General features: G+C 38.6%; 1 protein-coding gene and 2 pseudogenes across 1 annotated transcript in view; 2 read left to right on the top strand and 1 right to left on the bottom strand.

The window, feature by feature from the left end:
• The first annotated feature begins 46503 nt into the window (after positions 1 to 46503).
• Positions 46504 to 47617, top strand: LOC100339232 (S-phase kinase-associated protein 1-like; annotated as a pseudogene).
• A 394-nt stretch (positions 47618 to 48011) lies between these two features.
• Positions 48012 to 50419, top strand: LOC149124555 (high mobility group protein B2 pseudogene; annotated as a pseudogene).
• Positions 50420 to 71672: 21253 nt separating this feature from the next.
• Positions 71673 to 72089, bottom strand: part of LOC100338740 (uncharacterized) — a 735-nt gene continuing 318 nt past the window's right edge. Inside the window, exon 1 of the mRNA XM_089303299.1 lies at positions 71673 to 72089. This exon is cut by the window's right edge and continues 318 nt beyond it. Within this exon, the coding sequence (XP_089159425.1) occupies positions 71673 to 72089 (417 nt within the window).

The following is a 72089-nucleotide window of genomic DNA, read 5'->3' on the forward strand; positions in this document are numbered from 1 at the left end:
ACTTTTGCAAAGAAGTCCCTAATCTTAATATATTATGTGTGAATGGTGCAAATTGTAGAGCAGAATATTTTATTTTACACACAAATGTTTACTGAGCTTTTAAACAGTACTTGATGCATAGTGGGAACTTGACATATGTGTTTTCATAAAGAACTAACTTAATTACTCCAGGTATTACTACAGATTGAATAGCAAAAGTTCTAGGCAGAAAAATATCAGGGCCTAAAATGTCATTGGTTTTTGACTGGATCAAAAACTGGTTAAAAATTTGTCTTCTCGGACAGCGCTGTGGCTCAATAGGATAATCCTCCACCTGTGGCACCGGCACACCGGGTTCTAGTCCAGGTCGGGGCACCGGATTCTGTCCCGGTTTCCCTCTTCCAGTCCAGCTCTCTGCTGTGGCCCGGGAGTGCAGTGGAGGATGGCCCAAGTGCTTGGGCCCTGCACCCTCATGGGAGACCAGGAGAAGGATCTGGCTCCTGGCTTCAGATCAGCACAGTGCTCCGGCTGCAGCGTACCAGCCACAGCGGCCATTGGATGGTGAACCAACAGTAAAGAAAAACCTTTCTCTCTGTCTCTCTCTCTCACTGTCCACTCCGCCTGTTATAAAAAAAAAATTTTGTCTTTTCAAACTCAAAAAGAATAAGTTGAGGGGTTTTCTTCCTATTTTGATGACAAATAATCACCTCTTCTAATTAATTACTATTTTCTTGTATTTTTGCCGTGATTATGACCTTTATTTCATTGTTTACATTCTTTCATCAATTTCTTTATGTATTATATTGTTATTTTATATGTTAACTATGTCATATCATATAACCTTTTAAAATATTTTTATTTATATAATATAAACAAACCACATATTTCATATATGCAGATTTAGGAGCATAATGATGCTTCCCACCCCATCCTCCCTCCCTCCTCCTTTCTTTCTTATTCTCTTAAATTTTACATTGACATGCTTTCAGCTTATTTTAGCATAATAAACTTAACCCATCACTAAGTAAAGAATTCAAAAATAGATGAAAAAATAAGAAATTGAAAACACTGTTCCACAATAGTAGATACAAGGGCTATAAACAATAATCAAGTATCAAAATGTCAGCTCCACTCACATACATTACATGTTTTTGTACTCTATTAGTTACCACGGATTAGGGACAACATATGGTGTTTGTAGTTTTGAGACTGGCTTATTTCACTAAGTATAATGGCTTCTAGTTTCATCCTGTTTTCCAATGATATTTACTCTTTCCTATGTGTTTTTTTTTTTTTTTTTTTTTTGACAGGCAGAGTGGCCAGTGAGAGAGAGAGACAGAGAGAAAGGTCTTCCTTTTTCCATTGGTTCACCCTCCAATGGCCGCTGTGGCCAACGCGCTATGGCCTGCGCACCGCACTTATCCGAAGCCAGGAGCCAGGTGCTTCCTCCTGGTCTCCCATGAGGGTGCAGGGCCCAAGAACCTGGACCATCCTCCTCTGCAATCCTGGGCCACAGCAGAGAGCTGAACTGGAAGAAGAACAACCAGGACAGAATCCGGCGCTCCAACCTGGACTATGCGCCGGCCCCTATGTGTGTTTTTTTTTTTTTAAAGATTTTATTTATTCATTTGAGAGGTAAAGTTAAAGTGAGATGGAGAGACAAAGAGAAAGATCTTCCTTCCGTTGGTTCACTCTCCAAATGGCTGCAAGGGCCAGAGTTGCCCAAACACATGAGCCATCTTCCACTGCTTTCCCAGGTACATTAGCAGGGAGCTGGACCAGAAGTGGAGCAGCGAGGACCTGCGCCTGCACGCATATGTGATGCCAGCATTGTAAGTGGAGGCTTAACATGCAACACCACAACACTAACCTCACTTTTTTGTACTATTTAATGTTTGCTAGCATAGTTATAAATTATTCCTCTGGTAGGTAAAGCACATTTATCATTCTGTTTATAATGCTTTATTTACTTCCACATATTTTCTATTTTTGCCAAGAATATAGGAAATAAACATATTTTACTCCATAATTTTATAGCTGATCACCTTATAGAATTAATTTATTATTTTAATTGAATAATAAATTTTCTATGATTTTCCAGGTATGCAATTTTATTAACCAAATGTCAGTAGATTCATTTTTACAAAAACTTTCAATTAGTAGTTCCCTAACTCTATAACTTTAAGTAAATATTTATTATCAATCCAGTGCAAGGAGAAGCATATCAAATTGACAACATGAAATATTTGTATTTGGTTTGAATAAAAACCTCAAAGAAACTGATTTTCAAAAAATTTAGAGTAGATGTATGTGAAGCATAGATGATCAAAAAATTTTAATTTTTCCAGTGCAACTCATTTATGATATATTTCTTTTAGGAGTGTCATTTTGTAAGTTTTACTCTTCTGTTTGGAAATAAAACATTTGCAGACCTTTACTGCCATCTGGTGGGCATTCAGTATATTATCTTTAATAGAAACTAAAAATGTGCCCCAATAAAAAACGATGCTATATTCAAATTTACAAAAAACAAACAAATAAATCTTATTTGCCTTCAGATTCTTGAGAATCAATATATAAGAAAATTGTAAATAGTGTTGTTATAATATAAATATTATTCAGTTGAATGCTAGGGAAAAATTTAATGAAATAGTTCCCCTATATGGTACTTAAGTTTGACAAAAAGTTGATTTCAGGTTAGGAAAGTTTTAGCTATTAGTTCTCCAAAAAAGTTCCTAACCTGAATATATTATGTATATTTAAGTTACTCTTTCTGAGTTTTAGGAGTCAAAGTTTTCTCCAGTTTCTGGTCCATTCCAAAATTATGTTTTCAGTTTACAAACTGTGTAAAAACAATATTGTTGATGAACAGCTTAATATGTTATCCCTCTTAGTATTTTTTTTTGTTTGTTCTACTTAATACTTTTGGTTGAATACTGTAATCAATACACAATTCTTCTTAAGTGCTGAAACTTAATTGAAAAGTGATCACTGTTAAATATAAGAGTGGGAATAAGAGAGGGAAGAGATGTGCAATTCGGGACATGCTCAAGCTGATTTACCTCAAACAGTAGGGTTAGAAACATACCAGGGGATTCCAATTCAATCCGATCGAGGTGGCATGTACCAGTGCCATCTCACTAGTCCCAGTGATCAATTTCTGTTCACAATTGATCATAATGATAGGACTAAGAGCCAAAGGGATCACATAAACAAGAATAGTGTCTGCAAATACTAGCTGATAGAATCAAAAAGGGAGAGAATGATCCAACATGGGAAGTGAGCTACACAGCAGACCCATAGAATGGCAAATGTCCTAACAGCACTCTGGCCTCATAATCAGCCCTTAAGGCATGCGGATCTGGCTGAAATGCCCATGAGAGTATTGCAGGCATGGAAAGCCAAGACACTCTGGGGGGAAAAAAAAAACCTAAATGAAAGATCTCCACGAGTGAGATCCCAGTGGAAAGAATGGGTCATCAAAGAAGGAGGTACCTTTCTCTGAAGGGAGGAGAGAACTTCCACTTTGACCATGGCCTTGTCTAAATATGATCAGAGTCAGTGAACTCAGGGGGCTTCCATAGCCTTGGCAGCTCATGACAAGAGCCTAGGGTGATTACTGAGGCCATAAACAAGAGTGTCAATTTGTTAAGTCAACAACAGGAGTCACTGTGCACTTACTCCTCATGTAGGATCTTTGTTCTTAGTGTGCTGTACATTGAGATTTAATGCTATAACTAGTACTCAAACAGTGTTTTTCACTTTATGTTTCTGTGTGGGAGCAAACTGTTGAAATCTTTACTTAATGTATGCTAAACTGATCTTCTGTATATAAGAGAATCGAAAGTGAATCTTGATGTGAATGGAAGGGGAGAGGGAGTGGATAAGGGGAGGGTTGCGCGTTGGAGGGACGTTATGGGGGGAAGCCATTGTAATCCATATTCTGTACTTTGGAAATTTATATTCATTAAATAAAAGTTAAAAAACAAAAAAAAAGAAATTTTTGCAAAAACACACACAAAAAAAACAATAAATAACTCTATATAACCTATCATCTCCTACTTTCTAACACAAGACTTTGCACAGTGAAGAGGCTTTAGGTTTTCCCATGCATGTTGTAACTAAAATTGTGACAGAGGCAAAACATCTGCAGGTGAAGAGTTGACCAAAAACATGGCAATATTACATGTTTAGTGGTGCTGTATTAGTTAGAAAAATCTTCAGTGGTAGACAGAAGATGGATGATAGAGTTTCACTAAAGAGTTATATTCCAGAGGTAAGGACACCATTTTCACTTTTGAAGTAGACTCTGCAAAGTGAAGCATTTCATGTTTACTTGCCAAATTCTACTGCATGAAAACCTCATAGAACCCAAACACCCAAGAAGTAACTACTGAAATAATACACTTAAAAATGCTATTTACCTGCGCTTTGGGACTGTGATGGAGGAAGGAGTTTGTAATCTGAATACTGGGTCTTAATCCCAGAAGATAGGCTTCAGTTAGATTTTTCAATTTCCCAGTGTTACTGACATCATAGTCCTTCCATTTAATCACACCATATTTTATTTCTTGATGTTCTATGTTCATCACATTGCCTGTTTCTGAGTTCTAAAAAAAAGCAAATCCTAAAATTCATTACCTAAATTATGCCTGTGATTTTGCAGTGATTTTGTGTCCTGACATAGTACTCATATCTAACAATGAGTATGTAAATCTATAAAATACTCCAGATCTGAAATTTGTTGTAGTCTTAAAAAATAAGGGCAATCAAAACTCATTTAATTAAAGACACCATTTAGTACACTTCAATTTCACCCCATCCAGCAATAGAGCCAAAGCAATGGCAGACATATTATAAATACCTGTTTCCCAATTGTCAATTCAACTCAGGTCAATTTCTTTCTTTTTTTTTTTTTTTTTTTTTTTTTTTTTTTTTTTTTGACAGGCAGAGTTAGACAGCGAGAGAGAGACAGAGAGAAAGGTCTTCCTTCCGTTGGTTCACCCTGCAAATGGCCACTACGGTCGGCGCGCTGTGCCGATCCGAAGCCAGGAGCCAGGTGCTTCTTCCTGGTCTCCCATGCAGGTGCAAGGCCCAAGCACTTGGGCCATCCTCCACTGCCTTTCCGGGCCACAGCAGGGAGCTGGACTGGAAGAGGAGAAACCGGGACAGAACCCGGTGCCCCAGCCGGGCCTAGAACCCAGGGTACCGGCGCCACAAGTGGAGGATTAGCCTAGTGAGCCTCACGCTGGCCAATTCAGTTTAATTTCTTACTCTTTGGAAAAAAAAAAAAAAAAAAACTTTTCAAGTACATTTTCTTTCTTCTTTTTTTTTTTTTTTTGAATATAAGTTTCCTTTTATTTTGAAATTGAAACAGCTGAATGCAGTGGTTTGTCACAGGGAAGAGAAGCGGATGGTGTGCCCTGGGAAGTTCAGAGCCAGCTGCCCCACCCCCAGACAAGCACAGAACAGACTCAAGGCTGGGAAGAGAGGTACAATCAGAATTGGGGTGGCGATGGCTGGCAGATTTCCAGTCATGTACAGTTTTCAAAGTTTTCGCGATTACAGAGTAAGGTGGCACTCGTTCTGAAAATCACAAGTCACAAGAGGGAGTGCTCAGCCCTCCCCCACCCACATTCATAAAAATACACCCGCCGCTCTCCCAAGATGGGAGGAGATGCACACCAACCCACCCGACATCAGGAAAGGGGCTCTTGTGACACATTCTGGCTTCAGATTCTGAAAAAAGAGCAAGAACTCACAGTAACAGAGGTGGTTCAGTCATTATGCCAACTCATGAGCTGCTGAAATTCATTCCGAACACCCTCCCGTAGCAGTGGCTTCCAGGAAATCCACACAGAAATGTTACAAGGGGTCCCCCAGCCCCTCCGGAGGCAGTGCAGGGCCCAGATGTTAGTGCCCACGACACACACATACACACATGCCTTCGTCCCTGGTGAAGCCTCTGGAAGTCACCTGGCTGGGAGGGGGAGGAGGTGAGGGGTCCAGGTAGGGCCCCTTGGAACGGGGTACAGGTGAGATGAGCCAAGGGGACAGAGTGACAGGTGTACCTGTCGGAACAGCTAGAGCATTATCTTAAACACGTGAAGAAAATAGCCAAAGAGTGAAACTTCATTATTGGGGGGGGGGGGTAAGTAAAGTTTGGGAAATTAAAACAATCTAGTGGTCACTGGAAAATATCTCCCTCTTTTTATCAAAAAAAAAAAAAAAACCATTTTTTTGTAGATTTTTGGAAAGTATTTTTAAGGTAACTTTTTTTTTCCTTTGGAAAAAGACATCTTTCCCCCCCCTAACCTAAGCAAGTGGAGTTGCCACTACTAATTCATCTCTATTGCCTGCTAAGAGGTAGGTAAAACAAAGTGAAACGGGGCTTCTAGGAGGAGGTCCATCAGCGTGTGGGGAGGGGCCGGCTTCGCCCGGTGACGCTTCCCCACTACCAAGACGCCTGCGCGTGGTGGAGGTCCGGACCTCGGCACCTCCCGTGCCCCCGAGTCAGCCGTCCCACTGAAGACGATGGGGGGACCACAGGGGAGGCGGGGGACCCCACAGACACGGCTGAAAAGGGTTTCAGCTCTGCCTCCCCCCAGCTTCCTGATGTTGGGGCCGAGTGATGGGCGCCAGGCCAGGCCCAGACCCCAGCCCCAGCCCGGGCAATCCCTCTGGGAGAGGGGGCAGCTACGTCTTTCCTCACCATGTAGTTCAACATGGCTGTAGCAGTGAGAGCTGACTGGGCAGAACATGGGCAAGGAAGGTCGGGGGTGGGTGCCAGAAGAAGCAGCTCCCCCGGGACCCAACCTGTCTGAGTGGGGGTCCTGGCTGGCGTGTCTGTCCCCCAAGGACAAACCTTTCGTGGCACAAGCTTCAAATCCACTTCCGGCTGGGATCCAAACCCTGAAGCACGAGTCCCTGCCCTCAGCTTTAATCTGACTGTAAGGATTGAGGTAGTTAATCCATTTATACTCTAGCATCCATTAACTGTGGTTACTCAAAACACATGCTCCCAAGGAGCTCCTTGCTATTTCATTTAAGAACAACAACAAAAAGTCATTTTCATCTTGTCAGTCCGTATTGAACCTGCTGACTGTGCCTAGAGGGTCGCAGGGCCGGGGGTGGGCTGGGGCCAGGGCCCTGCCCAGCCTCTCCAGCCGCTTAGGCGTGGCCTACCCCCTCCTGTTACCCAAGGGAGAAGCCCTGTGTATCCAATGGAAAGACACCGGGGAGATTCCCGCTCGTGGAAGTATACGTGGAAATGCGAGAGAACATGCATCCAAGTCATGGAATCCCTGGAAGGAAGATGGCTGTCACGTCCCCTGGCACGGGTGAGGGTCTCTTCTGCTTCCTGCAATCACTAGGACCGGCGGTGTTTTCCTCCTACTGGATGTCAACGAGTTGGGAAAACAGGCATGGAGTTGGAACCATAAAGCCACTAGGAACCCCTCCCACCAACACTTCACGGGGAGTGCCTGAGGTGCGGGGGAGGAGGCGGCCCCCGAGGATGGGAGGCTGGAGCAGGCCCTGTGAGCTCTTCGAGGGAGTTGGCAGTGCAGCTGGCTCCCAGCTGGGCAGAGGGTCCGCCTGGGGCGGGGAGAGGGGAAGGCACCCTTGACAGCTAACAGGCCCCTCCCCACGGCCGGTCTGCCAAGCCAGGAGGGAGCTGCCCTGAGCCATCTCTGCAGTGGGGGCGGGGATGAGCAGGGGTCCCCCAGGAAGGAGCCCCCAGCCTTCCCCAAAGTGCAACGACAGCCCATGGACCCCTTCCCTCTTGGTAATACCACCCCGGAGGGCCACCAGGGGCCAGAGGGGCAGGGCTCCTGCTGTCTCCAGAGGCCCAGCCCCTCCCAGGCAATCCGGTTCTGGGGGAAACCCGGCTCCTGCGAGGACCTGAAAGTGGCCACTCAGCCTCTATCTGTCTTTGGCACAGAGGAAAACGGACACGCAGAACCAACCGGAGTGTCCTCTTCCAGTGTTCTCTGGGCTGGATGTGAGGTCAGTGCCAAGAGCAAGGCATACATAAGAGAACAGCTCTCAACTGCGCCCAGAAGTGGGGAACGCAGGGAAAGGGGGGCAAGGCTGAGAAGAGTCGGGAGGACAGGTGGAAAGGGAACAGTCGCTGTCCCTCACACCGGCTCTCTCCTACCCAAGCCCCGAACCCGACCTCCAACCCCACCCCCGGAGCTGAGTCCACAGCCTGATCCAACTGCAAATGGCAAACGAGCTCTAGAGGGGATTAAAGCCACTGGGGTTTAGCTGGCAGGTGCAGCTCCAACGTCAGTCAGTAAATCAAACCGTTTTGGTTTTCATCTGTTCCAAAGAATTTCAAAAGCAATCCTACAGAGACGGTCCTTTCTCAGAACTCCGTATGTGGCACACACACACGCGCGCGCGCGCACACACACACTCATCTCCAAGAACGGAAGCCTTTTCCTCAACGTCACTTCTCTCCTACCCTCCAGTTCTTCCAGGTGCTTTTCGCAGTAGCTTGCTATCTCGCCAAGTTTGGGCAAAGAGAGGTGCTGGGCAGAGTTACACAGAGAGAGAGGCAGACAGAGAGAGATGTCATCCATCTGCTGGTTCACTCCCCAGATGGCCGCAGTGGCAGGAGCTGTGTGGATCCAAAGCCAGGAGCCAAGAGCTTCTTCTGGGTCTCCCATGCAGGAAGGACTTGGGCCATCTTCTACTGCTTCCCCAGGCCATATCCAAGAGCTGGATCGGAAGAGCAGCAGCTGGGATTAGAACTGGCGCCCATATAGGATGCTGGTGCTTCAGGCCAGGGTGTTAACCCACTGTGCCACAGCACCAGCCCCTCAAGTACATTTTCTTATTACTCTTGCAATTTTCTTCGGAATATATGAACATATTTCTTATTTTTCTTTGTTGTAATTTTTTCCCTTTTCTTTCCCTCTCTCCTTTCATATCTCCATCATTCCATTTATGGTTTTATATCATTTTATGCCATTTTATCTTTGTGTAATATTGTATGTGACCGAGTGTGGGGTTAAGAAAGACTTTATCTGACATATTGACCATAGATGCAATTTTAAAATCATTTACTTTAGCATTGAAAATCAAGGTGATATAGTTTTACTGTCTTATTTTATACAGGAATGTCTTATTTTATACAGGATTGAAGAATTAGATGCAAAAAGACCAACTAATTTGTCCAAGGTCAATTACAGAATCAGATTTTTTACCTAATTCATTTTCCCAGCAATCACTTCTTATTTCCACCTTAATTTCCTAGTTAATCCGTGTTTATGCAGTCACAAAATAACCAGTTTTCAATACCTCAGAAAAATTATTTTTGCTAGAATTCAAAGACATCAAATGATGGATTCTTATTGTAAGGATGGTGAATTTCAACCCCTTAATACTACTTTTCTTTATTGTAAATTTTACTTTCTATCAATCAATTTGTAACTAACTTTGGGGGCAAACGATTTACATGGATGAGGCCTTTCTCTCCTTTGTTTTGATTTTTGCATATTTTCCCCAAAATACACTACCTTTCATTAGTTTCTAAATTTTTCAATAGGTTAGGGAGTGAGAACAAACGACCCCTAAAATGCCTACAAATGATTCAAGAGAACATACTTACTGTGACCTATCTGAGAGGTGTCCCAACAGCTACTAATCTTTTCTACCAGGTCAATTTGGCTTGCAGGATGTGCACATAAGGGTTTGTTTTGTCTTGCATAGCTGAAGCAACCTTGTGTAATCCTTTGTCCTTTATCTGTACCTTTCTTGTCTGTTCTCAGAAATGTCTTCCTTAAAAATATCCAATAGCCTTCTTTCCAGGAGACCCTGACTCTGAAGGTGTTCGGAACCAATCACCCTGTGAAAACATAACCCCACAAGTGAAAATTATCTAAAAATTATCAGTTGCCTAACGTATACCTTTTCAGGCCAAGCCAATGCATGTTTACTTTGTAATGATAAATGAAAATTTACTGCCATGGAATATATGATTTCTGGCTAGAATCTGACCACTTTAGAAGACTTTCCAATACTCATTTAAAAACTGTTCAGCTTGTATTTCCTGGGCCTAGGTCAGGTCAGTTGCATTCTGCCAGAGTAAGCCTGATAGTTTTATTTTTTACGGAGACTGTTTTTTTTGGTTGTTGTTTTGATTTTTGTGGGTTTTTTTTTTTTCCTCATTGGCAAGATAGTCAGAAGGTGGTTGGAATGCTAACAACATAGATAAACTTGGGATGCCAGAGCTGGTAAAAGCTGCCACGCCACATGAGTGCTGGTTCGTATCCTAGCTTCTCCATTTCCTATCCAGCTTCCTGCTAATGATCTAGGAAGAACAAAAGAAGATGGCCCAGTGTTTGGATCCCTGCCACCTACATGGGGAGGCCAGGAAGAGGCTCCTGACTTTGGCCTGGCCCAGCCCAAGCTGTTGTGGCCATCTGGGAAGTGAACCAGCAGATTTAAGTTCTCTTTCCATCTCTCCTTCTTTCTCTGCAACTCTCAATTTTGAATAAAATGTTTAAAAAAATCTTAAAAAGTGGGGGGAAGTGGGGGCGGATAGACTCTCATTAGCTTTCCTATGGCATTGGCCACCTTATTTCTAAAAGCTGAGACTCCATCTCCAGTCATTATACCCAGTTGTCTTTATGTTTGAAAATTTTGACTTTAATTTTTGCTTTTGTTTGCCTCTTTTCTTTGCTTTTTTTATACTAACTTTCTCCTAAACTCTTGCTGTTTGCCAGGCTGGGATGTGGCTGGCTATTAGGAAGCTCAATGTCAGAGACAAGTTTGGAAAATCCTACCTTTTTGCCAGTTTCTTGTTAGCTTTCCTGGTGGAGACAACTCATTCTATTGTTTTCCATGTTTGAGGGTTTCTAGTCTCTCTCTCTTTCAAGGACATCTTTATATTCATCCTAAAATGTGTTTCCTTACACAAGACTTTTTTCTTTCCATACACTACCTTTAAGTGATTACATTGACGTTCCTTGTTTCAACTACTAATTATATGCTTCTTTTGTCCAAATTTATTTGTTCTCCTAGAACTCTCTTTGCAGTCTAGGATTAATTAATCCAACAATTTGCTTGCTACACAAACATAAGCAACACACAAAACTTTAAAAATGTCAAAATCGAACAAATGTTCTTCCTCCCAGGACCCATTTCCCTGCTTTCCCTGTGTGCTGGGAGTTTTGTGTTTATTAACCCAGTTAGGATGTAGAAGTTATTCTTGACTTTTTCTCCCTAACTCTCTCTTACAATTCATCAGTTTCCCCAAGTTTACTCTCCATTTATTTTTGAATCAATCCATCTCTTCCATCGATTTTACTAATTTTTTCTTGCTTTCTTTTTTCATGTTAATGTGATATTAATACAAAGAGACCAGATTGTTCATAAGCATAATTCTAAGAATATAATGATATTCCCTTTGTTCCTCCCTGCATTTCTCCCTCCCTTATTCTCTGTCTCCTTCCATTTTGCTTTTGGCCTTATTCACAATCTAATTCATCATGACTTAGAAACCTGTTATCACTGTTTTAGATTTTCTTGTCTCCCTTTCTTATTCTTCTCACATCTGTCCTTCTCACACATGTCAGATTGACCTCTCAAATGCAATTCAATTCAAGTACCTAAATCTTCTCAGTATCTCCCTAATTTTATTGGGCTGATTCTAATTTTTTAATAAGACGTCCACCATACAGACTTACAAACCAGTGCCTGACACTTCACATCCCAATAATGATGAAATGCTTTAAATACTATGTATGTATTGTCTGTTCCACATGTGCATATTTAGAATGGCTCCAGATGACCTGACTTCATTTACCTTACTCCTGTTCACAAGTTAAGACACTCACCAGCAAACTTGGGAGATATTCCATGTCGGCCTGAGATTCTTTTTTAATTCTTTTGCAATTTCCTAGTACTCTCTGATATTATTATCCTTGACCATCCACCGTTCATCATCATAATTAACATTGACCTATATCTTCATGTCTCTGGTTATCTATTTATAACAAATTATAAAATCTGTACAGAAGTACAAGGATAAACTGTCAAATATTCCATGAAAAAACTTTCAAATAACATTATATTACAGTTGGAAATGTTTTGTTATGTATATATTTTAGACATCAATTTGATCATACTGCTTCCCAGGATCATTATATTCTTGGAATTGTATCTATAAACTACATGAAATTTTTCTATTTATATTAATAAATAAATTACAGGGGCCAGCACTGTGGCACAGTGGGTTAAAGCCCTGGTCTAGAGTGCTGGCATCCCATATGGGCACCAGTTCAAGTCCTAGTTGCTACACTTCTAATCCAGCTCACTATTAATGTGCCTGGGAAAGCAGTGGAGAATGGACCAAGTCCTTGGGCACCTGCACCTTCGTGGGACACCTGGAAGAAGCTCCTGGCTTCAGGTGGTTCAGCTCTGGTGGTTGCAGCCATTTGGGGAGTGAACCAGTGGATGAAGGACCTCTCTTTCTCTCTCTCTCTCTCTATTCCTCTCTGTACTCTTTCAAATAAATAAAACATTTAAAAAGCAAAAATAAGGCCGTGGCTCACTAGGCTAATCCTCCACCTGCGGCGCTGGCACCCTGGGATCTAATCCTGGTTGGGGCACCGGGTTCTGTCCCAGTTGCTCCTCTTCCAGTCCAGCTCTCTGCTGTGGCCTGGGAAGGCAATGGAGGATGGCCCAAGTGCACCTGCATAAGAAACCAGGAGGAAGCACCTGGCTCCTTGCTTCAGATCGGCACAGCATGCCGGCCAAAGGGGCCATTTGGGGGGTGAACCAACGGAAGGAAGACCTTTCTCTCTGTCTCTCTCTCTCTCACTGTCTAACTCTGCCTATCAAAAAAAATTATAAATAATATAGTAAATAATAAACAATTTAGAATTATTTTCTTAATTTTTAACCACATTTTATATTGAGTATCCCATTGTTTGTTCTAATATAAGTGTCAAATCAAAATTCAAGGAGATTTGAAAATTAAGATTCTTGACTCATGGATAGCAAATCTAGTTAACAAATGAAGCATATATATTTATCTATTGGACCCATTGCTTGGAAAATAAGACATTTTGGGTTTTCTGTTTGTCTTTGGGGAGTTTAGAGTTCAAACACTAGTGCTAATTTTATCACACTCTGTTATTGCTTTATTAAATATATGCTAGAGTTATCAAAAATTATCTGCAGATTCTTCTAGAAAGTGTGTTCAATCTGCTATTATAGGTGTTAAATGAAATAATTAAAGAAAAAATGAATACTAACAGATATTTCAGGGAAGACTGAATCCTGAAAACAGTGAGATTTGGGGAAAGGAGCAATTATAAAACAAAAATTAAAACAATCTTTTGGGGCCGGCGCCGTGGCTCACTTGGTTAATCCTTCGCCTGCGGCACCAGCATCGCATATGCGCACCGGGTTCTAGTCCCGGCTGTTCCTCTTCCAGTCCAGCTCTCTGCTGTGGCCCAGGACGGCAATGGAGGATGGCCCAAGTGCTTGGGTGCCTGCACCCGCATCAGAGACCAGGAAGAAGTACCTTGCTCTTGGCTTCAGATTGGCGTAGCTCTGGCCGTGGCGGCCATTTGGGGGTGAAACAACAGAAGGAAGACCTTTCTCTCTGTCTCTCACTGTCTCACTCTATCTGTCAAATAAATAAATAAAAACTCTTACTGATATCCATTTTTATTTGATATTATTTGTATGTGTGTAATTATAAGTTGATTTTATCCAGATAATATCTACATTCACAGAATTAAAGACTGAAGAAAAACCATGCCAACCTTCATTCTAATCTTTTCCCCTTATACTCATTTTAGAGATGTTGACATTATACCCAAAAATGTGGAAATAACCTTAACTGAATTTTTTAAACCATGCATATATGTGAAGAAATCAGTTATATTTATTTTTTAAAGATTTATTTTTTAAAGATTTATTTATTTATTTATTTATTTGACTGGTGGAGTTACAGAGAGTGAGAGAGAGAGACAGAGAGAAAGGTCTTCCTTCCATTGGTTCACTTCCCAAATGGCCGCTATATCTGGCGCCACACCTATCTGAAGCCAGGAGCCAGGTTCTTCCTTCTGGTCTCCCATGCGGGTGCAGGGGCCCAAGCACTTAGGCCATCTTCCATTGCCCTCCCTGGTCACAGCAGAGAGCTGGACTGGAAGAGGAGCAACCAGGACTAGAATCCAGTTCCCATATGGGATGCCAGCGCCACAGGCAGAGGATTAGCCAAGTGAGCCATGGCACCGGGCCCAGTTATATTTATTTTTAATATGTCATTTATCATTAAATATAGGTCATTTCTTATAAGTAAAACTAGATGTAGTATCTTTTTTAAAAGATTTATTTATTGGAAAGGTAGAGTTACAGAAACAGAGGGAGAGATGGAAAGGGAGAGAGAGATCTTCCATATGCTGGCTCACTCTGAATTGGCTGGAATGGCCTGGGTTGGGCAAGAGAGAAGCCAGGAGCCAGGAACTTCATCCAGGTCTCCCACATGGGTTCAGGGATCCAAGGAGTTGGGCCTAGATGTAATATCTTTCCAAGAATTATGTTATGTTATATTATATTACATTATATATTATATTATATTATATTATTTGAAGATGGAATTTCTGAAATAATACAGTTTGGAGCTTCAATTTTAATAGCTGTATTGATGAGCTGAATGTATAGCTATTTAGAACATTTAACTATTTAAAGATTGCCATCAGTGCCAATATAATCATTCTCTGATATAGTTTGTAAAGGTAATTTTTTTTCTAACTAGTCTATCTTTATCTGTGGTGCTTGGGAGTTTCTCCAAGTAAAGCTGTCTTACATTAGAGAAAGACATATGAATAAAACTTATTTTGGACTTTTAAGAGTGGTTCTATTTCAGTAAATTGATGAACATTGAAAAACAAGCATTTTTATGATCCCATAGTTCTTGGAATTCCTTTTGTTACTTTGTTACATGATTCAAAGTTGATAGTCTAGAATTGCTTAGATTTTGATAATGCATTAGAGTACAACTATTTGAATCCCCACATTACTTTTTGTCTAGAATTAAAATCAAACTATCACTAGCTGTTATTGCAGCTGCCTTAAGTGCAGGGATGTGGACTTATAAATAAAAAATGTCAGAAACCATGGAACTAAAACCTAGCCACAGAGTATGGGTGCATTAAAACAAACAAACCAAAAGAGAGAGAGAGAGAGAAGAAAAACATCAAAGAAAAAAAAATGACAAAATGCTCAAAACTTCCTTGCTGGATTAAGGGAAAAGGTAGATTTGGCCACTTGATTTTGTTTATTGTGGGATAAGAAACTGAATCTAGCAGAGGGGAAAGGGTAGGTAAGATGTTGACACTTGGAAAATGGGCTAAAGAAATATGCTATAGTTTGTGTCCATAACTTAGTGAGTCACTGAGGAATAACAATGCAGTGGGTTTTACTACATTGTACTCAGAGCATATCTGCATTATAAAATGATTTGAAATAATGCACCCTTCAGAAACACACTCTTAATTGTCTGCTCCCTCAATTAATCCCTGCTTAAGAATTTAAATAGCTATTATTGGGTTAATACAGTATGCTCTGCTCTGCTCAGCCACCCTTCCCATGTCCAGCTGCTTCAACAAAATGATCAATTTTGTGTGGCAGCTACATAATGAAAAGAACCAAATTTCAGTTATTTTTGGCTCTTTGAAATGTATTGCAGTTAATTTGATTGACTGCAGAAAAATAAATTGTTAACATGACTCTAAAATCCTAATTATCCAAGTTATTGCAGATTTGGTAATGTCAGCTTGAGGTACACGTTACATCAACCTGAGGTAGTTTCTTTATACAAAGCTAAGTGAACATTTTCATATTATGTTCACAAAGTAACCTAAGGAGACTTAATTATCATCTATTGTTCATAATATTTTTCAAGCAGGGTCAATATAATACAAGTTCTAAGTTGATTTTCAATAGAATAATATTTCAGATGCTTTACTGAAAAAATGCTTTTTTAGAATAGACACTCTACTGTAATTTATAAATAAATGTGACTTTATATATGAAATTGACATGCATCATTATATACATAAAAGTTATAGTTCTTTAGATTATATTTAAAATTATAGTCCACACACTGTACTTATGGTTTATATCTGTTGTCTTTAAATAGTCTCATGAACTCTCTTATGAGATAAAAACTTAGAAGAGGAGTTTATATCAGGAAATCAACCATGTGATGCATTCCTTTCATGAGAAAATGTATAAAATTAGTGTCATGCATTGCAAAAACAATGTTGTATTGCTTTGTGACCCATTATGATTTACATTTTTATAAATGAGTTGGGAGAAGAGATTTTGTTGTTAGTAACACCTCAGTTATTTTCCAACTGAATAGAGGTATTCTAAGTGGCAAAGTAGACCAAAAACATAAAAGAGAGAAAGTAATATCATATACATTCTCCAAACTTAATGTTTACTAAGAAATTTTAAAGATTGCAGATCTTAGGAATTTCTTCATGCTTGGTCATTTTCATGTTCATGACACCACAAACTTGATTACATTTCCTAGACACTACCCCAAGTGCATTTTCATTTTTGTGTTTGACCTTTTTCATCATCACTAAATAGCACCATTATCTACACAGAGTTTTAGGCCAAAGAGCTATGACTCATTCTCAGTCACTACTTTTCCCATTACTTCATTCACTTAATAATCTAATCTTTTTCCAAAATATTTAGTTAAATCCTTTTTATTGGCCCTTCAAACTTATAAAGGTTTTGATTGAAATTCTATCATTGCTTTTTAGCATCCCACATTTTCCCTGTCTTGTGCATAGTTAATACGGCACTAAATGTAAAACATAAATATGATGATGCCCTTTTCCTGAAAATACAGCAATAGCAAGCAAAACAAATAACAAGCCTCTGATGAGTCTCCTTTAATTAAAGGATATAAATAGATTTATGCCAAAATTCATAGTGAGGTTCCCAGAACTTTCATTATCTTTCCCAATGTCATTACTTAAACTCATTCATATTTTTCATTTAACAAACATCTAGGCCGGCGCCGCAGCTCACTAGGCTAATCCTCTACCTGCGGCGCCAGCACACCGGGTTCTAGTCCCGGTCGGGGCGCCGGATTCTGTCCTGGTTGCCCCTCTTCCAGGCCAGCTCTCTGCTGTGGCCAGGGAGTGCAGTGGAGGATGGCCCAAGTGCTTGGACCCTGCACCCCATGGGAGACCAGGAGAAGCACCTGGCTCCTGCCTTCAGATCAGCACGGTGCTCCGGGCATAGCGCGCCAGCCGCGCCAGCCATTGGAGGGTGAACCAATGGCAAAGGAAGATCTTTCTCTCTGTCTCTCTCTCTCACTGTCCACTCTGCTGTCAAAAACAAAAACAAAAACAAACATCTATACACCTCCACACTGTGTGTTAAATACTTTTACTAACATATAAGAAATACAGCAATGAATGCAATAGACTACCCATTATCATGAGCATCTTTTAAATTAGTCTCACTGAAGAACATTTTCTACAATGACTCTGTTAAGCTATGTCAGTGAACATTGCATCCCGTGTAAGAGATGTGCTGAGTACTCTGTCTTCTCTTCCTGACAAACTTCTCCTTGAGCCTGAAAATTCAGAATCTGTGTTACCATACATTCCTTAGGAACTTTCCTTGGTTTTCCTATGTAGAGTTAATTACATTCTTCTAACACTTATTTTATTCATTTGAAATACTATTATTGAGAGAGAGAGAGGAAGAGAGAGAGAGAGAGAAATCTTTTATCTGCTGGTTCATTCCCTGAATAGCCACAATGGTACCTGGAACTCCAGCTGTCTCTCACATGGGAGGCAGGAGCCTAACCACTTGGGGCATTTTCTGCTGCCTTCCCAGGTACATACATCATGAACCTGAGCTCCTATGGGAGCTGGCATTGTAGGCAGTGGTTAACCCGGTGCATCACAAAGCCAGTCCAAATTAGATACTATTATAATTTTTGGTCACATTAATGTTTTAAAATATCAAATGGCGGGCCTGTGGTGTATTTGGTTAAGCTACCACTAGGAATTGCACACCCCATATTAGAGTGCCAGTTTTAGTCCCTGTACTCTGATTTCAAATCAGCTTCCTCTTCATGCAGCTGGGAATGTCATAGGTGCTATCTCATGTACTTGAGTTCCTGCCACCCACATGAGAGATCTGGATAGAGTTCTTGGCTCCTGGCTTCAGGAGTTCTTGGCTCCTGGCTGTTATGGTAATGTGGGGAATGAAACAGTGGATGGAAGATAGCTCTCTCTCTCTCTCTTTCAAATCAATCAATCTTCTCAAACTATAACATGTTATTTAACTTCTAAACTTGTTTATCTCATTCAATAATTCTTATATTTGGGGAGATGTTCTGACATCTTTGACCATCTGATGAAAGCCATAAATTCTGTCTTTTAAAAACTGAACATATGTGCACAAATTGAGTAAAATTTGAATTGATTCAAGTTCACTGAAACTTTTCAATGTAACCCAATTTTCCCAACATATGTATTTCTCAAAAGCATCAGTTGTATTTTCTTTAGATGGTCATTGTATTGTCAGTAGTTCTTGAAGAAATGAAGAAACATCAGTGATTGTCTCTTGAGATCCTAATGCTCTAATATGTATTTTATGAGAACAATAACTCGCACCAATTTTTTCATGAACATTTCTCTGTAATTCTATAAAATCCACTCCAATAATTGAAGTAGACTAACAAATATGTGAGAGTGACACAAGCACTTAGTTTAAAACTGCTTTAGTATGCTGTTGTTTTGAAAATTGTATGGGAAGCATTTATTGCCCTTTGTTAATGAACATTTTTGAGAAATGTTTTATTGTTGAAAAAAAGATTTGAAAATTTGAGAATGAAAAAAAAGTTAACTGCTGAAAGGACATTTAATGGAGCTTGCTTCGCACCTCTATTTTAAAGGTGCACAGGTAAGTCTCCATTTGGAAGCTTACATTCCAGCTGTGAAAGCTCAGTCTCTTTTGTGAATGACAGCATTTGCAATTTAAGTCCATCTGGAACACCTCAAGCATTCAATTCATTTATTAACTTATTACTCAGCTTGGCACATGAATCCTCAGACCATCAGCGAGGCAGAAAACTTAAATGAAATTAGATAAACAGACCTTAATAGAACAGTGTGTATATTAGAGATACTGAAAAGAGCTTCCTGTTTTTCATTTTTGTGAAGTGCCTGTCTATTTATCTCTTTGATGCCAGATTAGTATAAATTAACTTTGCCCTAACTTTTCAGCAGATTTTAAGGCTACTGTAGATAAAAGGAAATGAAATAACTGTTGTGACCAGAAGAGGGAGATCTTGTAAAATTATTTGGTGATCAGGTATCAAAGAATGTTGAGAATGATTAAAATCTCAAAAGTTAATGCTCTCTAAAGTTGGATAGATTCATTTCATAAACTATTTCTGGAGAAAATGGAACATAACAATGCAATTTATCCAATTTTGCATATATAAGGTACTATAGGTAATAGTAACTTTTCAATGAATGATTTAAAAATGAAAACAGAATATTGGAGTCAGTAAATAATATTGTTCTGAAGTATAGTAATATTTTTCATTCCATTTAAGTTATTTAAATTTAAATACTTTTTTCATTAATATTACATAAAACCTAAAGCTAATACACTGGTTTATATGTGAAATTTATTATTTGTCAGTAAGAATCAAAATCATGATACATGTGTTTGAGCTACCATACATCTTCTCCCTCCGCCCTTTCTCAGCACACATGTGTATACATATGTATAGAAACATATTTGTATTAAAGTGTGAAAGCACTTATCTCTGCCCCCAGTTGGTAGTTATAAAATATATGAAAACAACCACCACAGATGGCACACTGATGATACCACCTGGAGGGCTTCACTTGATAAATTTGTGACATGATATGAGGAGACGTTTGTCACTGTATATTATTAATGTTTTTCTACAACTCAAAAAATCTAGAAATTGGTACTTCTTTTATTTTGAGTCTTACCAATAACACTGTATAATTCCACAGGGAAACCAAAATATATGCTTCTCTCATTTACAAGTATCTTTCCAATGTTAAAGAACTTTGATATTACCATCAAATATGGATATATATATTCAGTTGTTCCCTATTTATCTGAGTTCATTTGTTAAACTGAATGATACATTTTTTGCCCTCATTTATTAGGTCCAACCCCTGATGTCACTTTATTTTATAATGACAGGCTGCATTCCTCCTAATCTAAGATCCACATCCAGAAGTCCAGAGCAGGATCAGCAATTCTTGCTCCAATAGACAGACTCCTTTATACTCATCCAATCTGGAGAAAACTGCAGGCATTAGTTTCCTTACAACATGGAAACCTTTGAACACCTCTTGCAGAATGTGCTTTCAGAATTTGTAAATTAAATACTGATTAAAATCTGTGTAGTTCTGGAATAAACATGACCTTGCCTCCTCCCTACCTAATAAATTTCAGACTTCTCTTCTGAGAAGCAATGTGTTGAAATCTTCCTTATGAGACACTTTGGAGCTTGCATCTAGTTTAAGTTATTTTTCACTGAATCATTCTAAGATACAAATCTGTACCTCACTAAAACACTTTCACATTTCCTAGAAAAATGACTTATGTTTCTCTATCATTTAATGTAAAGCACTCTTCTTATTCTTGATGTCATACATTTGTTTTTCAAGATGAGACACTAAGTATAACTGTCCCCAAACATTCACAGTAAAGGGTGGCATTGTGGCACAACAGGTTACATCACAGCTTGCAATATCCACATCTTGTTAATGAGCACCCTGAGAGGCAAGTACTTGAGTTTCTACCACCCAGCAGGAAGACCTGAATTAATTTCTAGGCTCCTGGCTTTGGCCTGTTTCAACCTTGGCTTTTGTGGAAATTTGGGGATTGAAAACTGGGGGGGGGGGGTCACTATTTTTTTCTGCCTCTGTCTCTCTCTGTTTCCCTGCTTTTCAAATAAATGAAATTAAATTTCAGAAGAATTGAGTAGTATTTTGATGCTATATGCATATCACTTCCAGAGCCTCACAATTCGTCAACCTTTATGTGTTATTTGACAGCGTGTACTCGTGTGTCTAAGTTTGGTTTGTAGTTTGTTGAAGTAAATTCTTTCCAAACTTCCTCTGGTCTTTTGCTTTTGGGTAATTGACAGTCATTTTGTTTTACTCTCTAGTACCTACAAGTCTAGAAGATGACTGTGAAGTTCAGTCAGATTCAAGGTTCCATCAGTAATGGGGATGAATAATTCAAAACTATAGTGCTATAATCAAAGTTAGGGCATGGATACTCTGATTATCTAAGAAAGCATAGAGAGATAACATATAACACAGTTTTTATTCTGTCTCATGTACCAGGTAAAAATCACAATCAGGCATTTTATGATATAAGATCTACTTTCAGTTAGAAAAGTAAGGTGTGTGACAGTTGTTCAGCAAACAAAAACCTGATTAGCAGACTCATGTATGTGTGCATGTATTTGGAATTAAAACATTTGATAACTGGGTGGCTTTCTAGTAATTAACATGAGAGGCATTTAGCTTAATGCTTATGATGCCAGTTGGGATACCCATGTCCACATCAGAGTTCCTGTGTTCAACCCCAGTTCCAGCTCCAATTCCTGATTCCAACTTTCTGCTAATGCAGACTCTGGGAGGCAGTAGGCGATGACTCAGGAGATTAAGTTCTTTCTTCCCTTGTGACAAACCTGCATTGATTTCCCAACATCCGGATTAGGAACCTTGGCCATTGAGGACATTTGGGAGCAGAACCGGTGGATGGGAGCTCTGTTTCTTAAATAAATGAGTAAAAAGTTTTTAAAATAATAAAAGATCAAGTGTGTTACAAGTGAGAGAGAAGTTTGTTTCATTAAAAAATCCAATCATTTTTTGGATTAGGAAAGTTAATAAATTCACTCCTAGTTTATAACAAACATATTCAAAATGCAACTGTAAATTTAATCTTGCAAGTGATGTGATTGTTTTATGAATAATTTTTTCCCACCACACTTTGTAGCTCTACAAGCTCTAGGTTTTCCACAAATAAAATATGCTAAGGTTTAGGGCAAAGAGAAATCATCTAAGTGAAAAGAACGTGCCTGAGTTCTGATTTTCTTCCTATTAACAATCAGATTTTCTGCGAGTTCATTTATGTTTTTGTGCTTTGGGTCTATCACCAGAACAAAGGAGTTAATTTGACCACCATTCCCATATGTATGTTAAATGTCAAAATATTTTTGCAAGTATATTAGCATAATAAAAACTACACAAATATGCATAACATGGCACAAAAGATTAATGTATGATTTTTTAAAAAGATAACTTTCAAAACTTTCATGTGGGAGCCTCTAACTAATTAGAAGTAAAAATGTGAATGTTCATTCATAACACAAAGCAATGAGCAAAATAAAAGAGTACAGAGAAAATTCAATACAGCAAAATTCTTAATTAACTGAATAATATGTATACAATGTGGGATTGCAGAAAATGGCACACTGAATTTGACTCAGGAAGATGCTTGTAACGCCTCATTCTCTTTTATTATTTTCTATATTTTTTCTTTCCCTTCCTTTCCCCTTTCTTTTTCTTGTTATTTCAGAAGGTTTTATTCATTTTGTGAAAACTCTCATTTCCTTCTGTGCAGGCAATATGAAATAAGACCACGTTTTTCCTTGCTCAATTGTATTGTATTTTTAAACATTTCTTGTTATTGGCATTATAATTTATTTCAGATTTGGAAATAATAGTGGTAAATATGATGCAAATAATCATATATCTTAAGGTTATTTAAATTCTATAATCTGTCTTTTGAGTATGTTTATAAAAGTCTATTGTTAATGACCATTTTCAGTTTTCAATTATTTTTAATATGTACACTAACTTTGATCTAATAGTAAGTTGCTTATCAATGGAAATTATCTACATATATATATTCTTTTTTACAAATTTGAGGTTTAGAGAGAAACACAAAGATTGAGAGGCAAAGAAAAAGAGTAACAGGGAGAAGGAGAAAGAGAGAAAAAGGAAGTTCTAATTCATTGGTTCACTCTCCAAATGCCCACTGTAGCTGGTCCTGGACCAGGCCCTAGATGAGAACTGGAAATATAATCCAGGTCTCCCAAGTGAGTTGCAAAAGCCTAATTCCTTGAGCTATCTATCCCCTCTGAGCCATGTTCTGCATTGTCAGGAGGATAAAGTCAGGGGCTAGAGCTGAAAATTGAAACTAGGTACTGTGATGTTGATATCAGAGATGACCCCCTAAAATCTATATAAAAATGTGGCCCGTTAAAGTTCCCCAGAAGTACCATCTGGGGTGACACATATGCTATCGTAATTTGGGGTGCCATATGATATCACATATGCTTATTAATAAATCCCCAATATTAATAAGCCTGAGAGGGTTCTTGCCTGATATTTAGAGAATTCTAAATACCAGCACAGATAAACGAGGCAGCATGGTACATTTTAGGCTTTTATTCAGTGAGAGAAATCATAGAAGTGTGAAAGTTTTATCTAAGGGGGGAGTAAATCTGGGTTCATACCAAGCACCAGGAACCAGCCACATGGAGGAACATCTAGGCCAGGAAGCCTAGGGCGGGTGGCCCGAAGGCCACGAGCACTGGAGGCACAGGGCTACAGCAAGCCCCCTCCTGGCAAGAAGCCAGGGAAGAAGAGCGGGTGGACACACTGTGTCCCAGGCTTTTAACCCACTTCCAAAGGGGAGTGGTTAATTAACCTGATTGGCTGAGAGGCACTCAGGTGTGGCCAGGTAGGGGCATGAGGTCACACAAGGGCGTGGTCTTCCAGCTCGCAAACCTAATTGATTTTAACCTATATGCCTGCCTACTTCAATGTGAGATGTCGGTATTTTAGCTACTAGGCCAAATGCATACTTCCATACAAATATTCTTATTTTTAGCCTGACATACAGGACTTAAAAGGAAAACAATATATAATAGGATGAAACTTATGCTTCTCTGACTCTTTCTCTCTCTGTGTAACTCCAACTTTCAAATAAATAAATAAATCTTTAAAAAATAAAAGATGGTGGCTTAACCCATCACATCACAAAACGGGCCCCTGATGTTTACATGATTAATATCCATTAATTGCTAACTGCTAGAAAAGAATGCAGTTGAAATCAACATAAAAATGTTTGACCAATATTTAAATTTAAATAAAATTAAGCTTCTATGCCAGTTTTGCTTAATGTTAATATACCAATTGATATCTGTTTAAATCATTTAGTTGTCTAGATCCATGTGTAAATCTATACCCATGTTCTTATCATTTTAAACACTTTCAATCTAATATAATTTGTGACTTAATAATGTAGGTTTTTTAAAGATTTATTTATTTATTTATTTGAAAGTCAGAGTTATACAGAGAAAGAAGGAGAGGCAGAAAGAGAGAGAGAGAGAGAGAGAGAGAGAGAGGTCTTCCATCTACTGGTTCACTCCCCAATTGGCCACAACAGCTGGAGCTACACCTATCTGAAGGCAGGAGCCAGGAGATTCTTCCAAGTCTCCCATGTGGGTGCAGGGGCCCAACGACTTGAGTCATCTTCTCCTGCTTTCCCAAGCCATAGCAGAGAGCTGGATTGGAAATGGAGCAGCTGGGACTCAAACCGGCATCCATGTGTCATGCTGGCACTTCAGGAGGCAGCTTTAACCGCCACACCACAGCGCCAGCCCCAAGTAATGTAGTTTTAAAGCAAGAAAAAACACAATGGCAAACACTTACTTAGTGCCAATTAATTATGCATCACACAATATAATACTAAAAAAACTGACTACAGTGTCCTTAAAAAAACTCTACCCCTTATGCCATTCCTTCTGTAATTAATGCTACAGGTTGATCTTGTGTAGACGTTCTATGGACCACACATTAGGCAACAACAACCTACTATAATATGTGTAAGATCCACACACTCATCTTGATGGAATTATTTGATATACTTAACATTTTTCCAGTGGGTCATTAATAATCTACTTTTACATATTAACAAATAATAAGTTATTTTGAGAATTTCTTGCAATCGCATACCTAGAAATATCTGATGCAAGTCCAAATAACATCAGTTTGACTTTAAATTGCATAGCTTTTACACTGCACATAATATGTATACATTTTCATAGAGTCAAGTTGAAACTCTGTATTGAAATAATGAAAAGACAGCTGGTAGACTTGAACTGTGAATGTTAACATTAGTGAGGGCGACATGCCATGAAGGAAAGCATTGGAGACTGATGTGCACATGCATCATACTTTATTTTACAAAGAAAAGTCTGGCATAGAAAGTTACTTAAACACTTTTGTTTTCTTAAAGATAAAGAAAGTTAAGTTGCTGTGAGTATAATAAGAGTAGAAGTGAGTCAAAAGGGAAAGAATTTAGACCAGACTGCTTCATCCCTGTCCCTGTGTTCAGCCTCTGTTAACTTTTTATATTTTATTCCCTTCATTGACTATTTCAAATTATTCCTATTCTTTCAGTTAATTTTCCAAGTAAACATTCAATGTAGTGACAATTCTAGGCCATAGTCCTTTTCTTTTCCCTTTCTCTCTGCTCTATTCTATGTATTCTTTGAATAAATAGTGGTTTTCTTTGCCATATGAGATATAGAATCTGTACTCATTCCTGATGGTATTAATTTTTAACTCCAATTTTGTAAATTATTTGCATGTCTATGTTTTGATCTTTTTTCATTTTATCTTTGTTTAAGAATATTTATAGAGTTACTCTTAGGATAATGATTACTACAAATAGCACAGGCTTCAAAACAAGTTCAAAGTTCTGAAAAAAATCTGTGGTTCCCAAGCATTGCAGTTAAGGCATATGAAGGGTCTTCACGCACGAACAGTTAGTTCTTCTGAGTCATATGTGCAGGACTGCTTCTCCCTAGGTGAAATTACCTTCAGAAAGGCTCCTGGTTTTTTAAAATATCATACCCACATTTCAGAAGTGCACAAAGAGAACAGTGGGAAAGCACACCAATCTTTTTAAAAAATATTTATTTGTACAGACATGGGTGTACATATGTGCTAAAATTAGGCACATACTAGATAGATAGACAGATAGATGATAGATTAGGTTGCACATATTTTCCTTTGTCCATAAAAATCTACTCCTTATGATTCTTTGCTAAGTCTATGATTTGAGTATTTTTTCCAATGTGCTAAGTTTTGCTTGCTCATATCTTTTCCAAAGATTTGAAAATCACATTCCACTGGAAATCTAATAAGACCTTACTCTGAAGATATAAAATATTACTTCACACACACACACACACACACACACACATATAAATCTAAGCACAAGAGTAAAACATAGTAGCTTTTGTGTATCCCATAGAAGCTGTTGCCCCACCATCCCGACAGTGTGGGCCTCGAAGGGCAAACCTGCAGGAAGGGTCAAAGAGAGAGATCTTATATTTGCTGGTCAAGAATTTCTTCAGGGTCTGTCATGTGGGTGCAGGGGCCCAAGGGCTTGAACCATTCTCCACTGCTTTCCCAGGCACATTAGCAGGGAGTTGGATCAGAAGCTAGCCCACTCCTATCTTTTAAAGATGTTTCAGATACAAATGTCACTCAATGCATACACCACATTAGTAACAAATGGGGCAAATGATCACACCTAGCTGCTGGAGATATGTATAATGCAAGGATTTAGTCAGGTTTCAGAATTCTAAACTTAACATCTATGAACTTTACTAAGGGGAAAAGGAGGGTATATTGGATAGAACGTTTCATATCTCTAATCACACACTCTGACTTGTGGTAAGAAAGTAATAAATCTCTTTAGTGCCTATGATTCCAAACAACTTTCTATTTCCATTCCTAAGTTTTGCAATTTTGCTAAAACTTTCTTCTTTAGCTCATTGTGACATATTTTTTAAATTCCTCGCAAATTTTCTTTCAGAAAAAAATCTCTAAAATTATTTATCAGGCTCATGTTCTTATAAATACATGTTAAAAATATATTGATATATTTCTAAAATTTTTCACAACCTAAGAAGCACTTAAAGAAAAGGAAAAATAATATTAAGTTATTATTTGAAGTAAATAATTTTGGTCAGTGGATTAGAATTGAAAAAACAAGTTTCCTAAATATACTGTAATGATTTGTTAGTGTGAAAATATGATTTCATGAGACAAAAATCAGCACTGTGCCTTTGTCAGTAGTAGCGGATATACAATTGAATGTGAAGTCAGTGTGGCCCTCATTGCTGTACACATCCTTTATAGATTTTTTTCTATGTACACCTTTACATTTTTTATTTGATATATTTATATGAGTTATAGTGGAACCAAGACTCTTCTAGATTCTAGTTTAAAAGTGGTATTATTCCTCATGTCTGATGGGTGGGAATAATTATAGCAATGCTTTCTTTAATGTGGTCCGCTAACACTTTTATCCGGTTACTGTTTATTATTTGATGTAGCATTTAAAGAAGAATATGTTTTGTGTAAAGTAGAATATTTTGAAATTCCTTGAGCCCTAAATGTCTTATGATGCCAACAGGTTACTTTTATCACATTTCTTTAAAACATTAAAAATTAATTTTGGGGGAGTTTGGATTTCTTGACTTGATCTAAAATGCCATTGTTCATTATTCTTTATATATGTTGCATTTAGGCTATCAATCTTAAATAAGTTGTAATTTCTGTCATCTAAGTAAATATTTGAAATTTAATGGACCATAATGGAACCATAGCATCAAATATTTCACACTGGTGTTAAGTGCACATTTTTCACCGCATAACTGAATGGTGATAAATGTGACTATCAATTTCTTTAGGTTAATAACTGCAAGCTGAAGAACAGCTTGTGTATATATTTTATTTTTTCTTTTGGAGGTCAAGGTTCTCCCATGGGGGAGATAATACAACCAGGAGTTCCTAGATATTTTTAATTATTAAAAAGGATTTTTAAAATGTTCCACATTTAGTAAATATTATATGATATGAAGAATATTCTTTAAAGCCTAAAGTTTGTTTATGCAAACTGTAAGAATCCTAAAAACTATGTTATATGGACAAATGTAATATTGTATATGGTTTAAAATAATATAAATTTTCTAATAAAATGGTGAAGTAAGGTCATTTAAAAATAATTCTACCCTCATTTGAAAACCTGTAAGATATAAAAGTATCTTGGGGCTGGCGCTGGGGCACAGTGGATTAAAGCCATGGCCTGAAGCTCCAGCATCCCATATGGGCGCCGATTCTAGTCCCAGCTGCTCCTCTTCTGATCCAGATTTCTGCTATGGCCTGGATAGCAGTGGAAGATAGCCCAAGTTCTTGGGCCCTGCACCTATGTGGGAGACCCGGAAGTAGCTCCTGGCTCCTGGCTCAGCTCTGGCTGTTGCGGCCATCTGGGGAGTGGACCAGTGGATGAAAGACCTCTTTCTCTGTCTCTACCTCTCTCTCTAACTCTGCCTTTCAAATAAATAAAATAAAAAAAACTTTCAAAAAATTTAACAGTATCTTAAAGAATAAAGAATACTACCATCTGCTTTCATTCTACGTTTCTGACATCCATGAATTTCTACATTCATGCAAATTTTTCTCAACATCATCTTTTTATATCTCTTATTTCTCATGTTTGTTTTTCTATTTATATTTTGTTATTTTCCTGTGCTTTTCTTTTCCTTTTATAACTATGATTTTGCACATATTTGTTTTAGAAGTTCTATTCAGTAATTGGATGATATGATGTCTGAGATGGTCTGAAGGAAATTTGGCTTTCTCTTGTGACTTTCATTCATGGATGGACTGTGCCCAGTGCATTTTGGTAGTATAATATGACATATTTAGTGAAAACTTTCCATGGCAGCCTAGAATAACAAGTTTCCTTCCAGGAAAATTTCATATTTTCTTTCATGCAATGTCCCCTCAGAGGTATCATAAACTTCACATGTGGTATATTCAAGGGATATTATTAGGATCTGGGTACCTAGAGGTGACTCAATGAGTATAAAACCCACAGGCCACAATCAGTCTTCTCAATGTTTCTATTACTTCTTACTAAGTTTTTTTTTTTAATTGCAGTTACAGACAATATCGCATGTAATTTTCAAAATAAATATGATATGTAGATCTTTATATCTTCTCAGAGAGCTAATAATATCTTGGAGGACTCATAGCTAAATAGGTTCAGTGCCTTGTAAAAAATATAATTGAATGGTAGACACATGCATACACACATACACACACACACACACAGAGGCAAAAAAACAAAGAGATCGCCAATCTACTGGCTCATTCTCAAATGTCAACAAGATTCAGGGCCGGCGCCGCAGCTCACTAGGCTAATCCTCCACCTTGGCGCCGGCACACCGGGTTCTAGTCCCGGTCGGGGTGCCAGATTCTGTCCCGGTTGCCCCTCTTCCAGGCCAGCTCTCTGCTGTGGCCAGGGAGTACAGTGGAGGATGGCCCAAGTGCTTGGGCCCTGCACCCTATGGGAGACCAGGATAAGTACCTGGCTCCTGCCATTGGATCTGCGAGGTGCGCTGGCCGCGGCGGCCATTGGAGGGTGAACCAACGGCAAAGGAAGACCTTTCTCTCTGTCTCTTACTCTCTCACTGTCCACTCTGCCTGTAAAAAAAAAATAAATAAATAAATAAAAAAAAATAAAAATTCAGTGCTCAGCCAGACCAAAGCTCAGGGTCTGTAACTCAATCCAGGTCTCTCGTGTCAGTGGCAGGAATCCACCTACTTGAGCCATTATCTGCTACATCCCATAGTGCACATTAATAGATAGCTAGAATTGGGAGTGGGGCAGGGACTTGAACTCAGGAATACTAATATGGGACAACGGAAATTCAAGTAGCATCTTTTTTTCTTTAAAGTGTATTTATTTATTGGAAAAGCAGTTATAGAGAAAGAGAGAGAGAGACAAGGTGAGAGAGAGAGATTGATCTCTCAACCTGGTTTACTCCCCAAATGGTTAAATGGCTAGGTCTGCTCCAGGCCAAAGCCAAAAGCCCAGAACTCCATCTGGTACTCTCATAGGTACAGGAGCCCAAGCATTTTGGCCATCTTTTGCTGTTTTTCCTAAGACATTAGCAAGGGGCTTGATCAGAAAGTGGAACAGCTGGGTCTCAGACAGGCATCCTGACATATTTCCAGCCTCCAAAGTACTCTTAACTGCTGTGTCAAATATCTGCCTCTCAGTAACCCCTCCTCCTCCTCTTCTGCTTTCTGCTCCTCCTCCTTCCCCTTCTACTCCTCCTCCTCCCCTTCTTCTATAGATTTATTTATTTATTTGAAAGGTTGAGACTGAGAGAAGGGGAGAAAGAGAGAGAGAGAGAGAGAGAGAGAGCATGAGAGAGAGATCTATCCATTGGTTCACTCCCCAAATGGCCACAATAGCTGGGGCTAGGCCAGGCCAAAGTCAGAAACCTGAAACTCCATCCAAGTCTCTCACATGGGTGCCAGTGACCCAAATACTTGGACCATCTTCTGCTGCTTTCTCAGAAGCAGTAGCAGCAATCAGAAACTGAAGTGGAGAGGTCAGAGTCAAATAGGCACACATATGGGATGCTAGCATAGCAGGTGGCAGCTTAACTTGCTGTGCCGCAACAGTGGTCACAATATTTTATCTCTTATAATAGGAATTCGGTAAACCATATTTTTATCAGTGTATATGTAATTCTAATTTATTGTTATTAATAAGATTATTATTGCTTTAAGACCCAAAGCCAGTGAATCATCTTATGCTTCAAGGTAAAATATGATCAGTAAAATAAAAAGATCAAAAATTTGTGTGATAAGAATTCAAAAAAGGAATTCTTTCTACTTGCAGGAAGGTTCAGTGCCTGGATAGAACTCCTCTGAGTTAAGAGAATCTGGAAGAATGAATAAGATGAACATATGTAAATATGAGGAAAAATGGTATTAAAGTAGATTTATTTTGGGCTAAAAATATTGAAATTCATGCTTGTTAGGAGTCTTCAGAAAGTTTGCTGAAATGTGTATTATTTTAAAAAGTCTTGCATTAAAACAATTATTTTTTAATCACATTTTTCATTAACTTTTTGAAGTTCTGTTGTATTTTAATAAGAAAGCACAGATTAAACAAAAGCACATTATGAGAAATATTTGGAGTAAAAAATAGTTGGTCAGGTGTCATGGTGCAGGGAATTAAGTTGCTGTTTGGAATTCCCACAGCCCATATCAGAGTGTCTGGTTCCAGTCCTAGATACTCTGCTCATCTCATCCATTTTTCTGGTAATGCAATTGGAGTCAGCTGATGATGGCCCAAGTACTTATATGCCTGCCATCCATATGAGAAAAACGAGTGGAGTTCCTGGCTCCTGGCTTCATCCTGGCCCAACACCAGCTTTTGTGGCCATCTGAAGAGTGAAATGGTTGGTGGAAGAGCTCCCTTTTCTCTTCATCTCTCCCTCTCTCTTTGTGGCTCTGCATTTCAAATAACTCAACTAATCTTTAAAATTTTAGTTCCAATTTTAATTGCAGAATGTAGAAACTCAAAGGAAGGGTGTATGAGCCCATGTGAACTATAAAATGATGACATGTATGTGTATGTGTACATGTTTAGAAGTGCCGAATTAACATTGTGAGTAATAATTTCTGGATAGTAACATTTCAAAGAATGTAAAACAATTTTATGAGTATGTAAAAGACAATAATAAATAACTTATAGAAATAGACCTGGAATTAAGGTAAAAAATAAGTCTGAGGGTACATGTGAGATTTCTGGGTGCTTACTTCTGTAGGTTCTTTCTAAGAATAATTCCTCAAAAGTTGAATTAAACAGACTTCAATTTCCTAACGTCTTTCACACTCCACTTATTCTAAAGGCACAGTATTGTTAATACAAAAATTAACTTTATTGTGACTCCTATAGTAACATTTGCAGAAAAGGTAATGAATCATTGGTGTGCAGAACAAGTACAGATAGATGAAAAGCATGAGAAAGAAGAAAAAAATCATTTAGGCTATGGCATTTTCAAGATACCCATCACTATCAGTTGTTCAAAATGTATTTGGGGAATAATGGTCTCTCATCCTGTTAGTCCTGGCATCTTGTTTCCATGCTTTCTCTATCAGCATATCATGATTACACCTTTTGCACAAATGTACATTTTGTGAAGTGTGATTATTCTTATTTCTTATGCTTCACTGAGGTAACTGGATTTCTTTGATTCACCTCACATATTCCCATATATGTAACTGTAATTATTCCTATATACCTTGAATTCAAGGCACTGCACAGGTGAAATTAATACGAGAATTCTGAAAGAAAACAGGCTATTTAAGATTTTCAGTTTCAAAACATCCTGACTTTAAACATAAAATTCTAGGGCCATGTGGGCCAATATTCCTGAGTCTCAAAGTCCTGTCCTCCTTAGGTTTTTCCTATTTTAGAAATTTCTGTCATTTTTATCCTTATGTTAATGAGCTTTCTGCAGATCCCTGAAGGATAATTCCAGATCTGTGATTCCTTCATCCTAATGTTTTCCTCTTGATCTTACCATTTCTTTGTCTGAGAATCCTCCTTAACCCTACTCCTAATTAAAACTGTTGGGCTTCGGAAGCTTATGGCTTCAAAGATCTAATGAGAACCTCTGTAAATATGCTGTTATATAAACAGCAAAACCTCTTATTTTTTGTTAGCTTTTCTCTTTGTAACTCCATAGAAATTAAGTATTTTGAAGTTTTTTTTAAGTTTTTTATTTGAAAAGCAGAGAGTCAGGGGGTGAGGGAGAGTGAAAGAGAGAGAAGAGAGGGAGAGTGAACTCCCATCTGCTAATTCAGACTCTAAATGTCACAACAGCTAGGACAGGGTTAGGTTGAGGCCAGAGCTCAGGAACTGCAATGACATCTCCCATATGGGTGGCAGTGACCTGATAACTTGAGTTCTCATTACTGTCTCCCAGGATGCACATCAGTAGGAAGCTGGAATTAGAAGCAGAGCTGGGACTTGAACTAAGGTTCTCTGATATGGGATGCAAGTGTCCCAAGTATGGCCTTAACTGCTGTGCCAAATGCCCATTCCTTTATTTTGCATTATTTAAAAACATAAGAAACATTCCTACATATTACATTCTTTATTGTTCAACACTTCTTGTTATCTGACATTCTTCCTTGTTGTATTGAGTTGAAATGGGTACCGTCCTAAAGATGTTGAAGTCCTCACCCCAGTGACTATGAATGTGAACTTATGTGGAGATAGGATGTTTACTGATAACCAAGGTTAGATTACACCATGAGAGTGGGCTGCAATCTAATAAGCCTGATGTTTTAATAGATCTCTGGACACAAGGGGGCCATGCACAGCGGAAGACAATGTAATGCATTGTACATAGAGAATGGAAATACAAGTCAAGGAATGCTTAAGGCTACAAGAAACTCAGAGAGAGGCATGGAAGAAAGAAGTAGAAGGAAGGAATCCACCTTGCTGACATCTGAATTTCAAATTTCTGGACTCCAGAATTATGCAAAATAAATTTCCATTTAACCTGTTCAGTTTTATTACTTTGTTATTGTAGCCACAAGAAACCAACATCGCTGTGAGCAGATGTGTCATGTATAACATTTTCTTCTATTAGTCCCCTACATCTTTCAATCAGGCCATGACAAAACTAAAGAAAAAATTTACTTATTTATTTGAAAGGAGGGGGACAGTTAGACATCATTCATCTGTTGGTTCATTTTCCAAATGTCTGCAGCAACAGCTGGGTTTGGGCCTCTTCTGACACCATACTGATTTCCTATACAGGTGCCAGGGACTCAAGAATTTGAGACATCACCTTTTTCCTTCAAGGGAGTGTGCTAGCAGGAAGTAGGAATCTGAGTCACAGCTGAGACTGGACCAGACACTCTGATATGGGATGTGAGCAACCCAGGAGGTAGATTTGTAACTGAACCAAACACATGCTCCTCCTTTTAAGATTAACAACATTCTTTCTCTACCTGACTCAAGAAAACACTGCTGTTGGAGTCCTCTTTCCATTTACTTTCTTGCTACAGGAGTACAGATATTGGTTTTATTAATGCGTTCTTCCTGATTCCACCGTATGGGTCTCATGGTGTAAGAAATACAGCTTTTGAATACTGAGTGTGAAAAAGCATCCACTTCTTTCAAAACAGACCTTGTCTACTTAAATAATCTACTGAGAAAGACATAAACAACCTATCCAGAATTCCAAAAAGTTCACTGTATTGTGTGTTTTTTCATGCTTTGTTTAACTTTGGCATTTTATCTTACAAAAGTTCTACTTTTATACGGCATAAGAATTACCTGTCTTTATTTGTTGGGTTTTTTTTTTTTTTTAGAATTTAAGCCATTCTTTTTTTTTACATTTTATTAATACAAGCAGCACAGATTTTATGCATTCCATAGGTACAGTTCCAAGAAGACACACTTCCTTCACTCTCTTGCTATCCCCCACCAACTTTCACCCTCACTCCCTCCCCTCTCTTCAACAATTTTTGCAAGGACTTAATTTTAACCACTCTATATTTGCTGGTTAATTTCGCCACTACTCATAATATTCAGTAAGAAAAGTAGGAAGATCACAGTTCCATAGGAGTATAAACACAAGCTAAAAATGACAATCATATCCCAAAGTGACCATTTCATTCCTATAAATTTTTTGTGTTTCTATATTAGCTGCCATGCATTAAAGAAAGCAAATGATATTTGTGTTTTTGAGACTGGCTTATTTCACTAAAAATATGGTTTCCAGTTGAATTCAAGAAAAAAAAGAATTATTTGTCTTTTCACTTATATTTTTAATTGATGTAGTCAGCAGATACTTGAATTTCATACTGATATTCTAAGTGTTTTTTCTAAAATGTATCCAAATATTGTGTAATAACCTGATGCAATTTTTCCAATGAACAAAGAACTCTGCTAAAGGAGATAATTCCATATGCTTTTTTCTGACTCCTGGACTTCTGCTGTAATACTTTCAAATTTTATTTTTATTTTACTTCGCTAACATGTTAACTATCTTAGTATATAAATCTCTTTGAATATTAATCAAAAAAGAAAATAGCTACAACTTTGCAAGTTTTGACCCCAAAACACTTTTATACAGGCACATTTTCTTATTTTTATTTCTATTTTGTACCTTTCTATTTAAGACCTCTATCTTTTACTATGAAATGTCTTTTCTTCTCTAGTAAACCAACATTCCTTCTTTGCCTTTCTTGCCTTTCTTTTATTCTTAACACACAGTTTTGGTTGAGACTAACAAGTGAAAAACTGCTTTTTAAACTCATTCATTCTTTACGATGCCTCTGAAATCCCAAATCCAACTGATGAAGTGTTATGACAACAGTATTTTTAAATTATCACTTCGCCCTTGGGTTTATAATAATTACAGTGATTTCTTTTCTTTATCTCAGCTTAGCAGTATGAGAAAATCTCCTGGTATAAAATCTCTGTCCCACATTATCTGCTCACAGGGCAAATCCATGCCACTATGAGGCTAATTTACTCACAGACAGTGGGATTCTGGAATTCACATTGTAATTGGGGTGAATGTCAGAGACAGTTTGAAAACATGAGGTCAGAGGATGACTATAGGCGCTTTAGGGGATGCCACAAGGAGTTAAGAGGTAACCTTGCAACAGTGTCTTTCTTAGCCTTGAATGCTGTTCACACAAGATGCAGAAGCAAACCTTACAGAGCAGGGCAAGCCTCACTCTGCTGCTAATCAATGCTCTAAACTTTATGCAGCCACAAAGTCATGGACTAGTGCTCTTCATCCGTTTTGTTCACTGGTTAGTTTGTTTTCATTTTGGAGTCTCATTTTGAATGCCTCCATTGAAAACAACAACAACAAGGCCAAAACTATTCTACTAAGCAATGCAGTTGAATCTGCCTGTAAGAATGAGCTCTTTTGGAATGAAATCTTTTTTCTCAATAACACAGCAACAAGTTTGCCCACATCTACCGCACCATGATATTCAGTCTCTGATCACAAAACTTTGCTTCCAAAGTGAACTCATTTGACCCAAATTAGCCCCCAATATGTGAGTAGTGCAGCTGAAATGTGATGTCTTTATCTTCAGAATTTCTTTTTTCACTGTCAAGAGGAAAAAAAAAATAATGATTTTAAAGACATTTATGTACCTTTGATTGCCTTAACTCTACTCTCCTCCTCCACTCAATTTTAGGGTATTTCTGGATTAACTGAAGTGGTCCGAAGCCAGAGGAGATGCTCTTATTTTCATTCACTGAATCCTGTCTTTGTCAACTGCACAAACTCAATGTGAATTTATACCACTATAATAAATTAAAAGTCTGATCTTAAGTTCATCCCCAGTGATACAGTGTACAGTATAAAAGGCATCCTTGACCTCTCTGAGGGAATTAAATTGTCTTAAGCCACCAGGTGCCTGACTGCTGAGCCTACTCTACTTAGTTCAGAGCTTGGCACCAGCTAAGCCTAGTATTAATGTGGGGAAATGAGAGCAATGAGGAAGTGGCTAGAATACAGAAAGAAAAAAAAAGGCACGTACACACATATCTATATGTCATCTATATCTATCTATCTATCTATCTATCTACCTACCTACCTAAAGTCACTTTTTTTAAAAGATTTGCTTATTTATTTGAAGGTCAGAGTTACACAGAGAAAGGAGAGATAGAGAGGTTTTCCATCTGCTGGTTTGCTCCCCAATTGGCCACAAAGACCAGAGCTGCACTGATCTGAAGCCAGAAGCCAGGAGCTTCTTCTGGGTCTCCCTGGTGGGTGCAAGGGCCCAAGGACTTGGGTCATCTTTCACTGCTTTCTCAGGCTATGGCAGAGAACTGAATCAGAAGTGGAGCAGCCGGGACTTGAACTGGTGCCCATATGGGATGCTGGCACTGCAGGTGGTGTTCCTACTCACTATGCCACAGCACTGGCCCTAAAGTAACTGCTTTCTGAATCAACAAACTTGCACCCTAGGACATTAAATAGTGCCCACTGGCAGACACACAGTAATCATTGATTTAGCCTCTGAAGATGGGCAGAATATCCTAGAGATAAGAAAATAAGAACAGCTGAAAGTATGGATTTGCAATATTTGTTCTGAATAACAAGAGCAGGCAAAAGTATCCACTTTACTTTCCTAAAACTTTATTCTTGCAGAGTAAAATATCATTCACACATGTCAGTATAATTAGTATTAATGAACTTATAAATGGACTTCTTCACAAGTCAGAAAAAAGAAGGGGAGAGTCCCATGTGGTCAGCTATCAAAAGAGGAAAAGGAAATTTGTTTAATAAAGTTCTAACTTTACACTTGATAACAGTATGTTATAAAGGTTTTCCAAGCCATAGTTAAAAAAAAACCACTGACATTTAAAATCTGGAAAAAATTGTGGTTGTGTTCAAGTTAAGTAGTGTCTGACTCTGTTACATGGGACAAATAGTTGAATCTTTCTGATTCTTCGTTGCTTTGTCAGTAAAATGATAATACTGCAATTACTTCTCTCAGAATCTCACTTGTCTCATGAGGACCACAAAAAGTAAATTATGTAAAAGATCTGTCACAGTGTTTATATATATTTGGTGCTGTTTGGATTTTATTTCCTTTTACATAAGGTTACATGCATCTTTAATTCAACGTAGGAATGTCAGATATATAAAGGCATATTTTTTAGATAAGTCAAGTTCTTGACTGTTATGCTTATGTATCCAATAGTCTCCCTCCTCTTTTCCTCAAACTTTATCAGGACAAGATCAAAGAAGCAGAGCAGAGGCAGGCATTTAATATTAGCAGTTAAGACTGCTTGGAATGCCTGCATCCCATACACGAGCTCCTGGCTTTGAGTCCTGGGTTCCCTTCTGATTCCATCTTCCTGGGAAGTAGGAGGTGACCATTGGAGTGATTTGGTCCCTGCTCTCATGTGGATGACTAGGAGTAAATCCCTATGTCCTGCCTTCAGATTGGCCCAACTTCAGGCCCTTGGAGTGAATGAGATCTCTGCCTCTCTTGCTAATAACTTTTTTTTAAAGAAAATTATAAAGGAACCAGAGATTCTTATTTATAGGCATAGGGAAACACAATTTTTCTAATGGAGTGTCTAGATAGCAGAACTAGGAAGAATAATGAATAGAAAGACTGGTAAATGGTTAGTGTATTATGAAGGAGGAAAAAAACAATTTGTGTTCTTTTCCTACTTCTATTGTGTAAACATAGCCACCATGGTCAATTCCCAACTACTAACAAGATGTTACTGAACTCAGAATTGGCAAGAGGTGCATAAAATCAGCTCTCACAAGCTAGAATAAACTACTTGAATACACCAATGAACATATTTGAGAATGAAGGGCTAGAAACTGTATTACGTACACTTTGTGTTCAGCATTATAGTCTCTCAACATCTTTAGCCATTGCTGCATAATGTTACAGACAACTGAAAATAACTGACAGCAGCAAGATCGATAGCCTATATCTGCTGCTTTCTGAACCCTTGGTCTAGGATGTTGTGGGTCCTACTAGCTACGTGTATATGTGTTAACTGAACATATGAAGGTAGTAACATGCCATGAGTTAATCTTTGGTCAATGATTAGTAGATCCTGAGAAATAAATGATCCTCTTCCTTCCCACAAAGAAATAATTTTGAGCTCCATTTTACATCCATCATTATGTGAGGAGCAGAGATGTGTGCTCTCATCATTGAGCTAGCTCTGCTAATTGTCTGTGTTCTACCTCAATGGATTTACCTATTCTGAATAGTTCAGTGTTTCCAATACTCATGTATATTTTAGGTATTATAGCACATTGCAGTGTTTCATTGCTTTCTATGGCTAAGTAGCAGTCCATTATATGAATATATCACAACTTGAACCCATTTATTAGTTGTGCATTTATGTTCATTCCATTTTGTGATTATTATACATATTTGTGTGTGTGCTTCTAGGTGGACATATGTTTTCAATATTTTTGAATACATAACTGGCATGGTAAATTTTATGCTCACTTTGTGTTATTTTGAAGAACATGAAAATTGTTTTTCAGAGTGGCTACTCCTTTTTGTAATCCATCAGCAAAGTAGCAATTATGGGTTCCAATTTTCCACATTCTTACAAAGTTTTGTTATTTTCTGTCTTTTTTATTTTTGCTATTCCAGTTTCTCACTGAAGTTTCAATGTCCATTTCCCCAATCCTTACTACTATTGAGAATTATTTCGTGCATTTGTTGTCTGTATGTATAGCTTCTTTGGAGAAGCTAAGATGTACCTATTTTTTTCCTTTGGTTGGTTGCTTGAGTCAGTATTAGAAAAAGTTCTTTTCTTTTAAATGGGTGCTGCAAAACGTTTTCTTATAGTCTTCAGAACAGCAGGGTAGAACTAGTGAGATTATGCAATAATAATAAGATCAATTCCAGCTCTTTATTATTTGAATATGTTTTCCATATTAAGAAGGATGGTGGGACAAATCCATTACTTGGCTTGTGAGAGCTAATATTCAGGCCCTATGGCTCTGTTCTTTTAGAGCAAAGGCAATTAGCTGAAGATATGTAGCTTGCCTGAAATCACCCAGCAAGTTATTGGCATAGTAAGAATGTGAACACATGGGCTCTGAGTTTACCATCTGTTGCCTGGTTCATTTGGCTGCTTTGCTGGGAGTAGATGTACGTATGTATATTCATGTTGTATTTCAGGAATGAGCAAAGGAAAGTGGGCCAGTTCATGTATTGTTTCACATAGACTCTGGGAAGTAGGATGACAGCATTTTTCCCTACTTTTTATACATGAAAAAATATACCAAATGTGTTTAAAGTGGATTTAACAAGCAGGGAAAGAAATGGATTACATCATAATCACCATGTTATGTTTCAAATATTTGGATATGTAATTCCCTATAATATAAATATAGTCAAATAATATAGTGAAAGCTCATTTCATTTTTTTTAAGATTTTATTTATTTATTTGAGATGTAGACTTATAGACAGTGAGAGGGAGAGACAGACAGAAAGGTCTTCCTTCCGCTGGTTCACTCCCCAGATGACTGCAACGGCCAGAGCTATGCCGATCCAAAACCAGGAGCCAGGTGCTTCTTCCTGGTCTCCCATGCAGGTGCAGGAGCTCAAGCACTTATTCCATCTTCTACTGCTTTCCCAGGCCACAGCAGAGAGCTGGATTGAAAGAGGAGCAGCTGGATTGGAACTGGCGCCCATATGGGATGTTGGTGCCGCAGGCAGAGGATTAACCTACTGCGCCATGGCACCAGTTCCTGAAAGCTCATTTTATATGTAAAATCTCAGTTACTTGAACATTAAATACATGCAGATATTTGAAAATGAATATGGGTAAGCTAAGCAATGAAGCTATGTTTCCTTACTTTCTACTGACCCCATGAAATACTGAGATCAGGCCTACAAATAAAAATGAGGAAAATTCTGATGATGTCATCCATGTAGAATATTCTCATAACTGTCCAACTGATATTTCTGTATAACACTATAAAGACCAAAAATGAGAATAACTGTACTATACAAGTATAGGAAAATATTATCTAAAACTAGAGCAACTTAAAAGAGATGCATTATAAATCATGAAGTTCTTATGTTTTTAAAAAAAGTTTTCATTTTCCATCTACTTTCTTGAGTAAATATACACTCTGTGAAAGAACCTTTAAGATACACTGTAATCCCTCTTTTGAAAAATGTCAATTGAAGTCCTTGGCCCATCTCTTAAGTGGGTTGTTGGTTTTGTTTTTGTGGAGTTTCTTGATCCTTCAATAGACATTTTTCAAAAGAGGAAATCCAAATGGCCAACAGACACATGAAAAAATGTTCAAGGTCACTAGCAATCAGGGAAATGCAAATCAAAACCACAATGAGGTTTCACCTCACCCCGGTTAGAATGGCTCACATACAGAAATCTACCAACAACAGATGCTGGCGAGGATGTGGGGAAAAAGGGACACTAACCCACTGTTGGTAAGAATGCAAACTGGTCAAGCCACTATGGAAATCAGTCTGGAGATTCCTCAGAAACCTGAATATAACCCTACCGTTCGACCCAGCCATCCCACTCCTTGGAATTTACCCAAAGGAATTTAAATTGATAAACAAAAAAGCGGTCTGCACCCTAATGTTTATTGCAGCACAATTCACAATAGCCAAGACCTGGAACCAACCTAAATGCCCATCAATGGTAGACTGGATAAAGAAATTATGGGATATGTATTCTTTAGAATACTATACCGCAGTAAGAAACAACGAAATCCAGTCATTTGCAACAAAATGGAGGAATCTGGAACACATCATGCTGAGTGAAGTAAGCCAGTCCCAAAGGGACAAATACCATATGTTCTCCCTGATCGGTGACAACTGACTGAACACCAAAAAGGAAACCTCCTGAAGTGAAATGGACACTATGAGAAATGGTGACTTGATCAGCATAGCCCTGACTGCTAATGGACAACTTAATACATTATCCCTCATAGTATTTTTTTTTTTGTCTGTTCTACTTAATATGACTGGTTTAATTCTGTAATTATCACACAGTTATTCTTAAGTGTTGAAAATTAACTGAAATGTGATCCCTGTTGAACATGGTGGTGGGAATGGGAGAGGGAAGAGATGTATAATTTGGGGCATGCTCAGGCTGACTTGCCCCAATTGGTAGAGTTGGAAACATACCAGGGGATTCCAATTCAATTCCATCAAGGTGGCATGTACCAATGCCATCTCACTATTCCAAGTGATCAATTTCAGTTCACAATTGATCATAATGAAAGGACTAAGAGTCAAAGGGAGCACATAAACAAGTCTAGTATCTGCTAACACTAACCGATAGAATAAATAAAGGGGAGAGTGATCCAACATGGGAAGTGAGATACTCAGCAGACTCATAGAATGGCGGATGTCCTAAATAGCACTCTGGCCTCAGAATCAGCCCTAAAGGCACTCAGATCTGGCTGAAAAGCCCATGAGAGTATTCCAGGCATGGAAAGCCAAGACATTCTGGCAAAAAGATCTCTGTGAGTGAGATCCCAGTGGAAAGAACAGGTCTTCAAAGAGGGAGGTGCCTTTCTCTGAAGGGAGGAGAGAACCTCCACTTTGACTATGACCTTGTCTAAACAAGATAAGAGTTGGAGAACTCAAGGGGCTTCCATAGCCTTGGAAACTCATGACTGGGTGCATAGGGAGATTACTGATGCCATAAACAGGAGTGTCAATTTGTAAAGTCAACAACAGGAGTCACTGTGCACCTACTCCTCATGTAGGATCTCTGTCCTTAATGTGCTGTACACTGAGGCTTAATGCTATAACGAGTACTCAAACAGTATATTTCACTTTGTGTTTCTATGGGGGTGCAAACGATTGAAATCTTTACTTAATGTACACTAAACTGATCTTCTGTAAAAAAAAAAAAGAAAAAAAAAAGAAATTATCAATTCCCAACTTGACTCTCACTGGGATTAAACATGACAATAGGTCTGATCTGATTTCATCATCATTTAAAAAAATCATCTATTATTTTTCACTTTATGTTTCTGTGTGGGAGCAAACTGTTGAAATCCTTACTTAAGGTATACTAAGCTGATCTTCTGTATATTAAGAGAATCGAAAATGAATCTTGATGTGAATGGAAGGGGAGAGGGAGTGGGAAAGGGGAGGGTTGTGGGTGGGAGGGACGGTATGGGGGGGGAAGCCATTGTAACCCATGAGTTGTACTTTGGAAATTTATATTCATTAAATAAAAGATAAAAAAAAAATGAATGGCACATAAAGTAATGAAAAAAAAAAAAAGATCGGAGTCGGTGAACTCAAAAGGCTTCCATAGCCTTGGCAACTCATGACAAGAGCCTAGGGTGATTACTGATGCCATAAACGAGAGTGTCAATTTGTTAAGTCAACAACAGGAGTCACTGTGCACTCACTCCTCATGTAGGATCTCTGTCCTTAATGTGCTGTACATTGTGATTTAATGCTATAACTAGTACTCAAACAGTATTTTTCACTTTGTGTTTCTATGTAGGTGCAAACTGTTGAAATCTTTACTTAATATATGCTAAATTGATCTTCTGTATATAAAGAGAATCGAAAATGAATCTTGATGTGAATGGAAGGGGAGAGGGAGCGGGAAAGGGGAGGGTTGCGGGTGGGAGGGAAATTATGGGGGGGAGCCATTGTAATCCATAAGCTGTACTTTGGAAATTTATATTCATTAAATAAAAGTTAAAAAAAAAAGATACACTGTAATCCCAATTCATATAAATTGTTGAGTTAGCGGGCCGGCGCCATGGCTCACTTGGTTAATCCTCTGCCTGCGGCGCCGGCATCCCATATGAGCGCCGGGTTCTAGTCCTGGTTGCTCCTCTTCCAGTCCAGCTCTCTGTTGTGGCCCGGGAGGGCAGTGTAGGATGGCCCAGGTGTGTGGGGCCCTGCACCTGCACGGGAGACTGGGAAGAAGCACCTGGCTCCTGGCTTCGGATCGGCACAGTTCCAGCCATAGCGGCCATTTGGGGAGTGAACCAGTGGAAGGAAGACCTTTCTCTCTGTCTCTCTCTCTCTGTCTATGACTCTACCTGTCAAATAAAAAAAAAATGTTGAGTAGCTATCAGCCAAAATGTTCCTCCTGTCTTTACATATGCCACATGTCAAGTTTTAAATCAAGAAAAATTAATAGGTATGAGGTTGATTGTTCAGAACACCTTGCATTTTCCTGTTTATTGAACTGTTATATTTTAAATGTTATAGCTGTTTTATCAGATTACTTGATTTTAGAAATGAATATAAAAGGCCAGTGTTGGTTTTAGGTACAACAACTTAAACAACCACTTGAGACACCTGCATCCTTTATCACCGTGCCTGATCTGCACTTCTGACCCAGTTCCTAGCTAACATGCCTTGGAAGCAGCAGATGATGGCCGAAGTATTTGAGTTTCTTCCACTCACTTGGGAGACACATTTGTAATTCCTTGCTTCTGGCTTCCTCCTGTCCCTGCACTGGCTGTTGAGGACATTTGAGGAGTGAACTAGTCAACAGGTCATCCCTCTCTGGCTTGCCGCCCACACCAACCCCCACACTTTTAAATAATAAAATAATCTTTAAGAAGACCAGTACTTTGAAAGACCCAGCTGTTAAGTTGCCAGTTCAAATATCTATCCCCTATATTAGAGTACCAAGGGTGGACATCTAGCACTGGTTCCTGACTTCTGAATAAATTGTGTCAATAATCTAAAAGAAAATGTAGCTAAAGTGATTACATAACTGAAAATATGGTATACAAACTGGTTCCAATATATTAGCACAACTTTAAATTAATATTTGGTATTAGATGCAAATAATATTATTTTTATTTTATGTGAAGAGCTATTTATGCAAATTAGGAATCTAGTCTAATTTTTTGGAGATCTTCAACATGACCTCTGTGTATTCCCTGGGATAACCTTGTATGTCCTCTGCAGCCTGCCAACTACCTAAGAAATTCCTTAACAATCTTTTTTTTCTAATATATAGTTTCTATTTTTATAATATCTGTACCAACTTCAAGGACTTTAAAGTGATTCACAAACTTTAAATTATCATGGTTGAGAATAAATTCCAAAAACATGCCAAAGGGTAGAAAATGAACACTTATTTTTGTTGAATTGTAGCATTATGCCCAAAAGAGTGATTTGGCAGCAATGACAAGTGACTTAGCATATGACACTTTGAGGCCAAACAGCTTCCAGGGAGAGTAGGATTCTAATTTTTTTTCCTGTTAGGATGGGGCTATGGCACCTCAGAAAAGTGTCTTTCAAGCCTCAGGCAGTTAAAACTCAGGGAAATAGAAGATAAGTGGGTTTGGCAATGATGCCACATAAAAGAGCACAGTTGGGTTTATGGTAGCCTATTTTCGTCTTCCCCACTGTCTGCTGTTCCTCACTAGGGGTCAACCTTCTTTTTCTAAACCATTTTCTATCAAAGAGAGTTAATGGAATGTCCAACATCAATTACACAACAAATATGTGAGGTAGACCCAAAAAAGCTAACACAGGTCTGGAATTAAAATCACTGTAATGTAGGAATACTGAAATGAGTGATGGATCTGTTAACTAACTTCAGTTAACCTTTCTACATTATATTTATCAAAGCATCACATTTTCCTAAATAAATGTATGATTATTGTCAATTTTAAAAAGTTATTTTTTAAAATAAGACTATACAGGTAAAGTTACGGATTATAATTTTTAAATAAAACAGGATAATTTTAGCATTTTATACATAACTTTTATCTCTACAATCCCATTATTCTATATCCTTTATTTTGTCACAGTTTTGTGCTGTCTGTCTTTATATATGCCACCACTGTTTCTTCCATCAGCTGACATCTTTCACACTAATTCCTTTACCTCTAACATACGCCCAAATTGTATTCTGTGCCTTTGCACAGACAGTAACTATAGACTTTTTTAATTAATATTCCAGATATTTTTATTAATGTATACCCTCCTGGTATGGGCCAGGAACTTTACTACAACACAGGAGGAGTATATGAACAACAGCACCAGGACAATGGGACCTACTGCTCATGTGCCCACAGTAAAGCTGATCTGGCTTTGTCTTTTCTCTGTGTGAGCACTTGTATTCCTCCCAGTGCCTGACTGTGTTGCATCTTCTGTGGTGACTTCAGAATCAAAATACAGAAAACAAAATGTTGATATGTCTATTCCATAGACAAAAGGTGCCACTTGCTCAACAAAATAGTATTTTGTCACAATCAGTCTGGGAATCCATATAAAATATAACAAGTAGTTATAAAATATATGGATGGCGTTTACTGAGTCTTTAGAAGAGATTGCTGAAGCCGGCGCCGTGGCTCAACAGGCTAATCCTCCACTTAGCGGCGCTGGCACACCAGGTACTGGTCCCAGTCGGGCGCCAGATTCTTTCCCGGTTGCCCCTCTTCCAGGCCAGCGCTCTGCTGTGGCCCAGGAGTGCAGTGGAGGATGGCCCAAGTACTAGGGTCCTGCACCCCATGGGAGACCAGAAGAAGCACCTGGCTCCTGGCTTCAGATGAGCGCAATGCGCCAGCCACAGCGCGCCAGCCGTGGCGGCCATTGGAGGGTGAACCAACGGCAAAGGAAGACCTTTCTCTCTGTCTCTCTCTCACTGTCCACTCTGCCTGTAAAAAAAAAAAAAAAAAAAAAAGTAAATTATTTCAATAAACCCCACCCCTTCTCCTTCCTGCTTCTATTCATGGCACTCCAATTTCACTAGAGCAAAACTGTATGAATTTTGATGAACAATTCTGCTCTCAATTCCTACCAGATATGAAAAAAAAATAAGGCCACTAACATTTTATGTTCTGATTGTTAAAATTAGGCCTTTAGTTTATATGCATGTTAATATTATGGCTAGTATGATTTTAGTAAGCTTTATAAATAGAACTGTACTTTTTAAAACAAGATTTATTTGTAGTGGCCTTGTCCTCCTCCCTTCTCTTCTCCTTGTGCTGACCTCATCCCTCTCTGTCTGCCATCTCCTCAAGCCCAAGCAGCATGTCTTCAGTGGAGTTACGGACTCCTGATGGAGAGATATTTGAAGTCGATGTGGAAATCGCCAGTCTGTGACTGTCAGGACCATAATGGAAGATTTGGGAATGCATGATAAAGGAGATGATGACCCAGTTACTCCACCAAATGTTAATGCAGCAATATTATAAAGATAATTCAGGGACCACTGTTGTGGAATAATGGGTTAAACAGCCACCTGCAATGCTGGAAACCCACATGGGGGTTGGTGCAAGTACCAGTTTTTCCACTTCCGATCCAACTCCCTGCTAATGCACCTGGGAAAGCAGAGAAAGATAGCTCAAGCCCTTGGGCCCCAGCACCCGAGAAGGAACTTGGATGCGACTCCTGACTCCTGGCTTTGGCCCGGCCCAGCCCAGCTATTAAAGCCATTTGGGGAGTGAACCAGCAGATGAAAGATTTCTCTCTCTCTCTCTCTCTCTTTCTAACTCTGCCTTTCAAATAATACCATTTTTTAAAAAAGGCCATTCAATGGTACACTCACACAAGGATGACCTTCTTCCTCCTGAAGGACTCTCACTGGGATTAAACATGACAATAGGTCTGCTCTGATTTCATCATCATTTAAAAAAATCATCTATTATTTTTCACTTTATGTTTCTGTGTGGGAGCAAACTGTTGAAATCCATACTTAATGTATACTAAGCTGATCTTCTGTATATTAAGATAATCAAAAATGAATCTTGATGTGAATGGAAGGGGAGAGGGAGTGGGAAAGGGGAGAGTTGTGGGTGGGAAGGACGGTATGGGGGGGAAGCCATTGTAATCCATAAGTCCTACTTTGGAAACTTATATGCATTAAATAAAAGTTAAAAAAAAAAAAAAACAAGCAAGAGATGATATCACTGCTTGGGTCCAAGATTTCCTGAAAGTTGACCAAGGAACACTTTTTGAACTTATTCTGGCTGCAAACCATTTAAATATCAAAGGTTTGCTTGATCTCACATGAAGGACAGTTGCCGATATGATCAAGGGGAAAACTCCTGAGGAGATTCATGAGAACTTCAATATATAAAAAAAGACCTTACTGAAGAAGAGGGAACCTAGGTGTGAAAGAGAACAGTGGTGTGAAGAGAAGTGAAATGCTGTGTTGCACACTGTAACATGGTAAGGATTCATCCAAATACTATTTACTGTGCTCTGTTAATAATTGTTGATATTAGTCAAACAGTAGACAAATGCAACAACAAATCAATTGTTGTAGCAGAATATTATCCTCATTACCTGTGTAGTTTGAATATAGATTCCAGACCAATGGTTGAGTGTCTTCTAATATGATAAAAAAGTTCCTTTTTTCACTCTGAATAAAAATGAACAGTGGGTTTTCCATACAAAGTGTTATTTTGGGCTTTTATTTTTTTTGTAAAGCAATTTTGTCCAGTTAACTTGAGTGATCTTTTAAAAGTTGGCATTGCAAATAAAGCAACTTTCAAAAAGTTTTCTGAAATACAATTAAGAAAATATTATCTTTATTCATGAGTTGGAAACTGGAAAAGTTCTACTTGAGGTAAATGTTCTGAGAAAGGCTATTAGGATATCTCCCAGGCGTGTAGCAAGCAGTACCACTGGTATTGATTAGTTTGTATATAGTAGAGATCCTTAATTGGATCTGAGGATTTGTTTTTATTTTTAATCCTCTTAGCTTTGAATATATTGCTTAAAGACTCAGGGAGTACACTTGGTATGTGGCTTTTTGGGGATAAATGTAACTAGACATTGTTAGCTTTTCAGTTAAAAAAGACAATTAAAAATTTCTTTTTAACCAGAATGACACAGAGGCAGAGGAGAGAGAGAGAGGGAGAGAGATAGAGAGAGAGAGAGAAAGACCTTCCTTTTACTGGCCCATTCTACAAATGATTGTGTCATCCATACCCAGATCTGGCTGATGCCAGGGGCCCAGGAATCCCACCTGTTCTTCCACATGAGTAGCAGGGACCCAAACACCTGGGCCATTGTCTGCTGCCTTCCCAGGCATACCAACAGGAAGCTAGTCCAGAAATGGAGCAGCTGGAACTGGAACCAATGCTCTCATATGGGATGCTTGTGTAACAAACGGTGCCTTAACTCTCTGGGCCACAACACTGGCCCATATCAGTTGTTCTTGCTTCCACATTCAATATCCAAATATCAGTGATGTTACCACAATACAATTTCATGCTATTTTGATATGCCAAATGGCCTCAATTTGTATTTGAGATTATCCTTATACATCCAATATTTATCATTTCTTTTTTTTAAACTTTTATTTAATGAATATAAATTTCCAAAGTACAGCTTATGGATTACAATGGCTTCCCCCCTATAACGTCCCTCCAACCTGCAACCCTCCCCTTTCCCACTCCCTCTCCCCTTCCATTCACATCAAGATTCATTTTCTATTCTCTTTATATACAGAAGAACAGTTTAGCATACATTAAGTAAAGATTTCAACAGTTTGCTCCCACACAGAAACATAAAGTGAAAAATACTGTTTGAGTACTAGTTATAGCATTAAATCTCAATGTATAGCACACTAAGGACAGAAATCCTACATGAGGAGTAAGTGCACAGTGACTCCTGTTGTTGACTTAACAAATTGACACTCTTGTTTATGGCATCAGTAATCACCCTAGGCTCTTGTCATGAGCTGCCAAGGCTATGGAAGCCCCTTGAGTTCACTGACTCTGATAATTTTTAGACAAGGCCATAGTCAATGTGGAAGTTCTTTCCTCCCTTCAGAGAAAGGTACCTCCTTCTTTGATGACCCGTTCTTTAAACTGGGATCTCACTCGTGGAGATCTTTCATTTGTTTTTTTTTTTTTTTTTTAGAGTGTCTTGGCTTTCCATGCCTGAAATACTCTCATGGGCTTTGCAGCCGGATCTGCATGCCTTAAGGGCTGATTTATCATTTCTTGTTGAAATTATAAAATCCACCCATATTTGCTTTTATCTTTTATGAAAAATAACTCAATTTTCTAACTCCACTCTGACCCTTGTGGACTTCGCTTTAGCTTGTGGGACTTAAAGAAAGACAATTGAAAGCAAAGCAATTTTAGGGTCCAAGTGATTTGTAGTAAAATGAGCCGTGGAGTTTTTTTTTTAATATAGGAAAATGCTATTTTACTTATGTTTCTAAATTTGGAAACATTAAAGTAGATGTGTTTCTTCACCCATATTTCAGAAGAAATTGAAAATTTGAAAGAGTTACCTGTTGAATTCAGGCTACAGCCTAGAGAATGGAGCTTCAGCCCCTCTGCAGGACTCTGAAGAAAAGATCACACCAGGTGGCCACCGTTCCATCATCGTGGGAAAGGAAACCCCAACAAGCCGGGGCAAAATGCCCACCTGTGCCTTTTTCATGCTGACATGCTGGGAGGAGCACAAGAGGAAACACCCAGACTCTTCCACCAATTTCATTGAGTTCTCCAAGAAATGCTTGGAGGGATGGAGGACCATGTCTGCAAAGAAGCCCAAGTCTGCATCTATGACAAAAAGTGAAAAAACCATTAAGACAGGGAGATGAAGAATTACCCTAAAGATGACAAGAAGGGAAAGCAAAAATTTCCAGTGCTCTTACAAGACCACCAGCTGCCTTCTTCCTGTTTTGCTCTGAAGTTTGCGCAAAGATCAAAAGTGAACACCTGGACCTTTCCATTGGAGATACTGCAAAAGCACTGAGTGCGGTGTAGTCTCAACAGTCAGCCAAACGTAAGCAACCACATGAACAGAAAGCAGCTAGGTTAAGAGGAAATATGAAAAGGGTATTGCCTCATACTGTGCCAAGGGCAAAAGTGCAGCTGGAAAGAAGGGGCCTGGTAGGGCAATAGGCTCAAAAAAGAACGAACCCGAAGATGAGGAGGAAGAAGAGGAAGAAGATGAGGAAGAGGATGAAGATGAAGGATGAACAGCTATCCTGTAATGATGTGTGTGGAATGTGCATGTGTGCTCAAGCAATTGTTTTGCTAAGAGTGTGAATTCAAGTGTAGCTCAATATTAGCTTTGGTATAAAAGACTGTACAGATTTTTGTATAGCTGATAAGACTCTTTGTAGAGAAAACACTTTTTTATATAAAAAAAAAAGTAGGGTTGTAGTTTTTTGAGGGGCTTCTACATACAATTAGATTTTATAGCTTTTGATGCTGAAAGTTCCTAAATATTTAATGTTTCCACTAATTTCTTGACTTGTGTATGACAACACAGCAAACTTTTTTTAAAAATTTTTTGACAGAGTTAGACAGTGAGAGAGAGAGATAGCTATAGACAGTGAAAGACAGACAGAGAGAAAGATCTTCTTTCCATTTGTTCACTCTCCTAATGGTCAGGAGTTGGGTACTTCCTCTCGGTCACCCATGCAGGTGCAGGGACCCAAGCACATGGGCCATCCTCCACTGCCTTCCCGGGCCACACCAGAGAGCTGGACTGGAAGAGGTGCAACTGGGACTAGTATCCGGTGCCCCAACTGGGACTAGAACCTGGTGTGCTGGCACCACAGGTGGAGGATTAGCCAAGTGAGCCATGGTGCCAGCCAACACAGCAAACTTTTAGGAATTAGTATCAATAGTAAATTTAGGGTAATTCAAGATGTTGTATTCTTTTTTTAAAAGAAAATTTGTAATCCAACTATGTATGTTAAAACAACTACAGAGTAACTATTATAAACAGCAACTTAAAATGCTAGAGAACTGTATATCTCATCCCCATCCCCCAAAAAGTAAAAAGGGAAAAAAAATCAGTCCTATGAACTTTTACACATGAGACCTATTTTTTCTCTTTTAAATATGTTTTTCTCTTAAATTCACAAACAAAATTGCAAATATTTATGTGTACTACAAATATTTAAATATATATATACACATACACAAATACTGGCTAATTCAAGCTAATTAACATGGATATTAACTCCCAAAGTTGTTCTTTTTATGGTAAAGTCAACTAAAATTCACTCCCATTTCATTTTTATGAATAAATTCTATTGCTATTAACTATAGTCACCATGTTGTAAAACAGATCCCTTGAAATGATTGCTTCTATCCACCTGAAATTTTGTAACTGTTTTTGAACATCTCTGGAATTCCCTTTCCCACACTCTAGACCTTGGTAACATCATTTTATATTCTGTAATTCTGGATCAATTATTTTAGATTCTCTATATATATGAAGGAGATCATATAGCATATCTTTTGTCTGTGCCTCTCTTATTTCACTTAACATAATATCTTCCAGATTCAACCACATTGTTGCAAATGTCAAGATTTCCTGCTTTAACTGCCAAATAGTATTTCATCCTGTGAATGTGTATGTGTGTGTGCGTGTGTGTGTACCATTTTTCTTTAGCCAGTTATCTATTTGGGGCACTTAAATTTACTCTACAGCTATAGTGAGCTTTGGGAGTTGTTTACACACCAATGTTGTAGAGCTCTTCCCAATGTTATCTTCTTGAAGTTTCATAGCTTTTCCCAATGTTATCTTCATGAAGTTTCATAGATTCACATCCTCCATTTAAGTCTTTAACCCATTTTGATTTAAAAAATTCGTCCTATTTTTTTAAAATGTATTTATTTGAGAGGCAGAGAGATAGAGACAGAGAGAGGTCCCATCTACTTGTTCACTTCCCAAATACCTGTAATGGCTGAGAGTTGGCTAGAGCCAGAACATTCAAGGACACAATCCACACTCCCACGTACTTGGCAAAGAATCTAACTATGTAAGTGCCCTAAACAGCACTCTGACCTCAGAATCAGCCCTTACGGCATTCAGATCTGGCTGAAAATCCCATGGGAGCATTTCAGGCATGGAAAGCCAAGACACTGTGGCAAAAAATGATCTACATGAAGGAACTCTGTGAGGAGACCCCAGTGGAAAGGGCCATCAAAGAAGGATGTGCCTTTCTCTGAAGGGAGGAGAGAACTTCCACTTTGGTTACGGCCCTGTCTAAATATTGAAAGAGTTTGTGGAGTCAAAAGGCTTCCATAGCTTTGACAGCTTATGTCAAGAGCCTTGAGTGATCACTGACTTCATAAATAAGAGTGTCAATTGTTAAATCAACAACAGGAGTCGCTGTGCACTTACTCTCCAGGTAGGACCTCTGTTCTTAATGAGTTGTACTATGAGAATTAACTATAAAATTTGCTTTCAAACAGTACTTTACACTTTGTGTGCCTCTGTGGGTGCAAATTATGGAAATCTTTACTTAGTATAGAGTTAGTCTTTTGTATATAAAAATAATTAAATACAAATCTTAATGAAGAATGTGATAGGAGAGAGAGTAGGAAGTGAGATAGGAGTGGGGGTGGGAGGGTGGATGGGGGGAAGAATCTGTATAATTCTTAAACTGTAGCTATGAAATTTAGATTCATTATATAAAAGCTTTCTAAAAAAATTAGAAAATATCAGGTTTTACATTTTCTTATTCTTGAGTTCCAAGCATGTGTGTGTGTTTCCTAGTTTGGATAATGGTGTCTTAGCAGAGACACAAAGGAAATATGCATATAATAAATGACTTGTATCTGCTGTGAGTTATATTTATTGTAAGAAGATGGCTAATCTTAATAATATAATGTTGACTCAAAAACATAAGAATAATATTGGCTGTACCAGAGAAAGCACCATGGGATTTGTATGTACAGAGAGTATAGGGTTAATATCCTGTGGAAAATGTAGTAAAGATGTAGGTGAGGAAAACTGAAAATGCAAGAAATCTTAATTTATGAACTTGTATTTTTCTGATTATTTGCAACATTTGTATTATATTTAATTAACCAAAATAAAATTATATATAAACTTAGTGTCATTTTATTTCATGTTTTTCTTATGAATTGAAAGATTCAATATTTATAAAATAAATTGTATAACCAAGCTAAAGATAATATATTTCCTTCTTTAATGGTACAGGTACAAGCCACAGAAACACATAGATTTCCAGGAGACAGCAGCAGCTAAGAAATGGCAAGGAAGGAGTCATCCTTGAAGGTCTCAGAGGGAACACAGTGCCACCAAAGCCTTGGTTTCAGACTCCTGAACTCCAGACAATGCAAATGCAATTTTTTTATTGTTTAAGGCTAAAAATATAGATGTCATTGCAATCACTTAAATTTATCATAGCTTCATGTTTAGCCTTCTGAACTTAATATTTTTTTCAGCCTAAGGTTTGTTAAAGCACTAGTCTTACCTTAATAAGCATCATGAAAAATATATACTTATTCTAGTGTATAGCTAATATTTTCCATTCACTTACTAATAAATTAAAACATTTGAAAGATGAATCAAAAATACTATTTTGAAAGAAAAGTTAAAAACATTATTTTTACATCCAAATCTTTGACATTCTAATATAAAGCCTTATAAAATGGGATAATAAAATATAGTTTTGATCCTATTGATTTTGTAACTTATTTTCAATGAAATGTAAACAGAATGAGAGTTTTTAATCTCCAACACTGCTTCTTGATAGCTTTCCTTGATTTCAGATATGATGTGAATGCAGGATGACTCATTCAGTATGATTCAGTGGCCTTGAGGAAGGTTGAATAGAATAGCTCAGACAGGGAAGATGAATTCCCTATAGCATCACAGGCTGTAGCATTTTTAAAGGCTAGAAATATTTTTTCCACACAATTAGCAGAAAATCACATTGTCAGGGATTTGCCTTCAGGTCATTAACTAATATGTTCACTAACTACTTGCACAAAGTAGATTGAAAATATTTTTTTTCTGCCTGAGTCAGAGCTGTGACTGATTTGGAATTAAACCATTCTTACTGGAATTCTATCTATAGACTTATATTTTCAGTATTTTTGTTGAAACTCTTCAGTGACATAAATGTTTTTCTACAACATCTAAATACTTTTAAGATGAATTAATTTATTTCATATTTGATTTTTCTTTTTATAAGAAAGCAATATGTCACTTATCAAAGAAATTGGATCGATCTTTATAAAATTTACAAATGTTGATATTGCAGTGTTTGTACTTTGTACAAAGGATCATATTAAATGTTTAGTGTTGTGACAACTCTAAAATATAAAGAGAAATAATATGGCACTGATGAAGGAAATTGTGGATAACTCAAATAGTTATGAAAAATTTCCCCTATATATGAAATCTAATTAGAAATAAAACTTTATAGATTAATGTAGATGGTAGTATATTACTCCTCTGTGTGAATAGGGAGCAAAATTCTCTAAAATCAAGTCTTCAAAGGAGAATCCTCAGTCCTAGGAAGAGCATGAAGCCATTTGGAATATATTTCTGTAGGCTAAGACTTCCATGTTGCAGAACAGCAGTGCAGTTATTATTATCAATTGACAGTATCTAAGATTCTGAATGCTGAAAACTAGAATACAATAATATTCCCAATTCTAAGGGTTTTGTGAGGGTAAAACGATTCACATTGATTAGGAAGGGTAAAGTGATGGAGAGATATGGGTGTAAAGAAACTGTAAGAATCACTCATTAACAAAGTAATTTTCAGTTTCTCCATTGAACATTTTGGCTGTGACAGATATTTAAGAACGTACATTAACAAAACTACAATTTCTTAAATTGATTAAAAGAGGATAGCACACAGCTAGTTCAAGAACATCCTTCATAGAACTATCCATGTTCCAGAGAGGTACAGACGCTAGAGTAGATTGTGAGCTTCAATCTTGATTTGGTTTCTTCTTGGTATATTTGTACAGACCACTGAAAATGCTACCATTGCAGGAGTCTGTGAGTATCACTGCTGAGTTCATGTCTTGCATCCATAAGGGGCATGGAAAAGGAAGAATATACAAAGCATAATTAGTTTATTATTGAAGGGAGGGAGAACTAGTAAAAGCAAAAGCAAAACAACAGCAACAAAAAAGAAAAACCTACAAACTCCAGACTACACAAAGGAGTCCTTGAATAAGAAAGTTTTGAGGACTGACTTCTAGGGGATTTTGTAGACTGTAAAAGAGTGGGGAGGGGGTTCCTCATGACTGGTCTGAAAGAGGGATGATTTTATTTGGTTAATCTGGTGAAAGTTTCAATTGAGTCTTAATAGATACAACAGAAAATACGAAAATTTCCCTTAAAATACATAGAATTCTCATCACCTATATTAGTCACACAGCACAGAAAAACCTAAGCCACAAGAACTATCAAATGAGATCAACAGCTTCACAGAAGCTGGTCCTCTGACAGTCATCTCCAGATAGTGGAGGAGGGTCCTACTGGCCACTGTCTACTGAGCTGGAAATCTCTCTCTCTCTCTCTCCCCCTCTCCCCCTCTCTCCCTCTCTCCCCCTCTCCCTCTCTCCCTCTCTCCCCCTCTCTCTCTCCTTCTCTCCCTCTCTCCTTCTCTGCCTCTCTCCCTCTGCCCCTCTCTCCCGCTCTCCCTCTCTCCCCCTCTCTCATTCTCTCCCTCTCCCTCTCTCTGAAGAGTTAGCCCTATCTGCTGCTATGGAGAATGGGTGGTGAACACTCTGGCTACTTTGGGCTGGAGATAAGTGATGTTGAAAACAAGCAGTCAGGATTCCTTCACAGAGGCCTTTCCAGGGGCCCTGATAGCAGGCCTTCATGATTCCATCTACAGAGCCATCTGAAGTTTTATTGCCTCTAGATTAGAAGATGCAAATTATACAAAAGGTAAGAGGATGTTATAATGGGCCTGCCCCCCAAATTAAAGGGGATATTTATAAGTCCTCACCTATGTGCATAGAGTCAGCAGGGTTAAAGTCTAGTAACTTCTAGCCATGGCACTGTTCTGTTGGTGGAGGTAAGCAGGTGAGCAGTAAGATGAAATGAACTAGTAGACTGAGCAGCAAGGCTATTGCCAAAATAACTGCAGCTTGATGGGACTGGAGGATGATGACTGGGGAGGAGTGTGCATAACAGGTTTACTTATCTTTTTAAAGAGGAGTTTAAGTGCTCCAGTCACTTGATAGGAGTATTCATTTTCCTTGCAGGTGAGGAAGTCATCTTACAGAACCAAATCTAAAGCTGGTTTGGAAACCCAGGTCTTTACCCAGAGAAAGTAGATCCAGGAATCCAATCCCAACACATTTCCTGCAGTGGGAGTATAGAATCACAGAATAGGATCCCTTGAAACCCCTTCTAAAGAAGGAGAGTAAGTCGGAAGGATTTTGATTAACACTGAGTCTCCTGAGGTATACTTAGGGTTTCCTAGGCCGTGTGTAAGGGAGCTCTTGAATGTTCTGTTGGAATTTGGCAAGTGCTTTGATAGATATAGTCATGTATGTGGTCTCATTTTCCATTAGAAGATCTTTAGTAATAAAAGGATCACCATGGGGCAGGTGCTGTGGCATAGCGTGTAGGGCCACCGCCTACAGTGCCAGCATCCCATGTGGGTGCTGGTTCGAGACCTGGCTGCTCCACTTCCAATCTAGCTCTCTGCTGTGGCCTGAGAAAGTAGTAGAAGCTAGCCCAAGTCCTTGGGCCCCTACAACCACGTGGGAGACCTGGAAGGAGCTCTTGGCTCCTGGCTTCAGATCAGTGCAACTCCAGCCGTTGCGGCTAACTGGGGAGTGACCCAGCGGATGGAAGGCCTCTCTCTCTCTCTCTCCTTTTCTCTCTGTGTAACTCTTTCAAGTAAATAAATAAATCTTAAAAACAAGAAAAGGATGACCATATAATATTTCAAAATGCCTGAAACCTAACTTTGAGTGGAGAGGGCATATCTGATATGCCCTAATGCTAAGAGGAGGAGCAAACTAAGAAAGATGAGGTTTCCACAGATAGCTCCTTGAGGTGTCTTTTGAGGATGTCATTAGACTTCCCTTTGTTGATGATTGGAGCCTCCAGAAACAATGAAGATGATGTTGTATATGTAGCACCTTAGAGATGTCCTGAGAGTGATGCTTATCATAAAGGAGAGGCCATTATCATTTTGTAGGCTCTTAGGAAGTTCAAACTGAGAGACTATTTCAGAGGCATCTGTACCTTTCTGGAACATAGTTGTATGAAGGATTTTCTTGAACTAGCTGTGTGCTATCCTCTTTTAATCAATTTAAGAAATTGTAGTTTTGTTAATGTACGTTCTTAAATATCTGTCACAGCCAAAATGTTCAATGGAGAAACTGAAAATTACTTTGTTAATGAGTGATTCTTACAGTTTCTTTATATCCATATCTCTCTATCACTTTACCCTTCCTAAGCAAGTGAATCGTTTTACCCTCACAAAACCCTTAGAATTGGGAATATTATTGTATTCTAGTTTTCAGCACTCAGAATCTTAGATACTGTCAATTGATATTAATAACTGCATTGCTGTTCTGCAACATGGAAGTCTTAACCTACAGAAATGTTTTCTTACCCTGTAAAACACAGAAGGTTACTGAAGTAATAAAAGGGAAGGCTTCCATCCAATTAGTGAAGGTGTCTACTCAAACTAAGAGGTACTGGGAATTTCTTATTTTAATCACATGAGTAAAATCAGGGTTGTTAGTCCTCCCTTGGAAAGCTTTCCTTTCTGTGTACTCCCATGAGAGTAAACCTTTGATTTAAGGGGTTGTTCTTAAGAGAAAGCTCACAGGTCCCCACAACCTGTTTTATAGTACTGAGGAGGTCCTTACCCTTAAATAGAATTTGGCCAGCTGAAAAGTCCTAAACCTCCCCAGGTGGGCATCTTTATGGAGAGTACCTTCCACTGTTAGGAGGAAGGAAGATGGATCCCTTCTTCTTCAGAAAGAAGCCATGCACTGGGCTAGAGACAATGACTTCTAGAAAGTGACCACTGAATCTCTTCAGAGGAGTATTGTGGCCTGATCTATTTTTGGGTGTTTTCCCAAATCAATGGGCTTCATGAGCCTCAAAGGAGAGTGTCTCCTTGAATGCTACTGTGACTACCAAATCTGACAGTTTCCCCAGCTATTTCGTGGCCCCTTCTTGGTGTCTCTTGCAGTGTGTAATTGGCAATTCAAAGAGGAAGAACAGTGAAGATAACAGCTGATCTATTTCCTGATGGTTTTTGATAGAGGAGTTATTTTCATCACAGAAATACCTTTCTTTCAAAAGCTAGTATGAGCATGGAGAACTAGATAAGCACACTCAGAATCACTGTAAGTATTTACCCTTTTATGTTTGTTCAGCTTTATGACTTTTGTCAGATCTACAAGCTCTGCCAATTGAGCACTCAAGCACTCAGGAAGGTGAGAGCTTTTGATCATCTCATTTAAGATGACTATAGCCTATCCAGCCTGGTGCATTCCTTGTTCAACAAAGAAGCTTCCACCTGTAAAAAGAACCCTGTTTGGGTACTCAATAGAGGTTTCCTTGAGGTCCTCCTGGGACGCAGAGTTCTGTAGAACTACCTGTTCTCTGTCAAGTTCTGGGCACTCCATCTCCTCTGGGAATAAGATAGTGAAATTAAGAGAAAAACAAGTCTTGAGCTAGATTTCAGGGCCCTCCCTCAGTAATGTTTGATATGTCAAAAGGTGATTGTTAATCAGCAGATTCCTTTTGATCCTGGAAACCCTGTCACAGTATAGGGAATGTTCGCTATTGGATCTTGTCTCACAGTCAGTTTGGTGGGTTCAGGGATTGAGAAGGTGATAGTTACTGTGACTCAGATGGAGGCTGGACACACTGGGGCCACAAGGTCAGGTTCTTATGCTAAAATATCCTACATGCTACAGATCTGGTTCCATATGCTGAGTCAACACCCCTAAAGCCATTCCTTTCCTCTCAGCTACTCATAGATTGAAGACTTTGTTCATTTGCAGGAATAAAGCCTGGAACTTGAATAAGGAATATTTAAATTGGATAAATTCCTGTTGAGTCTCCAGCCCCCGTGTCAAAATAAGAGTCCCTGCCCTCTGGGTAGCTTTCATCATTTGGTACAAAGAACCGGATAATTCCCTGTATCTGGCAAGTCAGAGACAACAAAATCCTATGACTCCTAGGATACCTACAAGATGTTTAATAGACTGTGTGGCAAGCTCTGTGGTGGGCAAAGGAAGAGGAGAGCTGCAGTCTTGACGGTAACTGCTGCTAAAAGCACCAGCTTTGTATACAGAGTTGACAAAGGTCTGGCATTTTTCACAAAGCAAAAAATGCTTGGACATATGGTATCTCAGACCATTTCCCTGCTCTGTGACAGAAGAAGTCTAGTTGGAGGATGTGCTATAGTTAATACTTCCTGCTGGAGGCCAAGTCTATCCACTTTTGTGACCAGCTTATATCTTGGTTGCACCATGGTACAGAAGAATACCAGGTGTTTTTTCAAGTTTTGAGGGTCAAAAGAATTCCAGTGCCCAGTGATACACTACAAAGTTGCATATGCTGAAGGTGTTTTATTACCAAAATGAAATAATAGGACAAGAAACAAAGGCATCCCTGGGACTCTGCTTCTACACACTTGAAGCATCTCTCAAGTTCCTGGGCTATGGGAACATCATGTCCTGGAGTCCACAGCAGGAAAATGTCAGAAAACATGTTCTTACCTGTGCCTCCACCTCTGCCCTGATTCCATAGAACCCTTGATCCTGTATATCATGAGTGCATGTGTGACCTAGCAGTAACAGTCAAAGAGGGTTTGACCAACAATAGTAGCTACGCTTCCATGTACCTAACCTTGACCCACCCTTCTGTTTTCTTGTCTTTCCACTAGACTGAAGACATCCTGCAAATGTCTAGCTAGGATATATCTGTAACTGGTAGCAGACTTCCTGGAGGAGCTGGTATATCCCCCCCCCTTAGGATTGTTTCTATAGACTACACTGAAATCTTAGTATGCACCATATATCTTGATCTAATTGCTCTGTGAGCCTCCTGGCCCAAGTTTCTCATCCTCCTGATAGTTTGGATATCCTTAGATTAATTTGCTTGCCTATGCCTTTGTCAGAATGTCTTTAAAGAATACAACCTGCTCAACAAGCCTGTGGACTTGAACAGGACAAAAATCATGAGTTACAATTTTTTTCTCTTCAGTAAGCTGCAGCTGCTCAGCCAGAATGATGAGTACATGTATTCAGCTCATATTTAATAGGCATTTACCTTCCTCTGATGTGGACACCCTGCCTAGATGTAGAGATGCCCCATGGGTGCTTCTTCTGGATCCTACTCTGATAGCAACATCCCATCTGTTGCCTAACAACACTTTGAACTAGTCGGAAGTGTTGCCGTAGAAACCCCAAACCAGGTCCACTTGCCCAATGTGTAAAAACCAATCTCTGCTAGTGGGATGGTGGGTGAAAGTAGGTATTTATTGAAAAGCACAGAGCAATGAGCTGGATAGCTATCACTTGATTCCTAAGCTCCCTGAGGATGTAGGAGTGAAGATTCTTATAGATTGAAATTGGGACTGAGACGCACAGGATCAGCTCATGTGCATGTTCTTGGTTGGTCAGTGGAGTTCATGACCTTTTGATTAGGCAATGATGCTGTGCTCTTCAGGGAATTTGTGATGGCCAGGTGGGCTCCAGTTGGTCTGAGGGTTACATGAAGGTAGCAGTTACATTCTATCCAGACCTGGAATGTCCCCAGTTGAACCCCTCTGGACAATATTGGCCATTAAGAGTCTTACCTGTTAGAGCAGCAAATGATTCCTTGAGTCTTGCAATTAGAATCTTATAGGGTCAGTTGTGACTCTCCCTCAATTTAGTGAATTCCTTTTTGTAAAGGGTAGGCAAAGAAACATTGGGCTAAAAGCGACAGACTTGAGGCTGTGCTGTGCTTTAATATTATAGGGGTTCAATTTCACCCCAGTAGGATTTAACCATTAGTGCAAGGAAATTCTAGGTAGAGGAGGGATATAAGCAATGATGGGAGTGCCCTGACAAAGTGGGCCAGCTCCTTGTTCCAGTGCTGTGACTGGGCCCTAGTCAGATGCCAAGGGCAAGGGAGAGCACATATATTCCTACAAACAACCAACATAATATTGAAGGACAAACTATCTCATATAAAACCAAGGATGGGTTTACTGTGGAACAATGTGTCACTGACCCTAAGGGTAGAACATCAGGCCTTTATATAACCATGACATGAGTTTAGCATTATTTTGAATTAACTCAAACAGCTATTATCTCTCCCATTAGAGATTTATCTTTTGAGTGTTATGGGGATCCAACTGGAAGTCTCAAGTTCAAAGAACTCAGTGATAACTTTGAATCTAAAGAATTGTCAAGAGGCTGCCATTGTGATATAATGAGTTAAGCCACTGCCTGCAATTCTAGCATACCATATGGGTGTTGGTTTGAGTCCCAGATGCTCAACTTTGATCCAGATCCTTGCTAATGCACCTGGGAAAGCAGTGGAGGATGGCCCAAGTGCTTGGGCCCCTGTACCCATGTGGGAGACCTCGATGAAGCTACTGGCTCCTGGCTTCAGATAAGCCCAGGTCTGGTGGCTGCATCTATTTGGGGAGTATACCAGTGAATGGAAGATCTGTGTGTGTGTGTGTGTGTGTAGCCTTCTCTATATTTCTGTAACTCTGCCTTTAAAATAGATAAATAAACCTTTAAAAAATTGACATAGCTTTTTTTTTTTTTTGACAGGCAGAGTGGACAGTGAGAGAGAGAGAAAGAGAGAGACAGAGAGAAAGGTCTTCCTTTGCCGTTGGTTCACCCTCCAATGGCCGCAGCGGCCGGCGCGCTGCTCCGAAGGCAGGAGCCAGGTGCTTCTCCTGGTCTCCCATGGAGTGCAGGGCCCAAGTACTTGGGCCATCCTCCACTGCACTCCTGGGCCACAGCAGAGAGCTGGACAGGAAGAGGGGCAACCGGGACAGAATCCAGTGCCCCTACCGGGACTAGAACCCGGTGTGCCGGCGCCTCAAGGCAGAGGATTAGCCTGTTGAGCCACGGCGCCGGCTCATGGCTGAAAAGCCTGTGAGAGTATTTCAGGCATGGAAAGCCAAGACACTCTGGCAAAAGATCTCTGTGAGTGAGATCCCAGTGGAAAGAACAGGTCATCAAAGAAGGAGGTACCTTTCTCTGAAGGGAGGAGAGAACCTCCACTTTGACTATGACCTTGTCTAAACAAGATAAGAGTTGGAGAACTCAGAGGGCTTCCATAGCCTTGGAAACTCATGACTGGAGCATAGGGAGATTACTGATGCCATAGACAAGAGTGTCAATTGGTAAAGTCAACAACAGGAGTCACTGTGCACTTACTCCTCATGTAGGATCCCTGTCCTTAATGTGCCGTGCATTGAGATTTAATGCTATAACGAGCACTCAAACAATATATTTCACTTTGTGTTTCTATGGGGGTGCAAACTGTTGAAATCTTTACTTAATGCATACTAAACTGATCTTCTGTAAAAAAAAAAAAAGAAATTATCAATTCCCAATTTGACTCTCACTGGGATTAAACATGACAATAGGTCTGCTCTGATTTCCTCATCACTTAAAAAAAATCATCTATTATTTTTCACTTTATGTTTCTGTGTGGGAGCAAACTGTTGAAATCCTTACTTAATGTATACTAAGCTGATCTTCTGTATATTAAGATAATCGAAAATGAATCTTGTTGTGAATGGAAAGTTGGAGGGAGTGGGAAAGGGGAGGGTTGTGGGTGGGAGGGACGGTATGGGGGGGAAGACATTGTAATCCATAAGTCATACTTTAGAAATTTATATTCATTAAATAAAAGTTAAAAAAAATTGACATAGGACTATGGTGGAAACAAGGATCTCTGAAAACAGAAACAGAGGCAATTCATCTTTACTCACCCTTCTGACAATCCCAGACAATCTCCTTAGGAAATATTGTAGGAGTCTGTGGTTATTATAATTCTTTTTCTCCACCAGGCTTCCTTTTCAGATCCATGAAGAATGAGGAATTTGAATAAGCAAGAGTGCATAAAGCATAATTAGTTTATTGGGAGAAAGCAAAGAAAGCAAAAGCAAAAGCAAAAAACAAAGCAAAAACAAAAACCTTCTGGCTGCACTGAGAGGTGTTCCTAAATAAGGGCGCCACTGAAAGCTGTTTGTCTAGGGATTTTCACAGGCTATAAAATGGAAAGTTTTCATGATTGGTCCGAGAGAGGGATGATCTTTATTGGTTAATTGGGTAAAGTTCCCATCGGGCACCTGTAGTTACTATAGGGTGAAACTCTGCATGATACACTTAAAATTCTCATGATTTAGATCAGTTACAGCAGCACAGTCAAACCCTAATTATGAGGACAAGCACATAACATCAATATCCTGCCCAGAAGCCCACCGGTTGGCTTTCTCAGGTCTGCAGAGACTCATCTCCAGATGTTGGAGGAAGTACTCCTTGGTCTCTGTCAACCTAGCTCAGAATCTATGATCGCTACTACAGAAAACTGAGAGGGCATAAATAATAGAGACAAGCAGAAAGTTTCCATCTCCTATTAGTGAGGTGGGCAACCTCCTGCCAATAGAGTTCTCCTGCTCTTCTCATCCTATACTGCACAATGAGGATATGTGGAGAGAAGTTACAGAAGTTTAAACTTCCAGCAACAGAGGGAAAAGTGAGAGTCATCATCTCATTTCTCCCTCCAGAATGAAATATGCTTGACAAAATGTAATTTGACCCAAGAAGCTTACCTAGGCTTAGAGACACTTAGCATTATTAGGTAAAATACACAAGGAGCACACGAAGCCTAGGTAGGCAGGGATCATCAGCAGTGAAGGTCTTCTAATATGTTTTTTTTTCCTTTTGTATTCCATTTTCATTTCATTGCCATCATATTCTTTGTTCAGTGATCTTTTTTCTTCTTCATATTAATTTTAGGAGCTTTGTGGAGGGGAGTAAAGACTGACCCATTATATAATAGAGGTATTGAAATTGTCTCTATGGGCCGGCGCTGTGGCTCACTAGGCTAATCCTCCGCCTTGCGGCGCCGGCACACCGGGTTCTAGTCCTGGTCCGGGCGCCGGATTCTGTCCCGATTGCCCCTCTTCCAGGCCAGCTCTCTGCTGTGGCCCGGGAAGGCAGTGGAGGATGGCCCAAGTCCTTGGGCCCTGCACCCCATGGGAGACCAGGAGAAGCACCTGGCTCCTGCCATCGGATCAGCTGCGCCGGCTGCAGCGCGCCGGCCGTGGCGGCAATTGGAGGGTGAACCAACGGCAAAGGAAGACCTTCCTCTCTGTCTCTCTGTCTCTCTCTCTCTCACTGTCCACTCTGCCTGTCAAAAAAAAAAAAGAAAGAAAGAAATTGTCTCTATGAATATTCATAGGTTTATCCAGTTTCATAGTACTAAATTTTTGCCATGGAGAGACATTTGTTTGTTACTCTAAGTTAAATTTAACATAAACTTTTTGCTCTAAAGTCTCTGATTTTTTTTTTTTTATTCTTTGTGATGGCATAAATTTTATTTGTTGTACTATGATCTCATGTATATATGTGTATGAGTTTATGCATATCATGTGATATTTTGGGTTATATTGTATCCCTTCAAAAAAATCACCAGGACCCCAAATGTGACTATTTACAGAAAGGGCCTTTAAAGAGGTAAGGTAAACTGTGAGGGCATATGAGGTATGTTGTGATCCAATCTGAGCAGTGCCATTATAAGAGAAAATTCTGGTGCAGCTGTACTCAAGAGAAGACACAGAAGATGGCAATCTACAGGCAAGCAGGTGAGGCCTCAGAGGAAAGCAACTCTGCTGACATCTTGGTGTTAGACTTGCAGCCTTCAGAATTGCAGAGAAATAAATTCCTGTTGCTTAAGCCACCCTAGCTGTGGTGACTAGACCTAGAAAATTAATCCATTCAGATATAGATCTAGCTATAGATCTATAGAAAGTATACATGCCTGTTAAAAAAAAAATGCTGTGTTTCAATGGTATTGATGGTGTGGAGTAGAAAATGTACTTTGGCTGGCGCCATGGCTCAATAGGCTAATCCTCCGCCTTGCGGCGCCGGCACACCAGGTTCTAGTCCCGGTTGGGGCGCCGGATTCTGTCAAAGTTGCCCCTCTTCCAGGCCAGCCCTCTGCTATGGCCCGGGAAGGCAGTGGAGGATGGCCCAAGTCCTTGGGCCCTGCACCTGCATGGGAAACCAGGAGAAGCACCTGGCTCCTGGCTTCGGATCAGCGTGGTGCGCCGGCCGCAGCACGCCAGCCTTGGCGGCCATTGGAGGGTGAACCAACGGCAAAAGGAAGACCTTTCTCTCTGTCTCTCTCTCTCTCTCACTGTCCACTCTGCCTGTCAAAAATTAAAAAAAAAAAAAAAAGGAAAAAAAAAGAAAAGAAAATGTACTTTATCCCAGTAGGCTATTGTGAATAGGTTAAGCAATCAACTAAGTAATCTTTTATTCACTGTATTAATGGATACTTACTTAGTATTTTCCCATTCATACCTCGGTCTACCCCTAAACTCCATTCTACTATGTAGGAGAATGTAAGGTTTTTTGCTTGGAAAGTCAGCTTTTTGAATGTTTTATCATTGAAGAGGACTCAGAAACACAGATATTTTTGTTAATTCAAAGATCTGAAGGACATGAAGTTTAAATTAATTTCAAAGTGCATCGAAGTGTATAATGTCTACCTTGGTCAGGACTGATTCAGAAATCATGGGACTCCTGACTCGATGTTATTGTAGAAGAAAATGGCAATGTGTGAAGTCACCCAAGTGGGATATATTATAGCTGGTCTGCCAATAATTGACTACTTCTATTAGAAAAATAAATGAAGCTAATCTAGAATAACCCGACTTTCTGAAATTACACTGACTCATTTTGATTGTCTGATTTATGTTAAATGAGCTTGAAGATGATCTTTCAGATCATACTTGTCGGAATTATTCCTTGGTTGAATACAAATGAGCGTATGATTTAGATGTGTTTTTCATTACTTTTGCTATAACTTAAAGTACTTTCATTTATTTCTTGTCATATGCAGCCAATTAGTGATACATGTCATCTTGTCTTCACTTTAAGGTGACTAATATATATTATTCTGAAATTTCATCATTTACTCACAACATGATTATGTTAACATGATTGCATTCATGTAAAATTAATTGCTTATTAATAATGTTTTAAACAGTTAATTATAATTGAAGTTCTTAGTCAACCATATTTTTCTAATGACTTAATAAAATGTGTTTATGTAAAGTAAGTTACATCTGTGAGTAAATTTATTTTGTTAATGTGGTGAATGTATAAAATGAAACAGAGCATTCCATTGTTTAACTGAAAATGCCTTGAAAAATGTTTAAATATCCTAGTCTCTTATAACAAATAGAAATTATAAAATCATGATAGGAAAAAAGACAAATAATTCGGGTTATCATTTGTTTACTGTCAATATTTCCTCAATCATAATGTGTAATGAATCTAGCATTAAAGTCTGAAATCAGTAACATCCATTTGGCTCACAGGGCTGTGGGTTGGTTATTTAAAGTTTAACTCCTCTGGATTGTTCAGGTCTAGGCTGGGTTCACTGGTGGAAACTGAATCTTTTCAACATGTCTCCCATATTAAGCAAGCTAGTCCAGGATGCTCTGCGGGAAATGATAAGGTAATAGAGAGCAGGTGGAAATAGCTGCTTTTTTGGAGGTTCTGCTTGAATCAACTACTCACATTGTCTTGGTCAAAGTAAGCCCTGTGGTTTAGCTCAGATTCACAGTAGGAGCAATTAGAGTACATATAGGACTAGTAACAAAACTGATTTCACAGACTATCAGGCTTAGGAACATGAATCCCTATGGTCATTGAACAGGTTTACAGAAATCTTTGGAGATTGTTTGTTATGGCATTGTGTGTTGCAGTGATTCAAATTTCAGCTGCAGCTGTATATATTTTATCAACTTAAATCAGGAATGTTCAAATAAATTTTATCACTGCTATTCACATTTTGCTGTATACAATAATAGTAGTGATAATGTCTATAAACAGAATGGTAATAACCATTTTTAGGAGGTACAGAATATATCTAAAGAGATGTAATTTTATAGCCTGGAAGATCTATCCTGGGATGTTAGAGTGTGAAAATTAAATGGAATAGAATTATCGATAATATCATATATTCCACGTTAATGTTGTTGAGTAAACATCTTATCTCTTTAGTGACTTTTTTTAGAAGTAATATGGATAACAAAATTATATGAATCATGATGATTATTTTTTATTTAGAAAAATAAGCAATGATGAACACTTTCTCCTTTGTAAATCCAATTGAATGCATTTTTGGTTTATCGCTCAGAATTTAATTTAGTTTATCACAATTCCTGCAGCACAGAATCTATAATTTCAGACAGCTCTAATATTTCCCTAGCTTCTCTAATTATACAGTGATTTCCCTTTGGAGAGCTCTAATGAGCCATTTTCTCAGGACTGTTGTCTGGCCTATTATAGTCTCTGAACATAAGGTATAGTATCCTGAACATAATATAACTGGTAATCTATTCTCAATTTCTTCTTGAATTTGTGTTATTGTTCAGTTCTTTTCATACTTTCATTATCCATATGCAAAATCATATACTAATTATAATTTTACAAAGGCACAATAAAATGTTTATATTATTCTTAAATAATTACATAGATGTAATAAGTAGTAACAAAAATAAAATCATTTTATTTTTTTCTGTTTATAAGATAAATTATGGTTAAAAATTATAGTTCAGGGGCTGGTGTTGTAGCATAGCAGGTAAAGCTACTACCTCCAACTCCAGCATCCTATATGGGCTTTGGTTTGTGTCCTGGAAGTCCCACTTCCAATCCAGCTCCTTGCTAATTGCCTGGGGAAATCAGGGAGATGGCTCAAGTGGTTGGGCTCCTGCCACCCACATGGACTCAGATGAAGCTCCTGGCTTCTGGCTTCAGCCTGACCCAATCCTGACCATTGTGGTTATCTGGGGAATGAAACAGTGAATGGAAGATCTCTCTCTGTCTCTGTCTCTTTCTCTCTCTGTAACTTTTTCAAATAAGTAGATCCTTGAAAAACATATAGCTCAAAATATTAATGATATTTACTTGAAAGATATTTATTTAATGATATGACTCTCTGAAATTAATTGGGTAATATTCAAGGTTTATAGAACAGTAAAGCATCTACATTTCATTCCTTATTTATGCATTCTCAAGAAATTTGATACAAGATGGGTCCCTAAATATTTAATAATCACTTTTCAAGAAAAAGCATTCTTAATTTGGAGTAAACAAAGCTGAAGCTGTCAACAAGATTATGAATGCAGAGTTGGCGAGAAGTCACCTCGAGCTGACTATGAGCAGGGTCTGTTTGATCTGACTGTCTCATCTCAGGTTCTTCAGAGTCCATGGCTATCTTGTCTCTGTTTCTTCCAGGAATATAGCTGTAGATAGAGCTATTTGTTGTCAATACAAATATTGTCAGGTATTGATAATAAAAAATAACTTATATGAGAATGGACCAGAACTAACATGTATTTAATATAGGGACAACAGTGAACTGGAAAGGTTATCATCCCATAAAAATGGCAAAATATTCTCTCTATAGCAGATTATCTCTTGCATAGATCTGGGATAAATTTTCTGCATAACCACGTATTGCATACTTGTTCCTACAAAGAGACATGCTTTCATTCATAGCTCCTATATGAGATAATATGTGCATCAATTTTAGCATTTTCTGCAGGCAAATATAAACCTACATTAGCCAGATAATTAAGGTTAGTGGATAGCTGATGGAATAGTAAGATATTCAGCACATCTCTCTTCTTTCTTAACTAATTCTTTCTTGTATAATTTTGTTTTTAAATAACATTAAAATATTTACAAATTGCTGATGATTTACAAGATAAAGTAGAAGTCTCAACCTGCCTGGTTCAAAGGTTGAATTTTAAAATAATAGAGCATAGTGAAACAAAAAGTGATGTTAAATGCAAACTCCAGTGGCTGCACCACTTCTGATCCAGCTCACTGCTAATGTACATGGGAAAGCAGAAGAATATGTCCCGGGTACTGGGACCCTGCCATCTTCTTGGGAGACCCAGGTGAATTTCCTGTATCCTGGTTTTGTCCTGGAAAGCCCCAGCTATTGTAGCCATTTGGGGAGAGAAGTAGCCAGTGGGAGATTTCTCTCTCTCCTCTCTTCTCTCTTTCCATAATTCCTTTAAATAAATAAAAAATTTTAAAAATCTTAAAATATAAATTATAGTTATTATATTTAACTTAATATTGATAAAACTGTAGTTCAAAAATGGAATTTACTTGATTTTGTTCACACAGTTTATACAGAGCCAAGCAAAAATTAGGTTTAGACTCTGGTTGAATGCTATTACCATACATCCGTATTTCCTGAACAAAAATATATGGTCCAATATGAGAACACGTTTGCTAATGAAATGGTTTACATGAATCTAATATGCTATTAGGTTTATAATTGATATACCAAACTATATTCAAACCCTCTCTTCTTCATACATCACTGTTAGAATGTGAGATATCAGACCATAAATTGGAAAAAATGTTTCTGAAACATGTATCTATGAAAGGACCTGTCAACTCTGTAAATCTGCCTTTCAAATAAATGAAATAAATCTTCAAAAAAAAGTTTTGATTGAACTGTGAGGGTGAAATAACAGCATAATGAATTATTTATATCTGCGTTATTTTAACTTGCTTCTTAATTATATAATTTCCACTTATGTAATATACTGTAAAAATCAAAATTTCTTCTCAGTAGTTCTGATCTGAAGCTTAACATTTCAGTTCAAAGAAGGGAGAACAAAATCGCAATCAGTATGTTCTATACCTTCAGTTTAACCCAACTTTTGCTCTAACTATGATGCAATAATGACAGTTCACTACTGAGAGGAGTCATTGATAATTATCCCTATACAAAGCACTGCTCTTCTGATCTCACCACCAAACACTAAAGTGGGGTCATTTCTCATAAAAACTATAGCAAGTCATGTCAACAGCAACAGGTCTTTGCTGTGAACAGCAACACATCTAATATTCTGACAATACATACATAGCTCTAACGGATATGTGAGTTCATATGACTTTACTTTTGCTGAATTATTTGCTTCAAAGGACAGTAAATAAGATCAACTATCAACATCAATCCTTCTGAGAAGTCAATTTTATATTCAAATTCAACTGAACATAAATATTCCATACATTCATATTCCAAATCTGCAAATTTCTATTCTAGTTGAGAGATCTTTGTTTTCTCACTCCTTCTTCTCTATTTTAGTATTCTTACTAAAATTCTACCTCCCAATGAGCTGGAGGGTGACACAAAATGAAATAAAAGTAAAGAGAAGGTAGACAATGATATAAACACTCATTAATAATGATTGTACTATCAAATAGTTTTTCTCATGGGAGAAAGCACAAATACAGGCAGAAGAGACAGACTTTAAATATACAAATTTTATATTTCATTATATGTTCATATTTCTAAAAGTAATGAAGAACCAAAGTGACTGCATTTCAAAACAATAAAAAAAGCAGCCTCCGTTTCCCATAACAGACCCGGGTTCTTGTAAAAGCAAGCATTCAGGCATTCCGGAGATACCAAAGCTTACCAGGAACAGCTAGCTTGGTAGACCAAGGACAGCACAGTAGAGACTGCTAAGCAAAGTAACTCCCTGTGCCCAAAGCTTCCGTGCTGTAAGCCCCTGCTGTAACTCCCTGTACCCAAAGCTTCCTTGCTGTATGTAACTCTTTTTTCCTGCTGATGTATCCCTTTTTTCCTTTAAAAACTCTCCCAAACAAAGACCGGGGCCTCACTCCTTCCTCCGCTGCACGGGTTGGTTGGATGGGGTCCCTGTCGTGGCTTGTACTCCCAAATAAACCTTGCTTTTGCAGTTCGGTGTGATTGACTCTCTGGGGGTCTCTGCGAGGATCTAACGATCTGGGCACAACATATTTTTGGTGCCCAAGAGTAAGTTCTAGGACAAATATTTCCTATGTGAGTTTAATTTTTCATAAGAGCAAATTTTGGTATTCATCCAATGTATCTGAAATTAAACAACAAATCCAAATTAAATATTCAATGCCACATTTAGATTGATACATCTTTTGCATCCCAAAGTAATAGTTACCAATAGTAGTCTGACATTTAAAACATCTAAAGAATTACCTCTTCTTTTTTTTTTTTTTTTTTTTTTTTTTTTTTTTCTTCCAGGATTTTGACGCTAACTTCATCTGAAGTATTTTACCTTCAGCATGTAGGACCTTGTTTTTTGGAATATCAATGATTGCCAGGTTTTCTATTTACATACTGAAGTTGCAGGTCTGCTCTGCTGTATCACAGTGCACTTTCTTCTAGCAAGTCTATCCATTGTGTTTCTCCAGAAGAATCTTATTCCACTTCTCAAGGATTTTTGCCTCCTCTTGTAGGGCTTTTTCCTCCTCTTCCAGAGCGCTGTGTTCCTCTCTAAGAGCCTTGTTCTCCTCGCGAAGGGCCTGTTCCTCCTTCCACAGAGCCTGTTCTTCCATCTCTAGTGCTGCACCCTTCTTCATCAGGACCAGTTCCTCCATTTTGATTGCTCTTTTCTGGTGATGCAGGGCCTCGATCTCCTCATGGAGTGATTTTATCTCTTCTTCCAGAGCTTTTGCCTCATTCTCAAAGGCTTTCTCCTGTTCCCTGAGAGCCTTGATCTGAGCACCTAGTGCCCAATTCTGTTGCCAGTAAGAGCTCCTTTCTATGTTCAAGGCACTGATCTTTTCCCGAGATGCATTTTGGCTCTC

Source organism: Oryctolagus cuniculus, chromosome 9 (genome assembly GCF_051225735.1).
Source record: "Oryctolagus cuniculus isolate XC-2025 breed Fujian yellow rabbit chromosome 9, ASM5122573v1, whole genome shotgun sequence".
Lineage (NCBI taxonomy): Eukaryota > Metazoa > Chordata > Mammalia > Lagomorpha > Leporidae > Oryctolagus > Oryctolagus cuniculus.